This window comes from Stegodyphus dumicola, chromosome 1 (genome assembly GCF_044657685.1).
Source record: "Stegodyphus dumicola isolate Sdum_Otavi_A_Nest chromosome 1, ASM4465768v1".
In the NCBI taxonomy this organism is placed as follows: domain Eukaryota; kingdom Metazoa; phylum Arthropoda; class Arachnida; order Araneae; family Eresidae; genus Stegodyphus; species Stegodyphus dumicola.
Window position 1 is genome coordinate 261,309,238 of NC_140768.1, and position 72,089 is coordinate 261,381,326.

At 33.2% G+C, this 72,089-nt stretch overlaps 1 protein-coding gene across 1 annotated transcript; it reads right to left on the bottom strand.

Annotated features, from left to right (window-relative positions):
* Positions 1-6,723: 6,723 nt before the first annotated feature.
* LOC118190362 (uncharacterized) lies at positions 6,724-48,156 on the bottom strand. Its single transcript, XM_035361067.2, has 2 exons — positions 45,690-48,156; positions 6,724-8,029 (listed from the first exon to the last, which is right to left on the bottom strand). The coding sequence occupies exons 1-2, from the start codon at positions 45,986-45,988 to the stop codon at positions 7,084-7,086; spliced, it is 1,245 nt and encodes a 414-aa protein (XP_035216958.1). The 5' UTR covers positions 45,989-48,156; the 3' UTR covers positions 6,724-7,083.
* Positions 48,157-72,089: the final 23,933 nt, after the last annotated feature.

Here is a 72,089-nt window from a genome sequence, read left to right on the forward strand (position 1 = left end):
GCCATGCATCATCACCCATAAAAACAAAGTCAAAACCAAAGGCGCCAAAGAATAAAAGATGCACGTGAAGAAGTATAATTTCCCGCAGTAACGATCTCCGGCCAAAATTTTACCGTATTTTTTGTTCATAAACTAGAAAAAATTCTACTCAAATTATTTTGATGCTTTATTTCGAAATTTAAAGCTATATATAGAATATTTAATGGCTCCAATATTTTATTTTAGCAACAAAAGGCAAATCCCTATTACCTTTCGATAACATGGAATCTTTGTTTTTAGTCTATACAAATTTATGTTTGCTAATGTGTCCGCAACGTCAGGTAGATATAAGGGAATTAGATTTCATATTTTGCCTATTAGAAAGTACGACCGTGCAGTTAGTTCTGGCTGAGATATCTCTAATATTTTGCTTCAAATTGTCCTAAACTCATTGATGAATTATTCTATCGCTAATTTACACAGATAAGGATTATTTTAGCTCTAGTAAACTAAGTGGTTAAAACAGTCGAAGACATGTATTTGCTCCAGTTTTGAACTCTGTGAAGACAGAACAGTATGGCTACAGGGATATTTTCGTGATATTTCTCATGTGTGACGTAAATATAGATCAGTTAATGTTAGAAATTTCTACATGCAGGCATGTCTCTTTAAACACGTAAATCTGAACGGCTTTGTAATTATCAGTTAACCAACGAACCATTTCATGCCTGCGTAAAATAGTTTTTGTTTCTAAAAATTTTTGCTTATGATCTCAGAACATTACTTTCTTATGCGAAGTTTATATTCAAACATTTTTCTATACTTGACCACATTTAAAAATATTCCTATTTTAAGAAAATACTGATAAACATTTTATCTCGTACATCTAATCCAGGTCCAAGTCATACTTCCAAACCAGGTTACAGTTCCCTAACGAGTAAATTACTTCAAAATAATTCACTTGATTTCAAACTGCCTTATTCTGTATATCTTATTGAACTGCAAGGCATTTTATGCTAATTAACCAATTATTTATAATATCAGCCTTTACTATAACTTCTCCTTTCCGTATTCTTCACCAGAATGCAAATGAGTAGCCAGTATTTAAACTGAGTTTTTTTTTTTTTTTTTTTTTTTTTTTTTTTTTTTTTAGTTTAGTTTAAGACAGTGTTTCTGGCATCGCGTGTGTGTTACACTGTTAATTTCCTGCCTGCTCTGATAGTTGTAATTATTCGTTTTTGCGTTCTCTCGCTGCCCACATTTTAATTCTGACCCTCCAGTGAACCAGCTTCTAGTAGTATTTAATTGCGTAGTCCGTGACTACCGTTCAACGTTTGATTTAATTTGGACTGCTACATTTTATTCTGCTCAGCACGATTTGTGGGAATTATAACACAATAGAGTACCTTTGTGTTCTAAATTCTGTTTAAATAAAAAGTTTATTTTCAACCTTGTCAGGACTTTGTCCTTTTTTCAGACATTGTGATAATCCGCTTTACGTCTGTTAAGGCTATGGACTAATCCGCTTTACGTCTGTTAAGGCTATGGACTAAACAGCATTACCAGATCAAGTGTAACCCTACAAAATATTTAAAATAATCGCTGTCCCTGCATCTTACGAATAATGCGATGCATAAATATAGGACGTAACGGGAAGGATGGTCATCACTTTAAGGGATGATAAAACGTTCCATTATATAATGCATCGTGAAATGTGAAATGTTAACGTGGGAACACAGCAAGTACAAAGAACATAGAAAGTGAGAAATCATTTTAATCACGGATATTTACAGTAAATATGTTTGATATTTATAAGAATGTGTGGACGAGGTTCATCTGCAATCTCCTAATTGGGATGTATATCCAACCAGAATACCTTAGCGGAAATAATAACCGTATTTTCCTAGAAAATCCTGTCTAATTTACGGAAGGGCTTTCTAGCAAATATCCGTGCGTACATGCTTTCAGCATGACAAAAAGGCAGCCTATAACAAAATGGAAACGCGAAACTACTTGAATGCTCAGTTTTCGTACAATGGCTTAGGCGTGATAGAATCATCCTTTGAATCCCGAGATTCCCAAGTCTTCTGCTTCGATTTCTTGAATATCTAGCCGCCCAGACGGTATAGTAGTTAGGGGAGCCTGACTGCGATACCAACGGGCACGGGTTCGAATCCCAGAGAAAGCAAGAACGTAAAACTGTCTGTCCTTTCATAGGATGATAGCGGTGGCCGCCTGTTAGTTGCCTCCACAATAAAATGGGCACCACTTCTGGCCTTAGCAGTGGTCAATGCCGTTATAGGAAAGTGACCGCCATTTGGGTAAAAAAATGCTTGATATCTGAAAAGGGTGGCCTACGAGACACAGACTGAGTCTCTTGAAGACATTGTCGCCAGAATTCGTATCACAGAACTACGTAACAAAGTATATGCCAGTCATTCCGTCATAGTTGTGTTGCATATTCTGCAGTTGGTGGTCGGTCATTTGAATAATTCTTGTAGATATAAAAAATTATTTCTTGTAAAACTATTTGATTAAAATGATATTTTCTGTTATGTTCTGGCCCACCAGCGGCCGAGCGGTAAAGTCGCTGAACACTGGTAGTTCGGTCCGAGGTTCGAATCCCGCGAACGGGCTGGCTGCATGGGCGTTTTCGTGGTTTTCCCCATGTGTACGAGTCAGTTTCCCGTAGAAAGTCTTCCACGAAGGCATCCCTCCCCTTAGGCAGATAGCCCTAGTGTGCTTTGCCATAATTAAATACACCACCACCACACCACCGTTATGGTCTTCATACTTATTGTATTTTCCATTCACATTTGGGATTCCACAATGCACTGTATTAAGGTAATTGTACTTTTGCCATTTTCTAGAATCCTTTAAAGTTGCGACCATCTTTCCTATTGCATACTGCATATGACAATCTAGTCAAATATAATTGCAGTGAATTTTTCTATTGAATCATTTTGGTCTTCTATGGAGGTGGTCATCTTAGAGAAGTGATGTTCAATACTGATGATGATCTTAGGGAGGTTACCATTCACTGTGAATCAGAACTAATAACTTTGTATTTATTCTTACTTTAGGAAGGCTTAAAATGTTCGATATATTTCGTTCATATCACGCGCATGTAACCTCTTTTTTTTTTTTTTTTTTTTTACGTTTTGCCAGAGCTTAAATAAAGATAAATCTAAATTTTTGTGACTAAGACGTGAAAGAAAAACTTCAATGCAATGTGATAACACAAATATAAGCTTGCGATATTAATGTTGCACAAACAGAAAAAATTGTCAATCCTTTATCAATGCAATTTTTTTAATACAGAAAAGTTTCAATGTGTTCTTTTAGCTGTAATTGATGTTCCAGACAGTTTTCATACAAAACGGGGGAAAAAAGCTTTTTGGTTGAGAAAGGCAAAGACAAAAGATTTTCTTAACACTTAAAGTTAAATATGCAATAATAATCAAACATTGCCACGAAACGTGCCTATTTTTTTGCATTCCTAGCATTTTATTACGTAATTCAAATGTTTTCCTCAAAAGAGATAGTCACATACCTCATTTCTCAACCAGAATACAGAGAATAAATGACTGATCTTTTGTAGAGATAGTAGTCTTTTAAAGATAATGTTTCATTAACGAACTTTTTTGTTCTTCCAAAAATGCCGATTTATTTCAGGAATGATTGTCTTAGGAAGATCACCACGAGAAGGTACATTGTATTTAGCTGTGTAAGAAGAGGAATTTTAAGTGAAATTATCCGTTTAGATTTTAGTTCGGTCTCTCCTGTCTGGTCGCCTTTTTTTTATCGAAATCATCCACTCAAAAAATAAGTAGATTATTTATTATGAAGAACCTATCGAGTGGATATAGTGATAACAGCAATTGACCTGTGCAGACTTATTACTCGGTTACTCAGTATGTGCCAGCTTTCTAGTTGATAAGAATTCTTAATTGACTAATTTGGAAAGTTTATCTTGTGAATTTTATCCTTTAAGGATCTTCTTAAAAGCTTTTTTGACTTGGAAAAGAGAAGCTAATTTGTAACAGACGGCGTGTTTTATTAATGAAGTGTGTAGTAGTAAAGCAAATTTTTTTCCTTATCCGTCGCATAAAGAGACAAAATGGAAAACTCAAAGAGCTATTCCAAAACTAAACACAAAATAACGTTGGTAAATATGTAAAACTGCAAGTTTTTTAGTGAACATTTTTATATCAATCTACTTATGATAATTTCGTAAAATAAATATATATCTACTATGAATTTGATTTACACTGTGTAATGACTAAAACGCTGTTCGCACACTTTTTAGACGGCTTGAATAAAATCCCCTGATTGTAAAATTTTTTTAACTACAACTATAGTTTTGAAAGTCTAAATTATCATCTGATGCTTGACAATTTTATTTTGATGCAAAAATGGCGCTTTTAAAGAAGCAGTGGGCGGAAGGCTACGTTTGTGCTCTTTCCAAAGAAAATGATTCGTAGTTATTAAAAAATGCTGTGAAAGACATGATTTTCCGGTATATAAAGCAACGATAGATAATATTATGAATAAGAAAAGTAAAAAAGTCAAAGTTTGGTTTTAAGGTGAAAAATTGTTCAAAATACATATCCAAGGAAAAAACAGAATTTTTCGAATGATAAAAAGGTAAGAACTTTAGTGTTAAAATAAAATCCCCAAATTCAAAAAACAGTTGCATAATCATTAAAATGCTCAGTATCGATTGTAAAAAAAATGATTAATGCTGATTTGATTCTTAAAAAGATGAAAAAAAACTCAATGTGCATCCTGTTTTTTCACGACATATCGCCAAAAGCAGAGCGCGCTGCAGAATTCTCTATGAGAAACTATTATTCGAACAAAAATGGTAAACTGCTGTCACAGTAGATGAAGCTTGGATATACTTAAGTAACCACAATAATAGGAGATCCATTTATTATCATAGAAGGGAAGAAAACAACCTTAGAACGTGTTCAAATAATTTAAAGAAAGTTTTGAGGGATTTAGGATTGTTGCTGGTTGATATAACGGCAAATAAAAATTAAAGACAGTGCAGAACATGTTAAGACCAACTCCATATATTATCAGGAACATATCTTATACCCAGTTCTCAAATGGAAATAAATACCTTCGTTTTACACACAGTGCCATTAATCAGTAGAACTGCATCAAGACAAAGCAAGCAGCCGCACGTCAAAATCCAATGTTAAGTTCCTGAAACAAACGCAACAATAAACGGGTATCGAGGACATACCCTTCACTCATATCCCTTCTAAATCTCCTGACGTACCATCCACAGATTTTTTTGCTTTTGGACTTTTATAAAACGAATTGTCCAAACGTCGACCTACAATTCTCCTCGGACTCTCGAAAACTGTTCAAGAGGAATGGGATGAACAACCTCTTTCGGTATTATAAAAGGCTTTATTGTCTTGGAAATTACGGTATAGGAAGATGGTGAAGATTAAGAGTTATCAAAGTGAAAATTCAAAACACAAAAATTTTAGGTAAAATGTTTCTGTAAATATAATGAAAATCGTTCAAAAAATGCGCGAATAGCCTCTGGATTCTTGATAGGAAGCAGCTTTAGGGTTGCCACATTTGGTGAGAAATCGCCTATTTGGCGACAAAATTGGCGATATGCCATGGGTGGATGGAGAACCTTCTGGAACGAATTCTTACCGCTTTAGTCCAGAATGTTCTCGAACACAAGCCGAAAGCTGTATAAACCCTGCTGGCCCGCAGTCAGTTAGTGTGTATGCCTCGTCTAGCGAGCTGATAGTCAGTCATTGAGCGAGTGTCTCGAAGTCTAGCGCCGACTTGCTCGTCGAGTGCATCGAGAGAGTCTTTTAGTGCATCGCGAATTAGTGCATCGTAGAGTTTTGTTTTAGACTGTGCTAAGTCGAGCTCTTGTGTATCGTCGAGTGCATCGCGTGGAGAGTCTCGAGAGTACGTGGAGTTCCGAGAACGACCAAGCAGAATTGGGGGCTGTACTCGGGTGCTTTGCAGTGAAGCTGTTTCCACCGTTATTGCCCGACAGTGTGAAGGCTGTGTCGCTGAACGTGTCAGCGTGTTTATGACAGTTCGACGACTGTAAAAGTGATTTTGGAGCTATCTGATTAATATTGGTAAATAAAGTGTGTTTCGATACTTCATCAAGTGTCGTTATTATTCTCTCCAAATCTACGAACCCCGTACGAACGTGAAGGAAGAAAATAACGTAACAACTAGTGTCAGAAAAGAAAAACGCAACAATATGAAACCAGATGGCTGAATTCTGATTCTTTTCCTTCTTTTAAGATGTAAAAGAGCGCGTTTACTTAGAATGGTTTTTAAAATATGTATATTTTCTATTTATAAAACACACACAAATATCTTTGAGATGAAAGTAAATGAGAACAAAATGTAGAATATACGAGAATACGTAAATGATAATAAAAGTTTACTTTTATTATAAGAAAGAATTATATTAGTTATTTAAGAAGAATAAAAATTCTTATCAACAAAACTTCAAAATTTAAGTAAGCTGTTTGCAGTAAAAATACTCATGAAATTTTATTTTAATGTAATTTTAATATATTAAATAAGAGATTAAAAGATGGGAAGCTCTAAATAAATTTCAAAACTTTACTCCTAACATATTAAAAATAAATATAAATAAAAATAAAATTTAATTGTTTAAAGAAATTAAATCTCAATATAAAACGCACAGGAAAAAAATAAAGACATCCATTAAACGTAAAGTTTCATATAAACTGTGAGACTTATTTATTTTCAATAAACATTAAGGAAAGTAATAAAATTTCACTCCACATATTGCAACTTTAGACTAATTAAAACAATATCGCATATGTACATAAGATCTAATGCATGCTTCTTGTAAAGTCAGATGTTCCATGTATAATTTTCCTTCAGTTAAACATCAGAATAAAGGCATGGTTTACGAGAAGAAATACACAGAAACACAGACATGATTATACACATGATTTGATCTATTCGCTCTTCTGCCTTGAAAACAGTTACTGAGTTCTGATTGTAATGCTTTACAGGGATAATGAATGATTTCTCTCACTGAAAAGTAAGAGTCAACAAATGACAACAAGATCATTCACGCCATCTGTCCCCGTCTGAAGGAGACACTCTTTCCATGGGAGATCCTGTCCACAAAGCTTTAGTTGCAGGTGGAAAATTAAACCATGGGGGTATAATTGGTCCTCCTTGTGCGTGATTAAGGACATCTGTCAGTCCAGTCAAAACTGGAATTTGAGGCCAGGCTAGTCCAAGAGTGCCTGGATAAGAAGGAATAAGTTTGGAGTTGAACAAGTTCACATGCGAATACAACATAGATGACTGAGACATGACAGACGATGGATGATGAGTGGTAAGATATTTGTCCTTATTTAGAACCATAAGCTGTTGGCACATGAGTGGGGATATGAGACTAGATGTTTGGTCGTAAGTAAACGAGGATCGAGACTCTTCAGAAGGAGTCAAGTCTTCCTGTGCATCAGAGACACTATCCTTCTTTGCTTCATTAGGTGAAGAAGAGGTTCCGATCAAACGTTCTATCGTAAAGTTTGCAGCTTTTGGAGTCAGCGGAGAATTTGACTTAGTCCGTAATGCATCAGTCTTGTTGTCTGAAGTCACATCACCACTGCCAGATTTGGGCTGTTTTTTCTCCTTCATAACGGATTGATTAACTATAACACCAGGCCTATGGGTACTTAAATTGTTTTTGGAGGTTTTAGATGCGGTTCTTTTTTCACTTTTTGCCGGAGAATTCACATTACTTGCTTTGTTGGAGAAAGATTCCATCAAGGAATTTGGGGAAGGTTCGGTTGATTTCGGAATGGCCGTTTTCGTTCGGCGTTTTCTGCGTCGAAAATTTCCGTTTTCGAACATTTCCTCTCCATTATTTTTTAAAGTCCAGTAGCTTCCTTTTCCAGGTTTTCCCTTTTCTCTTGGCACTTTGACAAAACAATCGTTTAAGCTGAGATTGTGACGAATAGAATTTTGCCAGCCTTGTTTATTATCATGGTAGTAAGGAAACCTGAAAAATAAATAAAGTTTTATCATTAAAGTCATATAATTTATATTAGGAACAGACAATGTAGAAAACTGTGCAAAGCAAAAATAATCTACGTACTAGAGGGGAAAAAATTAACAAAAATTCTATATCATTACAGAGATGGCTTATTAAAAATAGCGTTGTCATATTCATATTTTAAGATTATTATAACTAATTTTAGATTAGATTTGAACAGTTCCGAATTCTAAATATTTTCTTTTTCTTTTCTCCTCCTTTTTCCCCTTAAGCTAGCTCAAGAAAATAACTGTAGGTATGGTAGTAAGAACCAACTGAATCTAGCTGTCTAGTAGAGAAGCGGCCAGCTTAGGTAAAGAATGCTGGTTGCACACATGATGGCAGTTTTAGACAGAATTGTCTTTGAATTTACGAAGCTGCATAAGCAGTTTTAATTAACGTTACGGATATATTTATTTAAGTAATTTATTTCTGCAAGAGAAAACATATTTATATTGTACACATAGGAATTACACTAAGAAGGAATCTGAAAAAGGCAGAGATTATATGAGAAGTTGGCGTTTCGTTTTTTATAAACTAGTTAATAACTTAGAAAGAAAGAGATTTTCTTAATGAGTACCTGCTGAAATGTCTTATCTCTGGGTAGCTCTTTTAGAGTTTATAATAAATTAAGTAAGAATGTGTTTCATAACATTTTCGAAAATAGGATTGCTATCGTTGAAAGAAATTCCAATTTTCTGAAAAATACCGTTGCAAGTGAAAATATACTGATGTTTTAGTATGCCTTAAAACGAAACATTTATTCTCTTATGCCCTAAAACCATAAATTTCCAGGTAAAAAAGTTGCGTATAAATAATTAACTCGTATTGTCACCTCTTACGAACGACAGGCGTAATCTTGCCTCCTTGCCACGATGAATTCGTGGGCTTATCAGACAAGTGAGATTAGTCCCAACTACAACACAAGTCCGACGGACATATTGTTACTGTTAGATTTTATTGGATGTTCTTAAAAGAATGCATCGTATGCGGCTAGAATATCGAGAGTTCAATTGCATTCATTATCAAGATATTGTTTCTTGTTGTAAGGTCCATTATTCAATTATTTTTGGTTGATAAGTATGCATTTAAATGTGTATAAGATGATGCATGACAGATGAGCATCGACAGTTCTAAAATATTTAGGCTTTCTGTGGCTAATTTTCAATAGCAATGTTTATTATCATTTCAGAAATAACAGTCATTTTCAAACGGTACTCCTTTGGATTATAAGCAAATGATTTGTTCGAATGGTCTGTGAAGTTTCTGACGACATGTGCTCCATCACATTACGCATCATAGGCAAAACTAGTAAAAAGATAATTGTGGCAACAAAATCTATTTAGCTATGTTAATTTGGAGAGCTGGTTAGCGTGCTTTAACACTTCAAAATTACATACTGTATTCAACACTGTAATCAGTGTACATCAGGGGAAATACTATAATGAATCTGCGCAGTACACTCATAAGATGGCAATCTTGCATTTTTGGTACAGTTATACGCTCGAAGTATCTTCCGTCCACATTACCTACATGAATTTAAGGCTAAACTGGAGATTACGGTCCAGTCGACAAGTGAAGCGAAATTGCGCCAAACCTGGTAACCTCTTATCTTAAATATGAAGCAATGCTTTCCGATCATTTATTGCTTATTTACTGCTTATTACAATTTCTTAAATTTCGTGATAAAACGCTTTACTCCATTTTGCTACTGTCTTAAAAATGGTATATGATATTATGAAAACTTTTAATATTGTTGATCCTATAAAATATATAATTATTAACTTTCAAATACTGTGGTTAAAGTGCAGAATCGCCCGCTTATTTGTTTGGCGCTTTTTACAAGAGAGTAAGAACAATTGGATTTTTGTCAATTTTCTTTGACCTTTTTAAGTGAAAATAGGTCGATGTGTACATGGATAAAGTCAAGGGAGTGCGCATTGCAATTTTTGTGCAATTCTGGGATTTTTTTTAAGTGAAAATAATGAAGTCGATGTGTACATGGACACCGAGTATGTGCAATTCTTAAAAACGCGCTCAAGCAGTGGGTGATTCTGCATTTTCCCCTTTTTTTGTTGTTTTACTTGAAGTCCTGTTTTAGCTATTTTTGCATGTTTATACGTTGTTTAGATATTTATGCATGTTTACATGATCTGTTTTTTTGCATGTTTACAAAATTAATTCAAATTCGCAACCATCTAATATAGAAATATGATGAGTTAGCGATTTTCTAAAACGCGCGAAAACAACCGATTTGGCAATTTTTTTTTAAATGGGCCAAATTGGATCGTAATATCCAGTTTTACCGAATTTTAATTTGTATTTAAAGGGGGAGCAGGGGTTTATAACATCTTCGAAAAAAATCGCAAGAGAATAACCAGCGTCGAATCTTTAATAATTGACATCCCTTAGGCACATAGTTCTCTTGAACTTTCCCATATTTCAAGTAACCTTTCCTATGCTGTAAACCTTCTTTCAGGACGACCAACTACGGTTCCAAGCGATTTTAGGTTGCTGGACAAGTGGTTATATTGAAGAGGTGATGTTCGGTACTTAATGCTCATTTATGTTAGTCAGTTTCAGAAATAGACATCTTAAGGAGGCTATCGCCACCAGATGGTCACTGCATTACTTTTGCAAAAATATGCGTAGTTGTATAATAACTGAACAGTCCCCCCCCCCAGTGGTCGGATACTAAGCGCATTCCTCGGGAACAATTAAGCCAATTAAGAGCACTGGCCGAACCCACCGGTCAGCAAACCATATAATCAGCATGAATGCTGCCCAAAGTGCACCACAAGAGACGACCTAATTATGCTCATGAGAAAGGAAAATTTTCCCTCCATTTCTGAGGAAGAACAACCCGGAAACGTATTTGAGGTTCTTTCACCCTCTTCCTTTTACCATCAAACTCTCGAAAGCAGTGCCTTCATACCGCAAAGACACTACAAACATCCATATCTGCTCTGAGAGTCGAACCTTGGCTCAAGGCTATGGCAGCCAGCTTCCCTATCACCATGCCAAAGGGACAGCGAAACAGAGAAGTGAAAAGCGTCCTCTCATTCAGAACAAGGCTAATAAAAAATACTCGGAATGGTGCAAGTGGTGTATTCTTCAATAAAATGCATTCCGGAAAAAATATTTTAGGGGAGAGAGATTTAGTCACTAAAAACAAACGCATCAGATGAATAAACCGATAAATAAATTTTTCGCATATTCTCCTTTATATAAAAGTCCTTCTGAATTTATAGTTTGAGGAATAACAGAAAAGGAAATGTGTCCTTTAAATTGCATACTACAGTTACTCTATATCGAAAGGAGGAATTTCTCTTCGTAGCATGAATTTAATGCTCATCTTTGGAACAGATTTTTGTTAAAGACCGCAAATACCTATTTAATTTCTCTTTTTTAAAAGACTTTGAAAATTAAAGTCATGTATAAAAACTAGGAACAGAACTGGTAAGCGAATTCCATACATTTACCTTCCAGCCACAATTAGTAAAGCCTTTAAATCTTTCATTAAAAATTATTATTTTTAATGTTTTTATTAAATTATAGGAATAATATACATTTCAATATGCATACGAAACAAAAATAAAACCGATGAACACTGAGCGAAAGATTTCGGCTGAAATAAATAGAAAAATATTCTACATTTGTTTCTAATACTGTTAGCGTGAAGAATGGTAAGAAGGAGAAATTAGGACGCTGCAGCTTTCCTAGAGTTCTTAAATTATTCTCTGTTGCTTTTTAGATTAAGAATGGAATATTAAGCCTATCGCATTTATTCTACGTTGGGTTATTACGTAATAAACTGATTTTACACAACAGGGAAGTGAATGCGATAAAATATGCATTTCATTTTGCAAAATGTATGAAATTTTTTTTATTAGACTTCATGTGTCTTCCTTATCTTTTGCATGTATCTATTTTGAAACCGATATTCTCTCAGTTGCATAAATTTTTAAAATAAATCATAGACTTTACCAACTGTAACGGCATCAGTATTTCTTATTTTATTCTCCCCTATACAAAAATTTCTGAAAATTGAGTCCTTTGGAAGAACGTTGTAATGCTGCTTGTTGAGTTCATACATAGATTAAAAGGGCTTTGTTTTTATTGATGATTAGAAAGGACTTCACTGCCGCCCAGACAATATAGCGGTTAGAGGAGCCTACTGTTATATCTTTAGGCCAGGGTTCGAATCTCGGAGAAGGTATGGATGTTTGTAAATGTATAGTGTCTGCGCGGCATGAGGGCACTCTAACTCTCGTACCCCCCTGGGGTTGCTGTCCTTCAAAACTGCCGGTTCAAGATAGTGGAGGGCGTTGGACATATACCTGCTTACCTTTGTTAGACATCAGATGCCCTCATCTTCCATCACCTGTCCTTCAAAATTGAGGGCGGAACTGAGCGAAGTCATACTGTCACCAGTATGGTGTTCAAGACTCTTGCCAACGACAGCCGCAATCTTGCTCTCCTTGCCACGTTGAATTTCGTGGGCTTGTTTTAATGTCACTGTCAGGCAAGTGAGATAAGTCAGAACGCAAACAGAATTCACTGACTCTAGAATCACAGTATACATATAATGTGAATTTTGTGCGAGTTTCTTCGTAAATGAGATCTGAAGAATATTCAGTATGCTATTTTCGAGTGTTGTTGCTCTCCAACATGTTGAGTTCCTAACTTAACATGCATGTTTCCGCGCAAATTATAACGAATTTCTGTTTCGTGAAGGACTTTCTAAAGACACCCTCAGTGACATCGCAGCTATTTTCTTTATGTATGTACTGATTGTATACTAAGAAGCGACTGAAACTTCAACATAAGTCACATTTGTGTTACTATAGAACTATTTAATACAACAGACCATATACAAACCACGAAAAAGCAACAGTATAAGAAATCAATATGCTACTTCATAAGCATATGAACATACATGTAAAAAAAAAAAAAAAAAAAAAGTAACAATTTAATTAGTCCAAAGGGGCTTTGTTCCTGAAGGACTATAGTTTTTGTTTTGTGATTTTGCTTGGAATCACTATAAACGGCGAATCACTTTTCAAACTGTTGTCACCAAATGTTGAAGTCCTGCATTATATTTGAAGAAATTAGATAATGAAAAATCTGTATAAATGTATGTCTATTTCTCGCATTGGGATAAAACAACGGTACATAGAGCCATCGAATTTTGAATGACGTAATCCTCCTACGAATATGGGCATGCGGAAGACCAAATTTGAAATTTGGAATTTGTTTTATGATCGATTTCCTATTTTGTAAAACTTTAAAAAATTTTTGATTAACAAACTCAAGGAGCAATGGCAACACTCTACGAAAAAAAAAAAAATCTTGATCTCCAGCGCGCGGAACTGTGTATCGGGAATTCTAAACATATGCTCATTTTAAAATTATTTTGCGATATTGCTATTGAACTGAATTTTATGATTTAAGTGCAAAGAACATGATATTTAATAAATAAAGGTAACACACAAATTGTTAGAAAACGCTTCTTTGAACGTAATTTAAAATCTGAAACCTTTCAGATTTTTTGTTTTTTTATTGATTTTTTTAGCATATTTCCATATAATACAAAGCTTACTTAATTCATAATTTTCTAATATAAAGCTTACTTAAAATGATCAAGTAGGATCTTATATTAATTATTGAGATATTTATGGCTTACAATAGTAAATAATTGTGGCCACGTACACCATCAATTTTAACCTTTTTTTTTTATAGTTACGATTCCGTATTAATTTTCTAATAGAATCCACTCACGGTATTTATTTTTTCAATAGATTTTCAAATAGATATTTCTTTTTGTGGTTTACAGGTACGAACTCAAAACTTGAGGCTTGGTGCAGAACTTGTAAAGTACGACCCCCTTCTAATCTTTTTCAACGTAACAGTTATCACTGTTGCCTGTTATATATAGTATTTAACGAAATAACCTAATAATTCAATATATTTTCATTAGAAGTTATCGAAACAAAAACGCTCTTTAAAATATTTTGCTACTACGTTTTAATTTTTTTTTCACTATGTGAAATGTAAGCTTATACATTTTAAACAAGGCGCATAATTTTTCTGGAAAGTTAATTAAATAATTATGGAAAAACACACAAGAACTGCCTCACTAAAAGAGATAATTAGAAAAAAAGAGAAAAACGAAAATGGGTAAAAAAGAGACAGAAACTTAAAAATTGAAATTTTGCCCTATTTTTAAGATTAAAAAAAAAACCTAACATTTAAAAAATCCGTAAAATTTGACATGTTTTAAATACTTAAATAGAATGGGAAGTTCCTCTTCAAAGTGATCGTGTACCCCATCGTGTACCTCAATGTTTTTTGCATATATCGGGTTCTAGTGCTTGGCTATCAGCTGGGAAATTGCGTCTTATTTTTATGATTTTCTTTTGGTAGTACATTTACCCCTTTTACATAAAATATATATAAAAAAAAAAAAAATATATATATATATATGATAAACTAGCGAAAGTACCCGATGCCAATTAAGTAGTTAGATTGAGAATAATATATCTAACAACAAAGACGATACCGCTGTAATCCTTCTGTAATAACGATGCAAAAAATACGATTCATAATCATACATTTTTTAGTCTGATGCGATATGGAACCCACATAAAAAATTTCGATCGAAAAATAAACTAATTCTATCTCATTATATCAGCAACAATGGCACGCAGTTTTTAATGCAGTTTTTCTAATAAAATGGTCGTAAAAGATCAAGTTCCATCCAATATTTCACCTATATTTAATTTTAGTCGATTCAATGTGGCAAAAAAATGATCATAATTGATTAGAAATCAATAAAGCGAACAAAGAAACAAACACGCGAACAGACATTCCTCTTTATGTATAGATTGAGTAAAACTTACAAATTTTTGGATTAACAAATTCTACGATTTGAAAGCGAATAGTAGCAACACTTTTCGAAATAAAGCATTTTTATCTCCAACGCGCGAGACTATTGCCAGTCAGAAAAATGAGTGCGAAAATTATCGCTTTCAGAGTTCTTAATCAGTATTTTGGCTGATTAAAGTCGTACGAAGTTGGGAATAGTCGAAATGGTTTCCGTCGAATTTTTAGAGATGGGAATAATGTATTTAATGTTTGGCAATGCTATTTTTATTTCATCGTAAAACTTAGCAATTTTTTATTAACAAACTCTAGGATTTGAAAGCGTACCAACAACTTTTGAAATGGAACAAATTCTCACCTCCAGCTTGCGAGACTGTTGCCACTCGGAAAAATTAGGGCGAAAATGAGTTTTTAATTAATATCTCTGATTTTAACTCCTTTTTTTGTTTTAGAAAAAAGTGGACGTCGACCTTTTCTAGGACCCAGAAAAGAATTATAGAAAGTTTGGTGACGATAGCTATAGTAGTGACTGAGTTATTAGAGGACAAACACACAAACTTTTTTTATATATATAGATAGATGAAGGGTATGTATTTGATAATTCTCTTGAGGAAAATTTAGATGAGTACGAGTAAGAAAATACGAAGAAATGTATGATAGTTTTAATTAATCACTTTAATCATTGTTAATGATATTTTCATTCTATTCAAAAATTATCTTTCAGTGTAAGAGAATATTCTGCTGAAATAACGCGAATTCCATGACAAAAATTGATATCAGTTGTGACAGAAATAACCAAAATTAAGTTTTTATATAATCATGATTAGCTCCAAACTGACTTCTCAGATATATCAATTTGAATCCCTGAAAGAGAAAATAATTTAATTTATTTCTACTGTGATTATTTTTTATGCAAAAGCATGTATGGAATGTTTTGAATTCTAGTTTCCTTGAATAAGCTGCGCATTACAGCAATGCAAATAACATCCGTTGATTTATGAAAAGTTTACACTTGGGAACTTGATTTACTGATAAAGATAAGTATGTGTAAACTACTGTGTTACGTACAGTTAACTTCCTGTGCTGTGTGTAAACGCATAACTTCTTTTTGCTGAATGGGCTTAGAGAAATAAGATTACAAATATTTACAAATTTTGGCAGCCCTTTAACCTGTACGTTAAGATACGAAGAACTGAATGTTTATTTATTTCAAATTCCCTTGATTTTTCTTTCTTTCTTTAAAGTTCTTTAAAGATTATATGCCAAAATTGAAGATCTGTTTTCATACGGGTCAAGAAGGGTAATTTGGGGGCATTTGTAGAATTACTTTAAAGTTCTTGTCACTCAACACTGTAGTAAAGCCAATACCTGTTAATGATAAGAAGCATAAAATTGCATTGCTCGACTAAACAAAGTAATCACTTGCAGATATATTATGCAACATTTCAAATATTATTTCTGTTGCTTTCACACGCACAAAAGATAAAATTTGTGGATGGGAAAAATATATATTACTCTGCAGTTATTGTAGAAACAGAAATAATATTGCATCATGGAGTAGTGATAATTTATCAGTGTAATTTTAATTTTTACTGAAAGGCTAATTTAATAAAAAAAGCATAATTCTTTAATTGAAAATGTTTAAATGTTTAAGGCATATATGCACGTTAAATGAAAACATTTCTGTAATGCATCATGAAGTCATTAAAATTCGCGATATATAAAAATTCTGGAGTTTAAATGAAATTGCTTATTTTTAGTGACTGCAGCCGCATCTTCTGTTAAAATGCATGGGCACCGCATGACTTAGGGCCTCTTAGATTGTACACATTTTTGCTTCACTTCATTTCAACTTATTTCTTTGAATTATTCCAACTTGATTAACCGATCTCTCAAGGCAAGTTGAAAACATCAAAAATTGTAAATTTTGAAATTAAATATCCCATTCAGCTTTTGCCATACTGGAGTTAATATCTGATTTATTTTTTCATACCAAATATAAGTATAGAAACTGGTAGACCGGTTTTAATACTTATATTTGGTATGAAAAAATATAATTTTTATTTAAAAATTTAATTTTTAAACAAAATTTAATTTTTATTTAAAAATTTAATTTTGTTATTTGTCGAAATTAAAAAAAAATTAAGTTTGACATTGCCAAAACATGAATATTTTCGTCATTTAAAATACTTCTGTAAATGAGAGTAAATGATTATGGCCAACAATTGCGAAAATAAAGGCCGGGAAAAGGTTTTAAAGCCCGGTAAAGGGGTGAGTATATACTATATACAAATATGGATCTGTCGATTGAGTAAAAAAGAGAAGTGCACAACTAAATGTTATAGCAGTCCCATGTACAAAATTTCAAAGTTTTACGTCCAATCGTTTTTGAGTTATAAGAGATACATACATACGTAAGTACGTACGTACGCGTGCGTCACAAAAAAATCCCTTTTGAATCCATTTTACAATCTGTTGTGTAAAAAGAAGAAGAAGAAGTTTTTTATTCTATTCGTACGTACAGACATCACGCAAGAAAATTCTGTAAATGGTTTCGGGAACGATAAAAATGGAATCCGAATTTTTCGCGATTATAATACTTCCTTTATTTCGTACAAGGAAGTAAAAATTAAGGTTTCTAAGCTTTTGAGAGTAACAGAAAATTTCGATGCATAATGCGAAAAAATGTTTTTAAGTTTTGAGACAAGTTCTTGTCTACAGCGTTAATGAAAATATTTGAAAATTCTTAGTTTGGAACGTCAATCTAACGCTTCAAAAACCCAAGCTAAATAACAACAACAAACATTATCAGATAGAAATAAACAAATTTTAAAAGTTTTAGCAAAAATAACAGACAGTTAAAGATACTACAAAAGAGCTGTGATATTTTACAGTTGAGTCATGGAATATTACTTGAAAAGTTGGTACTATAAACAAGAATTTCGGAAATAATTATTGTATAATTGTTCAGTTATTTAAACTATTTTTACCTCAAGAACTTCGATTACAGTTATTCTATTTTGATAAAAGGGTTTTGTTTTATTTTAATTAGGCTTTTGATATTTATCTCTCAGCCAAGAAATAACTACATACTTAAGCCGCTTGTAAAACTTCGGATTACGTGCCCCAGTAAGATAAGTTAAATAATATCTGTCTTTATGAGAACAGATATTATAAATAAACATTTCTTAACTTAAATTAGCGCAGATAGTCCATGAGCTTTAAAATAAAATAAAGCTTTACTTATAAGAAGTGTAAACTAAAATTTATTGCACATTTACAAATGATAATAAAACGAACTAAAACTTAGAAGAAAAAAATCTGAAAGGATTCAGATTTTAACAGTCGCCCAGAAAGGATTGTTTAAAGGCTCTTTAACGATCTCGCTGAACTTGATTCGCCGTTTATAGTGAACTTATATGATAAGATCCAGTGCTGAAGATAAACGGAGATTAGAAACGTTACATATTAGAATCCATTAAAATGTTCAAAAGTTTAAAAATAATGTTCAAGCCATACAAACACATGCTAATTTCGTGAATGTGGCATATCAAGCCTCACATTTACGCATAGCATGCGTAAGAGAAACACATGACAGGCTTTCCATTTACTGTTGGGAAAAGAAAGGACTTGAATAATTTTAAAATTTCTCTTAATTACATTTTTCGTTCAAATATATCGGAGTATTTGTCATTTAAAATTCCACAGCTTTATGCAGCGTTGTACATAATAAGCAACACAATTTTAGATGAAAATTATATTTCGTTCCATCAGCTAATAAAGTAGAGAATCAAATTTGAAAGAGAGTTTGAACTTAATCACATTTTTCCCCCTTTTCCTTTTTTTTGGATTACAGTACCAGAACATTGCCAAATGGTTTTCTATACATTGACTTGTAGTTTTATCGCCATTTGAAGATAAAGCCTTTGTTTAAAATATTAAACATACAAAAAAAAAAAAAAAAAAAAAAAAAAAAAAAAAAAAAAAAAGAGAGAGAGAGAGAGAATATATATATATATATATATATATATATATATATTTTTCCTGTTCGTACCTACAGACATCACGCAAGAAAATTCTGTAAATGGTTTCGGGAACGGTGAAAATGGATATTTCTGTTGAAATATGATATCCGAATTTTTCGCGATTATAATACTACCTTTATTTCGTACAAGGAAGCAAAAATTTAGGTTTCTAAGCTTTTGACAGTAACAGAAAATTTCGATGCATAATGCGTAAAAAGTTTTTAGACAAGTTCGTGTCTACAGCGTTAATGAAAATATTTGAAAATTCTTAGTTTGAAACGTCAATCTAACGCTTCAAAAACCCAAGCTAATTAACAGCAACAAACATTATCATTATCTTTAGTAGCTGTTTACACCTTTGAGTATATTTACTACATTCATACGAGTGGAATAAGCTATCTCATTTTTTATCATGATATTTTCATTATTTAGTACAAAACCACATGCGATCATTTACGTAACATGCATATTTATTTTACAGACATAAAAAGTTAAACAAATGAAATAATCTCAAAAATATTTTTTTTAATATTCCATTTTCAATTTATTTTTCCAACTGATGAAGAAATATATTAAAAAAATGAGAAATTTATTCTAACTTTGATTTACATTTATTTATTATTTATGCGTTTATTTCACTTTTTTTAATGGCCTCATGTGGAAAAAATGTTTGTTTTCCTCATTTTATTTTGTTAAATCCACATATATTTTATTTTAGTTGATATATGATACATTTTAGCTTCTTTTCCGTCGCATTTTTACCCTCATTATTTTCTAAAAAGATTTCATCACAAATCCCGTTAGACATTTTTTTTCAAGCAATCTATTATTTGATTCTTAAAAAAAATCAGATGCGTTTTAACTTTGGTTCTTCTATATTGTTGCTCATTTATTGCTACGGATTGAACTTTCTTTAATGCAAGCGTTAGCTCTAATTTAGTGATTAATCATGTTGCAAACGAGTAATAGATTTATAATTAATACAGACGTTTAACTTAAAAGTAGTATTCATTTTATTGATCTGATTTATCGATACCACTCGGAAAATATGTATTCATATAAAATAACCCCAAATATCCAAGGTCTATAAACCAAACTTCCACAATATTTGAGGTAGATGCATTAAATCTTATATTTCACAACGGCTTTGCCTTCAATCTTTACTCAGTGCACATATAATACATATAGGTAGTGTTCACTTCCACGCCTGTCGAATTAATTTCTACCTTTTCGTTGCCCTGCGTTGGCAACACGCTTTTGAGATTTGTCGTTCGTAAAATTCGGTTGCTAAAAGCGTAGGTGACCTGTAACTGTTGTAATTATTATTTTATGCTTATCTGTACTGCTGAATTATTACTAAATGTTTACGTGTGAATGTTTTATTAGTAAATGTATTCAGTTTGGTTTAAATAGACGAGAGTGACTGAATTTATTAAGTATGTTTAAAGTCGAAACTGCGTCATCCATGTCGGCGCCATTCTAAATACGAGGAACGTAAACAGGTAGTTTTAAATACCATCAAAATACCACTTTTATGTAATGAATAGTAAAAATGTACCTGGTATTCTAATTAGAAAGGAATTATCTGAATGTACAATTCAAAATTGGTCAAAAAAGGCAAATTCAGGTTGAGGAAAAAAAAAAGCAAAATTAGCCCCTTCCCCAAACAATTTCAGATCTCAAAATCTACCCCAACCTAAGGGTGCTTTTTTTGCTTAATTTAAAAAAAAAAAAAAATATCTGACATAATTGCTGAGCAAACTGCAGAACGTTATAATAAAGAAAGCATGCATACATATTCGCTCTAAAAGATACTTTCATGAAATTTCAAAGTGATAAAATGTATTACGAAAATTTAAGTTTTTGGTGCTGTTCATCATTTAATTTCTTACTTGGGAACAAATCATTCAAATTAAAATATCGATGTAATAATAAGCATTTTCTCTATAAAATTTACATATTACATGCGTAAAAAATCGCTGAAAAAGTGTAATTTATTAATTTTTATACTATTAATCTTGCTAAAATAACATGAAAAAGCTTTAAAAATATATTGCCAATGTATATGGTACAATACCGTATACCGTAACATATGGCGAAATCTTTAGTAGCTGTTTTTTTTCTTTATCTGCTGCCCAGACGGTATAGTGATTAGGGAATTCTACCGGTACCGAAGGGCCCGGGTTCTAATCCCAGACAGGGCACAGATGTTTGTAAATGTATAGTGTCTGTGCGGCATGGGGGGCACTCTAAATATACGGCAAGTCCTCTCGTGTAGTTTGAGAAGTAGAAGTCCAACCTCCTTGAGGCTCTGACAACCATTCTTGCGTAAAATTCATGGACAACAACAATATTTGATCTGAAATGACAAATGAAAATTCGGATACTAGGCCTGGCAACTGAAATTTGAACTTACTTCCCCCCCCAATATTTTCGATTAATAGTGGCTTCTGCTGTATATTAAGAAATCGTGAATTAAAGTTCTAGAAATATCAGCTATGCCAATTTTAAGGGAAAATAACTTATGAACAAAAGAATGCATGAAACTATTCAAAAAGTGATCCAAATTTTAGAAACTGCTTGAGGCAAATCTGATGAAAATCTTTCGAAATTTATATAAAAGTGCTCGAAAATCACAAACGATAACTGCTTTCATGATTAAATAAGAAAATAAGATGACACAAGGAATGATATAATTGCTACTGAATTTTGCTGAAATAATAATACCACAGATTTGGTCTCAAGATGCAACAGGTATGTACGATTGATGAATAATTTTTAAACGCAAAATATTATGAAATAACATCGTCTGTAAAATTTAATCTCTTGGCACTCGGTAACCCAGAATATTTGATAAAGTTGTCTGACACATTTTTTTTTTTTTTCTTTTTTTTTTTTTTTTTTTTTTTTTTCTTTTGAGATCTCAATTTCAGGCGAAGTCCATAATTCTAACTTCTGTCCTGATCGCCTACAAAATTACTTAACAATAGTGAAGAGCTTTGCATAGTTACTGACAAAAACAAATAATTTGAACGAAGACTGCTTAAGTATTCGTACATATAAATAAACGAAGACTGCTTAAGGACTGTTTTTGAACCAAGACTACTAAATTATTCGTTCAATTGAACGTTCTCTGATGGATATTCATTTAGTTTGGATTGTACAATCGTGAATATGCACTTGGTTGTGCAATTTTTTTAAACGATTATTGTGAAACTATTAGTTTTAATATTTATTGTGAAAATTAATATTCACCACAGTGCAAGGGGGATCAATTAAAAGAAACTGAAAAATTTATCTTTATTATGCGTAGGGAAAGAAGATAGTACAATTTTTGTCCGATTCCCACACATGAAAGCGATATAAGAAAACAGAAAAGGGAATTTTTATAAAGGAATAAATTTTCAAAATTGTAAGAAAAAGTTCTATATCTGGAACATTACTCCTTTACAAAAATTTGAAACAAATGTCAGGATCAACGGAGAAATAATATAATAATATGACAAGTAATGTCAGAACAGAATTTCAATCGTTACAATCGTTACAAGTCTTACTAGACTTACGCAGTTCGTAAGAATTTATACACAAGCAAAAAAGCCGTCAACTTTTTGTATAAGGACTTTGTATAAAATTAGCACAAATAAGTTCATTTATAGCTATTTTCTATAACTATAAGGCATGATAATGATAATGAGGTGAAAAAACAATGAGGCATGCAAATTTAAAATTTCATATTTATCCTAAAAAAATGTAATGTGGTCACCACGCCTGTGTTTTGTGTAATGTTTCATTTTCGTTGTCAAGTTATGCGGATGATAAATGGTATGGTAACGTAATGTAACGTAACTCAAAAGTTATGCAATTAGGAAAGCCTTCTCTAAAGACATGTTTGTAACGTTAAACAATGACTGTGTTCACAATAAATTCAAATACAGTTTATGATAATTAAATTTTTCCAAGCAAAGAGTCCTCAGATTCATTCAAAATTTACTCGGATATTTATAGGAAATTTCAGAACGAACTTTGCTGACAACGCCGTTTTCAAAAGCATACATTTTATTCATTGCTTGAAAAGCTATCATCTGTTTAACATATTTACCCCTTAACGCTTCCTTATCAATCTGTTGCGATAATATATTACTATTGACATTTCTCATTCACTTTACTCAGTGAGTCACGGAGGAAATGTAAAGATTCAATGTCATTCAGATTAGGAAATGCAAAACAATAGCATATTTCTGCTCCAAGATTAGATGAAATAATTTCAGTTTCCATTAAAAGAATACTGAGCATATACTTTTAAATATGATTGAAAATGTACAACAAAATTTAGTTTAAAAAGAAATAACTCCTTCTAAAGATATAAGGATTTTATTAAAGGAAAATAAATTTTTAATTCCGCGGTTCTTGATCATTTATCTTTTTTATTTATTATTACTTTTAATAAAAGTTTTTGTATTAGAATTGCAAACAAGGAAATTCCATTTATTTAATTTACATTAGCTACTCAAAATAGTAACATGATGCATAAATAACACTATGTTTTAATTTATTATTCTTGATTTAATATATGGCTTTTTCTACTCACACATTCTATGGTAAATACAGTTGATGATCATCATAATGCTCTCTCACATCCTAAAATAAAGAACGTTATAACGAGTGATTGCTGTAACAGAAATAAATTTAATAGGTTTCCAACAGCTGGCAATTTTTTTGCACTGGTCGTTGTAGTAGAACAATTGCTATAACGAATACTCACAACAACCATCGTCGATACTACTACTGCTACCTTTTAGCCAAGAAATAAATATTCCATTTCAATAAAATGGATAAAATACGGTGAAAACTTTAATGGCGACCATTCTTGAAAATGACCAACATTTTTTAAACATAAATAAACATCCCCTTAGATAACCTCCTGTACAGGACATTAAAATCATCGGATTCGTGAGTGATCGCCTTAAAGAGGTTTTCCTATAATTTTAACTACTATTGGATAAAATTTAAATTCTTTCAATGGCAACAGCTCCAACAAAAGCTCCAAAGAAAATTACATGGGCATATACTTCTGTAAAGTTAAACAGATTACTTAATTAGGGAAGAAATTATGGAATTTTCTTTAAAAATATTTATTATAAATTAATGAATGATTAATTTTACAATAAATATTTTAATAAAATTATTTTCTCAAGAGGTAGTGTATATATATCAACAACTTTCTGAAATTACATTTTCAAATTTGTAATCGAAGAAGAAAGCTAATGATGCATATTAATCCTGCAATTAAAGCGTATTGTCCGGTAATTTATAGTTTCTAAAAATTTAGTGAACGAAAGGCTGTATAAAAAGGGAATATAAAAAGGGAAGTTGTTTTAATACAGTCAAATACCAACGAAATTTAATCAAAAAATTACCAGTGTCAATACTCAGTGAAATTACTACAGTTCAGTTGTTAACTGCCTCAGTTTCTACGGGGAAAAGATTGCTTACTAATCCCCCCCAATTCAAATGCGTTAAGCTATCATAATATTAAAACGTCTATATAAATCTTTAAAAGGATGTAAGTTTTGAGAATTCAACATTCTTTATAAACGTCTTAAATAGAAATTTTTTTTTTTTTTTTTTTTTTTTTTTTTTTTTTAATTCAGAAAAATATTTTTTGCAGAAGCACGACATACGAGACTCGTATGTCTTCCTTCCTCTAAGAAAATTTTGATGTTTCTCTATGCATAAAAACACGTTATGAAATTTCAAATATGTCTGGCAACTACACTCTAAAAGACATTCCTGATAAACGTCGTAAATTGAAAATATTTTTTTTGAAATTCGGAAAAATGTCTTTACAGAAGAAAGACATACGAGACTCATGTGTCTTCCTTCCTCTAAGAAAATTTTGATATTTTCCTATGCATAAAAAAGGTTGTGAAATTTCAAATACGTCTAGCAACTACACTCTAAACGACTAGTACAGCAACGAATGAAAAGAAAATACCAGTATGCATCTAATGATTCACATTACGATAGTTCTCCTGCACAGAACCAGATTTAGACTTGATAAGGCCCTAAGCTACACTGGTGTGCAAAAATTAAGGACGAGACGGTTTTTTCAATATAACTTTGTACAAAAGCTTTCCAAATCAACACATTTAATACCGTAAGATCCCCAATAAGGACATGAGTAATGTAAGCAACACTTACTAAAAGAGAAATCAGAGGGATAAAAAGAAGCTTTATTGAAAAAGTAGCATGGAGCGCAATGCGACTGAAGGCGGAAACATCCCTGTGATGGGTGTCCAGTAAGAAACATCCGGTCTTTAATAGGGGATATGATCTCCCCTGACTGCTAGGCAGGTTTCACAGCGTCTGCCCATGCTGAGAATGAGGGTGTCAATGAGTTGTTGAGGCATTGCTACCCATTCGTCTTGCAGCGCCAATCAAAGCTCCGGAATCGTTACTGGTGGTAAGGTACGAGCTGCCAAGCGTCTGCCTAGAAAATCCCATACATGCTCGATGGGATTGAGATCCGGAGATCGTGCCGGCCTATCCATACGTTCAATATCCTCACTCTCTAGGAGCTGTTCGGCAGCTACTGTGCGATGACATGGTGCATTGTCGTCCATGAAAAGGAACTGCGGACCCATAGCGCCTCTAAAAAGACGCACATATGGAAGAAGAATCTCGTTACAATAACGGGTCCCATTGACTGAACCTGCGTCGAAGATGTGAAGGTCTGTACGACTACCAAGCATGATGCCTCCCAATTGAGAACACCGCCACCTCCATACCTGTCCCTTTCAATGATGTTCGAGGGATGATTGCGGCTTCCCCGCTCTCTCCAGATGAGTATGCGAGGAGAATCGCTACTCAGACTGAATCTGCTCTCATCTGTAAAGAGTACTCGTCCCCATTCATTGTCTCTCCAGTTCCGGTGTTCCCGATTCCACAAAGAACGCCTTCTCCGATGGGCAGGCGTTAGAGGTACACACCGTACAGGGCGTCGTGCAAACTGACCACCACCGTGCAGTCTTTTCGCCACGGTAAAACGCGATATCGGTCGTCCAGTCGCCTGTGTCGTGTGTCTAGCAATTTCTCCCGCTGTCTGCCGCCTGTTTCTTCTGGCCTGTAAGGCAATATACCGGTCATCTGCGGGTGTGGTTCCTCGTGGACGACTACTACTAAACCCCCGAAAACCTGTTCCTGTAGTTTGAAATTGTCTCCAAAGTCGTGAAACGATGCTGTGAGCAAATCCGAACTCTGCAGCCACACTTGTCACACTGCGGCCTTCCTCCAACTACCCAATGATTCGACCTCGGGTAAAAGCATCCAGATGTCGTCTAACAGATTGATTATTCGCCATTTCTCGCTGAGGCAGCAACTCGGTGTGATTTTAACTGCTATACGGCGTGCAATCTCTTTGCCAGAAATACTGATCTTACACCGACAACATGCTTTATATTACTCAGACACTCCCCCATTACGTCTACCTGCATATCTGCGCATGTGCTACCGTACATCACTTTACTTAATCTCCTGATTGGTCTTTCTGTCCGCTCTGCCTCTCTGGTATGCTAATTTTTCGACTTCGTCCTTAGTTTTTGCACACCAGTATATTTGAGATATGGGACCCTTTATAAAGTCTGTTATAATATATTTTAATACTATCTATACTATATTTTAATTTTCGGGGAGGCTCCCAAGAAAGTGGGGGCTCTAAGTTATAGCTTAAGCCTTATACGTAAATCTGGCCCTGCTCTTGTACCTGCGGTCTTGCATCACGCAAGAAAATCGTCCAAATAGATTCAGAAATTGTCATAATAGACTATTTCCACAAAATTTTCCCTGATTGCAATACTTCTTTTACTTCGCACAAGGAAGTAAAAAGGCTACTATGGCAATCTGTACCCTAAGGCAGTAGCCTCGAACTCAAGCCGCATGCAACTAAGGAGCTAGAATCTTTTTTTAAGTTCATTCTTCGTTGCTGATTTTGAGTTCGTTGTTTCAAATTCATATTTGACAATTTGAGTACATTCCCTCTAACCGGAGATTGTACGCTTTTTATTGTATGGGTTAACTGGAGTTTTGTATAACAGTTGGAAGTTTGTTCTAGATTTACGATTATTTATACAACCATTCAATATACTGTTTAGAAGAAGTTACAGAATTAGAAATGTAAAGTTTCGAAGGCTTGATTAAAAAACACTCTTCTTCAGCTGCAGAAGTGCAAATGTACCATCAAATTATACGCGAAAATGAAATTAAAGATTTTAGAGCTTTAACTATGTTTTAGTTGCAAATTTCATAACTTGAAAATTTATTGAAATGACACTTCATTTGCACGTCTGCAGCTGAAGAAACAGGTTCTATATTTAAACTTTCGAAACTAATCTATTGCAAATTTATGAATATTACGCTGATTGTTGTTGTTCTAACTCCTCTAATATTAAACATCTATAGTTATTAAGAATATAAAAATTAAATTTGCAAGTAATACATAGTTAAAGCTCTGAAATCTTGAGTTTCATTTTCTGGTATGATCTGGCGATATACGTTTGAGTAACAGTTTAAATTTTTTTATGATTTCCCGGAATAGGTTTTAGTAAAAAAAATTACAATAGGAGAAACATTTTTTAACAGTTAATACAGATAAAGTTAAAAAGTTAATACAGATAAAATTAAACAGTTAATACAAATAAACTCTCACAAGGCATGTTGGATCCAGAAATTGCCACTATATAGTATGATATTAATTACCCAAGTCTTCCGAAACTGGAACACACGCGTTATTGTTTTTAATGCAAGCTTTTATTTCACGTCAGTAAAAGTAATCTTTCCAAAGGTTTGAATTAAAACGTTCAGTTGTTTTTTTAGGTTAGCCCTCAAAATATTCAAAAGACGGAAAAAAAAAGTGAACCTTCCTCTTTTCGAATCTCGATACTTTTTCATGATTCGTGAGATGCGAAGATTCGAATGTCCCAAAACTATTAGAAATATATACCCAGAAGATTAAAGTAAAAGAAAATTCTTCGCATGATAAAAAGTATTCCAATCTCATGATAAAATATGAGATGTCAGAATCATCATAGATCATCATCATAGACAGAAGTATGTAATCATTTTCAAATTTTATGTTTATCTGGCTCTATAATACGTTGCTGCAGAAGCATGGCATGTGAACCTCTCATCACTTCAGTAGAAAGATGTCATTAATTAAATGAATAATTTTAAAACCTTGGACTACCATAAATATCTCATTTCTCTTGCTGTAATGATATTCAAACAGCTGTGGTAAAGTACGTATGTATGCATATTGCAAGTTCAACAAGAATGAATTTCTTTCTATTATCAATAACCAACACGCCATCTTTGGTTATATATGAGCTAACGCAAACTACGTTTTATTGATTTATTATTATTTCTTTAGAAATATGAAACTCAGTTTATCTTCTTAATTCGATGTTTGTTTTCTCATTCATTTGTGAGAAGCTAATTCCATTCAATAATTTTAAATCCTTGATGCATTCTTTCACTAAATTTGCTATTAATTGCTATCTTATTGTTTTTATAACACAACTTTTTTACCTCCTTGTTCGAAGTATAGAAGTACTGTAATCGCGAAAAAATTCCGGGTGTCATATTTCAACGAAAATACGCATTTCAATCGCTTCTTCGAAACCATTTGAACGATGTTTCTCGTGACATCTGGACGTACAGACAGAATAAAAAATTGTTTTTGCCAAAAAGGATTGTAAAATGGATTCAGAAAAGAGTTTTTTTCTTTACGTCTGTTAGTATATACGTACGTATGTATGTATCTCGCGGTGACCGGAAAAATGCTCAGAGGAAAAAAGCCCACAGGAAAAATGCTCACAGAATAATGGTCAAAGGAGCTCACAGGAGAAAAGCCCACAAGGAAATATGACCACATAGAAAAAGGCTCGCATGGAAAAATGCTCACTTAGAAATATGCTCACACGGAAAAAAGCTCACATGAAATATGTTCACATGGACAAATGCTCACATTAACCTTTTCAGGGGCGATAAATAAAAGCATGAAAACTGTAGTAAAATTTTGCATGTACTGTAATATTTTATACACTGCCTCTGTACGACATTTTTTTCCTGTAACTGCTAATAATTAATTTTTGTTTCTTTACTCTATTTATGCATACTTTGATGTGTATCGATAAAAATTGATGTTTGAATGTAGTTATTCAAGTTTGGAGCCAAAAACGTTGTAAAACTTCTGCAGAAATTTAAAATTTTAGAAATAAATTAACATTTTTAGGCACTTTGATGATGCCTCTCAGTTGAACGTTATGAAGCAGCCTTCGAAAGATCTCTTAAAACTACAAATTGTTGTGAAGGCTCTCATAACGCACTAATTCATTATTTAATTGTAGCCATCCCAGTATGTGGTTTTTATTTGACGGGCTGAAAAACGATTTAGCCTCTCAACGTTTGTTATTAGCTAATGTAAATACAGAATGTACTGAAGTAAAAAAAAAAAAGAAAACATGAAAACTTACATTTGGTAATCGTAAATCATGTAAGAAAATATGAAATCGATGATAAAATTAAATATTTTAAGTAATTTAAATAAAATAATCATTCTAAATTCTCATTCATTATTCATTATTCTTCTAAATGTTTATATTATAAAATGTTTAACATATTTATTATAATTTTATTTTTTTAATAATTAAAATTGTAATAATTTTTCACTGTATAATTCTGCTTCATGTTTACTACCTTTCTCCTCTCTTTTTCTTAATTCAAAATTCTCTTGTGTAACAAATGAATCTACACATAAGTTATAAAGTTTTTGAAATATATACCAGAGATGTTTTGGCAATTTAAATAATTTTTCTTTCGAAAATTCAAGTATTCAAATCGATTTTCTCGAATTTGGAAGTTAACTTTCATCCTTCACTAATAATAGTTCCATTATGTAAAATAGTAATAAGTCACAATTTTCTAGTCAAGCAGAAATGTAAATGAACTGAATGTAAATTTACGCTAATGAATAGATTGGAAAACTTTGGAAGAAAGAAATTACGGCTCGTATACTTCGTTCTATGCTATAGATGGAAAAATTTTCTTGTATTCATAAGCGGTAATTTTCTTTCTTTATTAAATTTTTGCTTACTGTAGATTAAAAAGTATAAAATGATATATATATAAACTTTTTAAACTATATGGTTTCAATTAAACGCGTACTATAAAAGTAAAAAATATTTTTTTCAACTATCCTGATGTTCTTGGTCATGTGTAATAAAAAACCACGAGGCGCGCATAGATGAAATGCATTAGACATTAACAGAACTTTAAGGTATCTGCCTACGTTAAAAAAACGATTTTGGCGAAAAAATTAGATTTTTTTTATTGCCCACTTTGAAATGTCAGTTTTATAGGATTCCAAAAATGGTTCATTTTTACGTTTACGATAATTAGAAGAGAAGATATAGCCAATTAACTGCACCGGAAGTGAAAGCAGAAAGACCGGAAGTGCGATTTAAAAGGCTAAACTTAAAGGTAAACAATGGTGTTATCAGTGTTTTTTTTAACCTGTTTGTATGTAAATTGTGCTAAAACATTTCATTTTAATTCTGGGTACTTTGTTTTGTTTCTGGCAATAATTATTTGCCTTAATTTTTAGAATTGGGACTGGAAACACTGCGATTTTTCTTTACATTTGTTCCATGCTTGTTATTCGTTTGCTACACGCATATTGACGCTTTATTTTTGTTTAATTTTTATAGTTATCTCTTTGCTTCTTTTATTTATTTTCTTTTGAACATTTGTCGAATTGTTTTAAGTATTCTAAGATGCCAAAAGCGAGATCTAAGAGAAGTAAAAAGCGATCTTTTTACGGTAACCGTTATACAACTGGGACTCGAACTGTTTGTGATAATGATGTAACAACTGCAAGCTCATCGAAATTAAAAACTTTGGAATTTACAGATGTTATGACTGTTAAGAATGATCAAGACTTAAAAGGAAATAGAATATTTGATATTATAAAATTAGCTTCTATCTTTTCTATTCTCTGCTGTCCAGTGTGTTTCAAAACTGGCTTGCAATTAGTAGAAGATTCAAAATTTGGACTTTGCTCAAACTTTAGCTTGAAATGCAAATGTGGATTTATAAAAGCATTTTCTTCAACTCCCCAAAATGGAAATAAGAATATTTTAAATTCTTTCTTGGTGCTTGGATTAAGACTTATTGGCAAAGGTTACACATCTGGTAAAAAGTTGTTGTTTACCTTGAATTTGCCATTCATATCAAAAACAGCATTTAGGCAGCATGAAAGCAAATTGTTAGAAGTTGTAAAATATGTATCTAATCAGAACATGAAAGAAGCTGCCAAAGAAATTAGAAATTTAAAGAAAAGTACAGCTTGTGGTGTTTCTGTAGATGGTACTTGGCAGCGTCGTGGCCATACATCACTGAATGGTTGTGTATCTGTCATTTCTATTGACACTGGTAAAATTTTAGAATTGGAAGTAATGTCTCGGTATTGCAGAATTTGTAATGGCAATTATAAAAAATGTGATCATGTATGCTCGAATCATAAGGGTTCAGCTGGAAATATGGAAGTCGTCGGAGCATACCGAATATTTGAAAGATCGACAAAAAGTCGAGAGCTGCAGTATATTGAGTACTTTGGAGATGGAGGTTCCAAAGCATATATGGAAGTAAAAGACATTTATGGAAAAGACTCGGTTAAGAAACTAGAGTGTATCGGTCATGTCCAAAAAAGAGTTGGTACCCGTTTGCGAAATTTGAAAAAAACCAAAAAAAGGGTTAGGTGGAAAAGGCAAATTAACGGATAAATTTATTGATAAATTACAGAATTATTACGGAATTGCTATCCGAAGCAACGTAGGAAATTTACAAAGTATGCAGTCGGCAGTTATTGCTGCATTTTTCCATTGTTGTTCTAGCAAGAAAAAAGAAATGCATGGACAGTGCCCAGTAGGAGCAGACAGTTGGTGCAGGTATCAAAGAGCACTACATAACGGATTGAAAATTTCAGAAAAAAATCCAGGTCTACCTGAATCTGTTTTGAACATTATCAAGCCTACATATATGAGTCTATGTGATAAAGGCTTACTCTCAAAATGTTTGCATGGAATGACTCAAAATTGCAACGAAAGCTTTAACAATGTATTATGGACAATCTCGCCGAAAGAAACTTTTGTAGGTATAAAGACTATGTTGCTGGGTGCACATATATAGCAGTTTTAATTTTTAATTCTGGGTATCTTGGATTACTTCCTGTGTTTGAACATTTAGGTATATCAATCGAACAAGAAATGATTAAAAATTACTTTGGAATTGATAATGAAAGAATAAAGAACTCGAAGCGTCATTCGTCACTCATTTCGAAAATAGCCAGAAAAAAATTAAAATCAAATAGGAAATCAAAATTACTTAAGTATGAAGATATGGAGGGTGTGATGTATAAATGTGGAGAATTTTAAGTGTGTAAATACAACAGAACAGTTTTTCTGTTAATGTGAAATCTTTAAATGCGTTTTCTGGAAAACTAATTTTTGTAGTGTTTTTACATGCAAGAAATGTAATTACTCAAAATGTTCCATAGATATCTCTATGAAATTTCACTATAGTGTTTTCTATATTGTTTACTAGGTTTCAAGCTAAAATCTAAGTTCTATTTATTTATTTGATTGTTTTATATGCATTTCTATATAAAACGATAAGAAATATTTTACAAAAAACTGTTTTTTTCATGTAATTACACATATTTTAGTAAATTTTAGAAATATCATAAACATTTTAGTTCATAACACAGATGAGTGTTTTAGTAGTATATAGTTTAAGTAAAATTGAAATATATGCCGTGGGAAAAAATATATGACATTTAACGTAAGTGTTAAATTCTCCTAAAAATTTGCATAAAATTGCATATATTTAAAAAAATTATGAAAATATTCCTAAAAATTTACCTATTTTCATGATTTGATATCATATTTTTACTAAATGAATATATATTTAATAAGAATTCTATGTTTTTAAAAAAAAGTGCTCCGAACGTAGGCAGATAGATACCTTAAGGGAAAAGAGAAGTATAGTACAGAAACGACTTTTATAAAAATGATTATATTTAATTCATTAAATTTTTTTTGGCCGATTTCGATTTAAAATTCACAACTGCAGTAAACTTAACATTTTATTTTTTACTTTTACAGTGCATTTAATTAAAGTCAAATGCCCTGTAAAAGTGAAAGTTGTAGTACAACTATGAAATCTTTTTATACATATTTTATTACGCTGTGAGTATGCTTTAGATAAAAATGCTCTATTATGTTGTATTTTATAGAAAGAAATATTTATTTGAGCATTATTTTTCCACTTTAAATCCTGCTTATGATTAAGTTATAGTTTTACACATTACAAGGAAAAGTGTAACATTTAAATTTAGCTCCACAAATACAATGATGAAAAAATACATTTTCGTCAAAAATATATTTATTACACGCGTACATTATTATATTTCAATTACGCACTAAAATAAAAGACTTGCTTAAGTTACTCCTCTTTAAAACCGTTACAGATAAAGAATTCATATTCAGTCAGTCTATATATAATCTTAAGGCCCACCAGCGGCCGAGCGGTAAAGTCGCTGAACACTGGTAGTTCGGTCCGAGGTTCGAATCCCGCGAACGGGCTGGCTGCATGGGCGTTTTCGTGGTTTTCCCCATGTGTAACGTGTATACGAGCCAGTTTCCCTTAGAAAGTCCTCCACGAAGGCATCCCTCCTCTTAGGCAGATAGCCCTCGAGGCTTTGCTATAATCACACACACACACACACTATATATATAATCTTAAGTAAGTAGTTTTCAAAGGGACATAAATAGAGTAGTAATTTTATAGAAAGAAGCAAAATTTACGACACGGTCGCGGGGTAGGTAGTAAAATTTTACGAAACTTCCCTGGCTTAGGATTTATACTAACATTTCATTAAACATTTTCACATAATAATATTCGCAAAAATGTCCACGGTAAACTATTTATGTTATATTTTAATTCACTGTTTATATTTCGGAAGGAGGTAGATCAACCAGAAAAATAATCAGCAATACGGAGCACTATAGTATAATGTGATGCTTATTTATTAAGTAACTAAATTATTTATAAACCATTTAAATCCTGAGAATGTGTTCAGCAACGTTATTTTGGACCAAGTTAGCGTTTAATTAGACGACGGCTTATTTTCCACTTAATACATGCAAATTTTCCTCTTTAAGTAACACTTCTTTTAAAAAAGATTGTTCACCTCCGAAATCGCTTGTTAGCATTGACATGCAATGGAGAACCACTTCAAGGAACTTCAAGAAACTTTTTCTCACATTCCAGAAGTACAGCAAACTTATACAGTCAGTCATAACTCAGTCTTTGAAATACGTAAGGTATATCTGATTACGCACTCGAGTACTATCTACCAAAGGGAGAGATGCCTTCATGGAGGACTTCTTAGGAAAAAGTGGCTCGTGTCTCTGTTACGTATGGGAAAAAAACACGATAACGGACTCATCCAGTTCCCTCATCGGGATTCAAACCTTGGACCACTGCAGGTACAGCTCGGCCGCTTGAAAGGTCGTTTGAAACAGGATTTCTCTGCAGTGTACTTTTGCGAATATTATATCAGGTTAGGTTACTGTAATATACTACACACTGCCCGAACGTGGATTAGCGAATGTGGAAAAAAGAGTTTGGCAAAAAGGGCTCTTTATCCAAAAAAGGGGTCTAAAAAAGGGGCTTTACATGCAAACGTCACCCGAAAAAAATCGGCCAAATGGATTCGGGAACTGTCAAAATGGATATCCTTTGAAATAATGATACCTGAAATTTTTCGCAATAACACAACTTCCTTTACTTTGCACAAGGAAGTAATAAAATTTACCTAAATGGGAAAGCTAAACACAGTGAACCTCTCCTAAGGCGATAATTTATGGTTCTAAATGATTGCCCTAGAAACATCTATAATTTAATTGACAGCTATCTCACAAGAAGAAAGGTCACCTACAATAGAGATGGTCTTAGCATCACAAAAGAATACTACAAAGGCGCGCCTCAAGGGTCGAACATCGGCCCCATCCTATGGATCATAATGGCCGACTCCGCCTTACAGATAGACTTTGAAGATGCCGGAACAATCCAGGCATATGCGGATGATTTTATTATAATCATCAAAGGAGGAAATCGCACAATCATAGAGAGAAAGGCAGCAATCGCCCTTAGCAAACTCACAGAATGGAGTACAAGAAATAAACTCAAATTCAGCGTGGAAAAAAACGCAGATGATTCTATTCCCGAAAGGTACTAAAATAGAGTCAAATCCTCCTCGCATCAAGTGGAATAACATCCCACTGCGAAGGCAAGACACCCTACGATACCTGGGTTTCCTGCTGGACAAGAAACTTACCTGGATTCCCCATTTAACCGAAATGAGAAATAAGACGAATATCATCATAAACAGCATAAATCGGACCATGAATGAAAGATGGACATTAAGAGGGAAAATTATGAAAGATCTCTATCTCCGGGCAGTGGAAAGAATGATTCTCTATGGCAGTCCAGTATGGATGTCGGACACCGTCAGAGTACAAACGAAACTAGCACAGATACAAAGGATCGCCCTGCTAAAAATGACATCAGCATTCACGACTACCTCTACGGCAGCCTTGCAGATCCTAGCAGGAGTCCTGCCCCTCGATCTCAAGGCGCACAGAGAAAAGATGATCTACCGAATGCTCCACTATAAAGAAGATGCCATTCAAGATGGTATATGCATACTACAATTCGACGCAATAGAGAAAGTACGAGACGATGCTCAATTACATCCAGCAACCCCTAGAAGGATTCCTTGGTCAAAGATCCTGCCCTCCGGACAAGGACTAGAGATATTTACAGATGGATCTCGTATTAACAATCAAGTAGGCGCCGCATTCGTGGCGTTCTATCACGGACAAGAAATACACAGAGAAGGCTACAGGCTCTCAGATGACGCAACAGTATACCAAGCAGAGTCACAGGCTCTCAAAAAGGCAGCCCTATGGGCAGGAGAACACCAATCAGAACGGATAAGCTTCTTTACAGACAGCATGAGTGTTCTACAAGCGATGAATAAAAGAGGAAAAGTAGCGGAACATGCCGCAACGCTAAAAGAAATAATAAATTCATTAGACCGAAGGATTCTCTTATGCTGGGTTAGAGGCCACACTGGACTCCATGGAAACGAGCTGGCGGACGCTCATCCCAAGGCAGCAACTTCCAGACCAGCAATAGATGTAGAAGTTCCAATATCAACAGATGCAGCTAAACGCCTCATTACAAAATACCTCTGTGACGTGTGGCAAGATAGATGGCACGAAGAAGACAATGGACGGATTACATACCGATTCTTCCCGAATGTAAGCACCAAACGCATCCGCTCTAATTTCTTCATGACGCAAGCTTTGACCGGACATGGCAAGTTTCCAGCTTACTATCAGCGATTCCTGAACCGCGACGTAAGATGTGCCTGCGGCACCCCAGGCCATCAAGCAGACGCCCTTCACTACATCAAAGACTGTAGGCTAGTAGATGAAATAACTGGCTGCTTTAAGAGAAGTCTTTCTGGACGCACACATATCCAAGCATGACGACATCTCTTGACCCTCGAGATCCCCAGATTTGTCTGCATGAGACCTTTTCTTTGGGGATTTTTGAAGAACATGGTGTTGATTGGTCGCAACCCATACCGGAAATGAAGACAAAATTGCACGGATTTAACCTGACCTGCTTTGTCGAGTGATGGAAAATTTTCTATCAAAATTAGAAGAAATTTTGCATATAAATGGTTTTCACTTGAGAGGTGTTATTTTGAAAAAAGTAAAATGACATACTTTATGCAAATACTTAAATCTGTAAAAAAACTCTGATAATAAAGGATTCATGAAAAAAATTGGGTACTTTTAAAATTTCCCACTCCACTGGAGGAGCCTGAATAAAGCTAATGTAACAGTTTATTAAAAAAAATTAAAACATTCGAAATTCACAAAAATTCGAGACGCCGTAAAGTTATTGCCTTGGATATTTTTATACGTGTACAAGCCTGCGTGAGCAACTGTTTCAAAATTATTTTCATAGAAAGTAATTTATCATTTAATTTCTCGTAAAATACAAAGCATTGCAAGCAACGCCTGGCAGGATCCCTTGTAAGTCCTGTGGAGTGTAATTTTTCTGGATATCTAGTGTGGCTGGACAATACCCACATTGTCAATGGTTAAAAAATGGGTGTCCACCACCTTTCTCCATTCCATATCCATATGATTTAACTGTTTCAAAATTATTTTCATAGGAAGTAATTTATCATTTAAAGCTCTGTTGCTCATTTAAATGAAACTTTCCCTAAATTGCAACCTTCTATGAACAGAACGGTGTTTATGAGGGCAATGCTTTTTCAGCATTAAAGCTTCAGTTGATCTGTTAGAACGAATAAACTGTATATGTTCGGACCCTTAGGTAAAAGAGTTTTGATGAACTATTCAATATATAAATCAATCGTTATTAATTCCTCAATGTGCAGGACTATAATACAGCAAAGAAACAAGCTCTGAACTTGGAGACTTCTTTTTTAAAAGTGTCGCTGATTGATAAAGTGGCCAAGCGAGGTATTTAAAACTAATGACAAATATTTACCGCGTTGCTCACTTTGAAATAAACTGTTTTTTAATTTATATATGAAATTGTTGTTTTTTTTTTCATATGTTTGAAATCGAAATTATATTATTCTCTTACATTTTGTCAGTACATCATTTTATAACGTAAGCTTAAAAACATATACTAATTTTCTACTTATTAAAAATATGTTATTTTTAATAAATACGTATTTTTAATTCCTCTTCGTATATAAATGAAAGAAAAGTGAATTTGAAGACTATTTCTAGCACCATATTTCAAGTTAAATCGAAGTTTATGAAAAGTTAAATTTAAAGAACAAAGACGAAAAAGACGAAAACAAAGAAACGTCATAAAGTCTCGAAATCTACGGAAACTTTTGTAATTAGGGGTTTCATTATGGATTTAATGTTCGCTAAAATCCTTTCTTCATATTTCATACCATAACGCCCACTTGTTTTCCTCACACATGGTTTAAAATACACTGTTTAAAATAATGTCAGGTTATTCAGAAGGAAACGGAAAGCAATAAATACAAAATACCAATGAATACAAAATGAATAGAAATTTGGTTGTGGAAATGGTTAATAAAAAACCGCAGCTTGTTGACAGCATAACTCCCTACTTTACCACATTATCTAAAATATTCTCTATCAGAATTTTTAATAACCATTGTAATACATTGGTTGAAACTTTTAAAAAGAATCCATTTTCCTTAGTTTTAAGAGAATTCCTTTAGCTTCATAATAAAAATGCACGCAATTTTTAAAATCTTTGACTTTTGGACTTCGCTATTTAAGGCAGAGGCTAGTCTAACCGGCGCAGGCAACGTGTAAAAGGCATTAATCCTTTTACACGTTGCCCATTGTTCGATAAGATGCATGAATGCCATTTCATAGAGATACAAATGTGCCAGAACCATTATGAAATTCAGTTTCGTGAGGAAAGCAGGTTCAGTTTGCGAATTTGCACAAAGGTGCCTGCCACCCCTTTTTTTCACGTTGATCATAACTCTACAAGATTCAAGAATGCCCTGGAAAAAATGTAAATCTTCTGCATCCGTATGAAGTTTGGTGTCATGAAGAAGTCTAATCTTATTAGAGTTGTTGGGACACCCATGCGAAGGTATTAATATTGTCAAAGAGTTGTCTGTGTGCATATAGTTGAAGACACTTTTATAACACTTAAATGAAATCCTCCAGGTGGGGATATGAAAATTCCCCGCTTTAGTACAGAATTAGATCAGTGAATTTGCGAGGAACTAAAGACGACGGGGTTGAGGTAGACTATTTTAGAATGTCAGTAATCCTTGTTTTCCTATGAATTTACCGTTTCTTGTTGCATAAATTTTACAGTTATGTTTCATCTTTTTTAAGCCACCATTATCAGGTCGCAAAGCAATGTCAGTAGGTAACACCGCCTCGATAAATTCCGGGAATTCTCGAAATTTCCCGAATTTTCGATTTGCCCATGACTTAGCCAATGATTTTCGATTTTAGCGATAATTTACTTTCTGTATTTATCACAAAGAACTGAGAAAGTAATATTCGTACAACTTGAAGGATTAAAAACTGAATACATATTAAAAAGCACCGAAATTTCGAAATCATTTCTATTTTACATTTATGTACAAAATAAAAAATCTTAATTGAGAGGATTTTTTCCTTAGAAATTCGAAGCAGAGAAATTAATTCAGTAATTACATCAAGAGACACCTGTAAATTAGTAAAGGTAGTTGACAAGAGTTTCCTGTACGAGGTACATTATTATTAACGCATTTTTAATACATCTATCCAATAACTCATCTGTATCTATATCCGCCACTTAGAATGACCGTAAAGTTATAAAGAACTCTCTCCCTCCTTTCTGCATATCTACGTGGTGTAATTGGAAGCATACTCGACGCGCATTCGAGAGGTCCGAACCCCGGGCTAGGGCATTGTACATTTTTCACTTCTCCAGCCTCAGAAAACCGAAGGACTCTGATGGACAATAATTCGTCACCATCAGAATTTGGCGTCTGAGTCCTCTAATCCTAAGTCGGCCTTTAAAAGGGGAAGTACATAAGGCATTTTCTCCCTCCTCTCTGCGTAGCTTCGTGGTGTAATCGGAACCATACTCGATGCGTATTCCAGATGCACAGGGTTCGAATCCCGGGGAGTACACTGCTCATTTTCACGTCTCCAGCATCAATAAAATCTAATGACTCTATAAAATCACAAAAATGTTTACATTTCTCACTTTGAAATAAACTGTTTTTTCTTCTCTTTATGTGTGTAATTGTTTTCAAACATATTTGAAATCGTAATTATATTATTGTCTTACATTTTGTCAGTATATGATTTTATAACGTACGTTTAAAAACGTATGTTAATTTTTATTTAACCTACACCTATGTAGGATTTAAGAAATAGAAAATTATTTGCTTCACATTAAATGCTACGCATTTGTTATTAGTTTATAAATTTAAAAGTCATGCTCATCAGAAAAGAATAAAGTAAAATATTTGTTTATATACTGTTAAGCATTAAAAAATACGAATTTCAGCTTAATAAAAGCGCAAGCTTTGATTAGCAGTATAAGATGATTTCGTTTCTTTCAAGTTCTTATTCATAGCCTCATTTAACACGCTCATTATTAAATACAAACAAGCATTTACCCCTTTCCCCCGCTTTACAAAAATAAAGCATATCTGTGAAGCCTTACGCAGGTGGAAGTGGCGTAATATAAAGAAACAACAGTCATTATTGATATCGACGTGCTTATCGACTGTCGTTAGGTCTGCAGACAAACCTAAACCATATCAGATAACACATAAAACCTAAAATACCACTAAAAACAAGAATGATACAGGAAACATCTAACATATACACTCAGGAACAATGAAATTTCATTTTCGGAAACTATTTTAGCAGCAGAATCTGTGAAAGTGTAGAAATTCTGGTACTGATGAGGACGAGTTTAATTGTCAGAGATTCGATAGTGGGAGATACAGGAAACTGGAGTGTAAGAAGAGAGGGGAAAAAAAAAAAAAAAAACATGATGTCTATTAATATCTTATTGTCGTCGATGTCTGTCAGGTCACCTTGCTTGCAGTTTCTTTGTTTGCCTGTCCAAGTTCGAAGTTTATCGTTTGCTGTGGCTGATGCGCAAAGCTTAAATTATGACAGTATACCTCCTTTTTTAGTTTAACTTTTTTTTTGTCGTATATTTTTGTATAGATCTTTAAAAAACTTGCAAAGCTTTCCAAACTTATGTTTCTTTCACAGTTTAATTAAACTTCTTCAGTTATTGCACAAATAAACTTTGAAGCGTATTTTTGCTTCCATCTCGTTTTTTCTCCTCTACGGGAGGGAAAACGAAAATTCTACTAGATTTCTTCCTGATTCCTAGATTCGGAAAAATAAATTATTATAGACCTTTTATAAAAGCGAAATAAACTTTCGTAAAGATTTAACCGTATAGAAATTATTTTGAAAAATTCCTTATATAGTGCTTGAAAGCTCGTTAGTGCCTTGAAATTAGATTATGAAAATCAGGGGAAAAAATTAAGAGTTCAAAGAACAATTTACCTTTATTTAGTTCACAATTATGAGAAAAATTTATTCATTTGAGTAATTTTTCTTAACCACATAAAATCTGATAATTTTTCAGAAAAAATAATTTTCGATTGTTATCTGCATATTTTCTTATGATCACAAAATATTTAAAGTTTTAGAGGTATATTTGTCACTAAAATCATGTATCAGTAAAAATTGTACCATTAATACTGTAGTTAATAATTGTAAAATTCATACTTATAATAAAATTCATTGTACTGTGATTTTTCTTTCGAAAGCAGTCCCAAACATAAGGTTGAATTTTGACATTTATGAATGCCCAAATGATATATTGCATCTGACATTTACGAAATATTTTTTCAATAAAAATAAGATAAAATAAACTATTAAGTCAAAACTAATTTTATGTAACCGTTTGTTTTACAGAAAAGCTCAATGTATTTCCTTAGAATCTGTCACAGGACTTTCATTTTCACACAGCAAAATTGTTCTTGAAATGCATTAAAGAGTTTTCTCTAAAATAAATTCTAATTGAAGACAGAAGCCTGTCTTAATTTTAGACTCAAACGGGCAAGTTTCTTCTTATGGCCACAAAATCCTTTCCTGTTTTATCGAGAGAAGTTAGACTAGAAACTATCGGAAGAAGAAGTTTGACAAGAAAACATTAAGTCTCAAATTAATTTGTAAATTACTTTGAATTATTTGCACAGCTTACATTTTAAAAAGCAGAAAAAAATCTGCTTTAACTGTTTTTAAATGGAACACTAGGATTTTATATAGAGTAACAAAGAACTGCATTAAATATTTTCTTGCACAACTGATCCCGTATCAAATTAAAACAGGAAAGCATAAACTATTTTCGATAGAAAGCAAATGCAAGTTGGAAGCAGTAGTTATGTTACCTCTAAAGTGCAGAAATAAGTTATTCTGCAGATTATCCTGTAGAGACATTAGGTTATTTCGTAGCAGCAGAGATGTGAAAAATGAGCAATGCCCTCGCCGGGATTCGAACCACGGACCTCTCGAATACGCGCCGAGCGTGCTGACCATTACACCACGAAGGCATGTTAAGAAGGCGGGAGAAATACCTTATGTACTGCCCCTTCTAAAGGGCGACTGGGGATTAAGGGGCCCAATCGCCAAATCATGGTGGTGGAGAATCATCATCTACCACCTTTTTTCTTTTCTTTTCTTTTTTTTTTTTTTTCTGACCACTACACCACGAAGGCATGTTAAGAAAGCGGGAGAAATACCTTATAACCTAGCTTACTTGCAAATTAACTAGGGTGATCCATTAAGGTGAGGAAAACCGTTTCATTTCTCAAATTACCTAGCTAATCTGAAAATTACCTAGATTATCTTCACATTATCAAGATCTTTGCTGGAACAACAGCAACTTTTGTATACACTTAAAACAGCCGCAACTTACACTTTTAAATTGTTGATCCTGCAGGATTTCAGAAAATGTTATTGCAAATTTAAATGTAACACAGATAGGTGTGGTTGTTGCAAAATCCTTTTGCTATGTAATAGCTATGTGTCACCAATCTTTAGAATGAACTAATAAGTGCGCATAATTTTATCGTATATTTTGCAAATTCATTTCCTTAATTGTAATTTCTATTTAAAACCTTTTTTTTTTTTTTTTTTTTTTTTTTGTTGTTAGTATTATACTAGTTTTTAATTGATTGATGATTGATTCTATTAACTTAATTTTTTAGATATTGAAAAATAATTAAATAACATAACGTACAGAAACGTTATGCTATTTATGTTAACGTTATGTTATCATGTAACGTTAAGCGTTCAGAAACGTTGCTGTTGTTCCAGTGAAGATCTTATTTTCAGTTTAACGAGCAGCTAGTACGCAATGTGCAGATTAGCAAATGCCTAGTACTAATGTGAAAAGTGAAAGGAGAGGGAAAGGAAATGAGAGAAACAAACTTTTGAGTCTTAATGATACGGAAGCCGTTAATATGCACATTACATAGATAAAATGCATAAAACTCCTGATTCCGCACTTTAACGGAGCAAATCAGTTAATCTGCAGATTAGGTAGGTAATGTGCATATTAACGACTTTCGCACTTTAGCGGTAACAGTTATACTTAGCAAATGTTACGCACGTTTTTAATCTATATAGTGGATCGAAACATGCCATCAAATACCTTAGTGTCACTGATATACGGAGGACTTTTATAAATTTAAGAAATGTATATGAAGTTTATATTCAATTTATGTTTCATTAATTAACCGCGAAAAAGACCTGATAACATAAAATTCCTCTACGAAATTTTAAAGGGGGGGGGAATCTCAGTTATTTACGTCGTATTCTTCTAACAAATTTTAAAGAGGGGGAAAAAATCTCTTATTTATGTTGCACGTAAAAAAACACTAAAACAGAACCCGGAGAATTAATATTAAGAATGCATAGTATGATATATTCCAAAAGTGATATAATCTGAACATTTATACACTTCATTATCCTTTTACAAATGAGCTTGATTAGAAGAAATAAGTCATGCCACTGTACACAATGCTGGGAATGTGCTTGATTGTAATATCTGTAATTAGCTTGAGTAAAAAAAAAACATGTTCCACGTGACACTGGTTTAAAGTAGCATGTTGCATTGGTTTTTATAAATCAGTTTGTCAGTTCAAAAAAAAAAAATTACTAATACCTAATAAAATAAATACACAGCGTAAAATTAAAACCAGAGGAATAACCTGAAAATTAAAATTATAAACTAATTTATAGTTTCATTTTGATCATTTTTGTCCTTAAATCCTTATTTATAAAATATTTGGTAAAATATGATAATTTAATAAAAAAACTAATTTCATGAAAATATTACTTTCTATTATTTCGCTAATCTTTTTCAATGACATGAACGCAATACAGCTCTGTAAAATACAGTAATTCAATAAAAAAAATAAATCCCATAAAAATATACTACTATGTCTAATTTCGCGTATCTTTTTCAAAGACATGATCACTCTACAATATTGTGTCACTCTCGTACTTAACTTGCCTACACGGAGGTTATAAGAGGTTAGAGAACTCGTATAACCTCACGAATGCCTAATTTTAAAAGATGATATCTCACAAAGTGGAAAATTTTCTCTTCATTTATTTATTAATTAATTTTTTAAGAATTATTGTTCCAAATCATACTATGTATTATTGTTCCAAATATACATTGTTCTTCTCCTAGATATCTAAGTATTCTTATCCTTTATGGGGTTATTTTAATTTTAACTTATCAGAGTATTAAATATTATTCAGAATATTCATAGCTTTTAAATAGTATAAATATACCCTTCATTTTCACTGCAGAAAAATGTGATTTTTACGTGCTAAAAAGTACTGAATGTAATAGCAGAACATTTAAAGAAATCATAACTTTCACTTCAATATTTCTACAGAACAAACTAATACTTTCATCTCAGACTTTAAATATCACATGTCGATTAAAAGAATTAAAAAATACATTAAAAGACGATTTCTTAAAAAAATTAGTTGGAAAAAAATTTTAAAAAGATTAAATTAATTTATTGATTGATTCAACTGCTTTTTTTTGCCACATGAAAGAGTTATTTTTTCTCTTAATGTTGATTTTTAATGTGAAAATTTGCATATTTATCTATATATTATTATATAGAAATATACAAGTTTTTTAGTATGTTAAAAAAATCCACGATTTTAAATTTTATTTTAAACACAGTATTAAAAACAAAGCATTTTTTTAAGATTAATTTTAAGGAATGTAGTTTAAATTACTGTTCTTCCCATAGCCTTTTATTTTATCAAAGATTATGCATTATAGCATATTATTTATCTAGTATGTATTTTATTAAAACTTACTTCAGTACAAAATTTAATTAATTACTTGCAGTATTTTATTAATTATTTACCGCTAATATTTTGTTAATTACTTACGTACAGTATTTTATTATTTACTCACTTTAGTACAAAATACAACTAACACATTTTTTTAATAAAAGTAAACTCAAAACTATATTTGTGTTGAATCCAAAACTAAGCACATAATCTAGTTTTAATTATTATTATTGTTTTTGTGCTAAATTAAGCGAAGAAAATATTTTTATTTAAACAAATCTAAACAAATAACCTTTACCTATTTACACAAAACATTATTTCTTTCTCGAATATAAAATAATAATAAAATAAAGTTGTACTGCACTTAAAAATAAAAAAATTAAAAAAAAAATCCTTTATTATATTACTGAGAAACTACATGCATTTTTATTGTTATTTTTATTTATTACTTTTAAAAACATAGAATTATAAAATTTCCTTTTTGAATTAAAGTATTAAAACTAAAGAAATTTTCTGCTTTTCAACATTTAATTTCAAAAATTTCTAATTGAATTACGAATGAATTAAAATAAATTCTGAAGATGTTGCGTATGAACGCAACTACAAAGCAAAACTATTATTACTTACCGGTCCATGATGAACTTGTAGATACCATCTAATGTTATTCTGTTGTCCGGCGCACTGCGGATAGCCATAGCGATTAGAGCGATGTATGAATAGGGGGGCTTCTGCAGAGGGGGGTCTGTTCTGCCACTTTCTGAGACCGGGTTAGTCTGCGATGGGGCAAGCACTCTGTTCATATCGTACCCCGGAATATGTCGGAAACTTCCAATCACACCATCCGTTCCTCTGTGGGAATACAACATTCCCGGGGAATAGACAAAGTTTCTAGGATCAGCAAAAACGGGAAAATAACGATTCGCCATTTCTGGATAATAACTGTCCACAATAGCAATGTTTTTTTTTATGTCGATTTGTCCACAGGTGCAGCTAACTTCTTTCACTCAGTTCCGTTTCCAAAGATGTTGTTTTTAAGCAAAAAGATATAAACCATTGTTTCAGTAAATAACTGTAATATCCACCGAGAATATGAGGGGCATGAAGAAAACAGTCAATACTGTTTTGTTTGCAAGCGTGTTCATTTGATAAATTGTTTCAAATATGGTTAATATAAAGTTTGTACAGTAGAATAATAATTCTCTTAATAATAAAACGTCACAAATACTGTGGCATAAAAATACAATCCTCGTCTTCCAAACGTTCTTTTAAAACCTAAAATGATAAAATGTTTGAGTGAAGAAATAAATCAAAAATTATTTCTAATATTTTCTAACCGAGGCAATTGTTCTAAAACTGGTATAACTCCAAACCAGTGCCCAAGTTGCAATCTCTAACAATAAGACTTGGCTTCAGAAAAGATCCGAGAGTTTATATACTATACAGAGTCTCTCTCTTTCCACTAAGACAGCATCTCCCACACATAGCAGCATCCACCTCTCCTCCTATCTTTGGTGAGCTGTGAAATTACCAACTGATCTTTTCTGTCAGGGACAACAACATCAAGAGAACGGGGAGATCTCCTGTACCCCTGAGGCGAGGGTCCCCCTAGTATTTTGAGATTCAACAGAAGGCGGACAGTGGAGCAAAATAAACCTTTCGCGTTGTAGGGACACGAGCTCTCCAGTGTTTCCTTTCGCACGGCGGGGCCTTTGTTACAAAAACATATCAATCACATTTTGATTGGATGGCTCTGGAGACGAAGAAGAAAAACTCGCGCTCGCGGCAGCCCGGTTTTGTTTCTCCGAAAACTATCTGGGAACACCGGACAGCTGGTTATTTCCTCGTGTAGTATAATGCAGCAAGCTCTTTGTTTATATTCTATTTCGCCGGACTTTCTATTAATGCGAAATTCTAAATATTGGAAGAGTTTATCTTGGATATTTTTCTTCCACCTTTTATCCTCTGTAATATGATACCTAAAAATCTCCCTTTCGTTTTTTGCTAGGTAGATTTCACGTGTTCTGATTTCGCATTCGGAAAGTTTACAAAGCAGGTATAAATGCAATATTTTTAAAATCCTTCCATCTCCGATAAAAGATTTATGTTATCCATTGTCTGTAAAATTTCAGAAATCTCACTAATAATACTTTTGGCTTATACAAACACACAACTTTCGATAAAATAATTTTTGATAAGCAGTGATTTGTTTTCAGATAATTTTTAGTGAAAATAATTTCATTAGTAGAAATCTTCAAGCACTTGGATGAATAATTATTTATCTTGAATAGTCAAAAAAAAAAAAAAAAAAAACATTAGTGATAAATTCACACTTTTAAGTAAACTTTCTAGTAATATATAAATCCTTGCAGCTCTCTTAAAAGCATTTTGCACATTTCCCATACATGTTATGAACAGTTTCTTTAGTCATAAAAAATTGAATTTTTAGTTTATGTAAATAACGTTTTTGCCATAGAAATTATTGCTTAATTTAAATGCAATGAATAGGCAAAAATAATAAATTAATATTAATTTTTAACGTTTCAGGTATCTGCATATATTCAAGATTGTTAATAAATTTCTTTTGCGACTTTGAACACAAAATTTGTCAACCTACAGAATTGTATAACAGAACCGAACTCTTAACACTGCTGCATTCAGAAAACAATGCGAAACAAACACACTTGACATATCACAAACAAATCAAATGACGCAGAGCCAAAAATAAATGCGAAATTCAACAATGAACGTCCGGCAGCTCACAGAATAAATCAGTTTGTTGCGCGACTACTTGCGCGAAAACTAAAAAAGTTCTTCCAACTCCTGGAAGGAACATTTAACATAAATTTCCGCCGGTAGAACTTCTCTCGGCAAGATGCGTTTCGTCCCGCGCGCACGTCCGTTGCCAATCTCTTCCGATCTAAAACGAGAATTAATAAATACTCAATCGCTCTTGTCTCGTCGAAGTCGATAATTGGCGAGATTATGACTCGCGTTTTCTATCTCTTACAGTTCACGTGTAAAAAGTGAGAGGAGAGCTTCTGGTCTACTAACACTCATGTATGGCATCTCATCCGAGAGCTCTTATCTTTGCTAACTGAGCGAGGCGTTTAAGCGTTCTCGTTTTAAATGTATGACCTTTTCTCTATCTCTTCGCGACTGTTATTTCTTACTTTTTTTTCATTCCCTCCCTGTTGTTTTTCCTTCTTTTTTAACAACTTCTCTCCTAGTTTATTGGACGGCGTGGAAGGAGGGGCCTGGATTTTTGTTGAATGTTATGTCATCTGGATGTTTGGTTAGGGTCAGAGTGGACTTTTTGATGAGAGTATAAATGGGTGGCAGTAAGAACAAACAACGTCGACCAAGAAGTGTGTATTGTCCGTCCGGCCCACACACGTCAATTAAACACTCCCGTTGCTATGACTACCACCGGCTGCGACCAATCAGCGTGCGAGGAAACGCGGAGGGGTTTTATTTATAAAACCTAACGGCTCATTATCCTGTGGCCCACCCAGGCCGAGAGAGATGGTTTGTTTGTCTTTTTTCAACCTGCAAGGTTCCTATATTTGGCTGGTTATTGCGCTTATTTTTTTTTATGGCAGCCCATTGAGGGAGTGCGAGAAAATGCTTCTCCCGCGTCTACCTCCCTCCTCCTCCGCTCTCTAACGCACCGACCGAGAGTCTCCTAGATAACTTTTTTTTTCGGTGAAGAAAGGTATTTTATTCGGACAACAGGTGCTAAAAAATTTTTAAAGGAAATAAATTATGTTCAAATATGTTTAACTCTACTACTGCTATATCGACTTTAAAATTAGAACTCAGTGTTTAAGCTACCTTGTTTGAAACTTCTGTTAATAACACATGGGAGAGGTAGTGGGTGAAAAAATATAAACTGAAGGCTCTTGGCAAATCAGGAAGCTATTTTCGATCAATGCTGCTTAATTTAATTTTATTCAGAATGTAGCAGTTCAACATTGCTTTTTAAACTTCTTGGTAGTATAAAAATGTTAATTTTTTTAAAATGATCTTTTGAAAAATAAATCACTGAACTTCTGATAAAATTTCTTTAAAAATGAAAGAAAAATATAAAATCTGAAAGGTTTCATATTTTAACGGTCGCTCAAAAAAATCTGTTAATTTTTTTATACTGTGCTGAATTAGCAGTTTACAAGTCTACCCTTGCATTCACTACTTCTGTCGTTTTTTATCTGTATATTTTTTTTTCCTTTTTAGTTTTATTATTAAGCATCATTGTCTTCGAGCTTACGTCACATACATTTCAACACCAATACCTCAAAATTTTTAAAAGATGCATCGCAGCGTGCATTTAGGATTCCTGATGCAGTGCTGGCATATTTTTTTTTTAATTCCACCCCCCTCAATCTTTCCTCAGTTCATCATACTAATATTAAATTTTCTGAGTAACCTAGTTAACAGAATTTTTTATTATTATTATTAACTTTTTATCTGTTAACATTATTTATTAAATATCACGTTTATTGCACATACGCCACATAAAATTCAATTCAACAGCAGAATCATAAAATATTTAAAAACAGCATACCTTTAGAGTGTTAGAGGGTGCCATATATATTTTTTTATATTTGTTATATTATTTCTTTTTTATTTCGTTATTTTATTCTGTTATTATTTCGTTATTTTATTTGTATTCATTATATTATTTCTTTAAAGACTAGCTCGCATAGCCAGCCGTTTAAAATAGTTATCATAAAAAAGAAAACGTTTATAATGATTTTAATGAGTACAACCAGTATAATTTCCTAAAAGTATTGAATATTTCTAATTAAGCGTCTCATGATTTTAATACATGTTTATTTAAATCAATCACATTAAAAAGCAGAAAACTGTACTCGTTGCTTTCAAATCGCTTAGTTTATTACTCAGTAAACTTCCAAATGAAATTTGAAAGTATCTTAGGCTTTATTGAAAATGCAACACTCTGGCGCGTGGAAGGTAAACGTACTTTATTTCCGGCCGCAGCAACACATAGCTTTCATAGAGTTGAGTCTGTTAACTAAAACTGAAGGATAAATATCTTACTTTTTTCCAAATGGCAACAATGTCGCATGTTGTGTTATTCCGAACAGTATTGCCACGACTGACTCTCAAATCGTTCAGGTTATTAATCAGAAATTTATTAATGTTTTACAAAATATGAAATAAATGATAAAACAAATTCGAAATACAAAATTCGGGCTTCCAAGTGCACATGTTCGGGTGGAGGACTACATTATTCAAAATTTGATGGCTCTAGGTACCAACATTTTTTCACAATGCGAGGAATTTACATATATGCATGCAGATTCTTCATTATTTAATTTCTTTAGAAATAATACAGGGTGATAATATGTGGTGGCAACAATTTCAAAAGTGATATTAAATTTATAATGAAACAACGCAAAATACCATTTCAAGTCTAATAGTCCCTTTTGAGTTAAAAATAGACACACAGAGAGAGAGAGAGAGAGAGAGGAAAAAAAGAGAAAAATTTGTTGAAAAAAAGTTTTGACTCAAGATTTTATTCGTTTATTAATAAATTTATTTTCAGAATTTCATATTGATATCATACATTGTTAGCATAAATTTAGGTATTTTGCATAATGAAACTCGAAGGGCATACGAAACGAACGTGCGCCAAGATATATATTGGCGAGAGAAAGTAAAGTTCGCGTGCAATGCAGTATATTTGACTTTCACCTTAGCTGCTTATATCACGGCCAGAGGTCTAATTCAGTTAGTACTCTTTTCAGGTACGGTGTCAAAGTATGTTCCTGTTTTTTCTTATTGCCTAAATAGGTATGCTTGAAGATGTATGACTTATATTTGTATGTAAGTTATCTCCTTTTCGATAATTCAGTGTTTTAATGTCTGTGAAGATTATACTTTTTGTTATGCTTAAGTTAAGCAAAAATCTCCTATTTTATTAAATAAAGATTTCGTAGTTAATTTTCTGACTCATGATTCTTTAATGAAAACTGCGCCTGAGGAAACTCATTACGCCTTCAGTGCTAATGCACAAACCAACATACATGTTATTATTATTATACAATTATTTTAACATCCCTAATACCTATATACATTTATAAGGATGTTAAACTGAAAATTTAAATACACTTTTTCTCTCAGTACTGCATCTTTCTCATTGAATTATTTAAATTATTAGTACTGAAATGCATGAGAAATGTTTTAAAAATATTTGTATTTGTTGTGAACAAAAGAATATTGAAAAAATTATTTCGGATTTATTTGTAAGACTCTTAAAATGTGTTTTATAAAATAATAAAATTTCAAACTAAAAACGTGCGTAAAAATTGTTTAATCAATTGAATAAAAACAGAATAGAAAGAAATATTCAAATTAGAATTAAATCTAAAATAAGGATTTAAACACGTTAATTAATTAAGTAAAATTTCTAATTCAAATATTCAAAGTTCTCTATAGTTAGGGAGTTATATAAATTTAAAATTCATTTTAACAACAAAAAAAATAAATAAATAAAAATTGGCATTTAGGAAAATTAGAAAAACATTTTCACTCTATATCCCAGCTATTCGTAAAATAAAATATACTTTGGTAAGAGAATGGAAATCTTACAAAAGAATAAAGATAAAATGACTTCGAGTAATACATTGATATATTCTAATACGGTCTTGTTATTAGTACTCGTTGATATTTGTTTTATACAAACGTTTGCAAAGATTTTGGGAAAAAAAATGGAAGCTTTCAGCTACTCTTTTTCTATTAACGTTTTGTGTGTTACCTTTATTTATTAAATATCATGTTCTTCGCACTTAAACCATGAAATTCAATTCAACAGCAATATCGCAAAATAATTTTTAAATGAGCATATCTTTCCGACAGACAGTCTCGCGCGTTGGCGATAAAAACGTTTTTTTTTTTTTTTTTTTTTTTTTTTTTCGTACAGTGTTGCTATTGCTCGCTTTGAAATCGTTGAGTTTGTTAAAATTTCGTTAAAGTTTTATAAAATATAAAATAGATAATAAGACCAATTCGAAATACAAAATTTGGGCTTCTATATGCCATTTTCGAGTGGAGGATTACGTTATTCAAAATTTGATGGTTCTAGGCACCATCGTTTTCTCACAGTGAGAGAAACATACCTACATTCATGCACATTTTCCTTTACTTAATTTCTTTTGCAGGGCGATAATATTTGGTGGCAACAGTTTGATAGGTGATTCAGCCTTTTACTGTGATATCCCGTTTCGAGATTAATAACCTTTTTGAGTTAACACTCTTTTGTGTTGAAAAAAAAGGGGGGAGAGGCTGGAAATAAGATTAAAATTTTGTGAGAAGAATTCTTCGATATTTTTATCATCCATCCCCTAATTCATCCATTAATGTTTAATAATTTAGTTCTTGGGTTTCGGAGATTAAATGATATTTTGTGATAACGCATAGATTGCAGTCATCTGCATTTTTCTTTCCTTTTTCACAGTTCATAGCAGTCACATAGTTATTATGTAACTACTAATGGCAAAATTAAATGAGCAGTGTGTTCATTCAATAATATATAACCTATCTATATCCTATTACCGTCGTATATAACTTTTATCTTAATACCATTGAATTTTGAGAATAATATAATAAAAGGGTTTAGAGTTAGACAAAATACAGCCTTACAGGTAAATAATTTTTTTTTTTTTTTTTTTTTTTTTTTTTTTTTTTTTTTTTATATATATACAGAAGACAGAGTAATTGTTCAAGTTCAATGCATAATTATTGTTTAACTAGCTAATGGAAAAATTCAGTAAGAGCTACGTTACTCGATTTTTCTTGTTTTAATTACTCAGTTATGCAATCAATTAAATATTTTAGAATATAATAATGACAAATGTTCAAACAATAGTTGCATCTTCACCACATGTACTTCCATATAGTTTTACACAGCATAAAACACGTAATTAAACAGTTTCTTCTGAGATTTTTCCTAACAATGATCAAGTTAAACGGATAAGAACACTGGTAGTTTGTTCCGGGTTTTTTTCATACCATCAAGCGGATTACTGCGGTGGGTTTCCATTGAATACTTTATATGAATATCCTTCTAGTGGCCGAGGTGTAAAGATGGCTAAATGGTGGGAATTTGACCCAGGTCCGACCCCAGGCGAATACGATTATAAATAACAGTAAAAGGATTTGAGTTAAAATTAAACCTCGTCGTGTGAAAAATAAATGGGTTTTAAAATATTTTAGTTGTAAATTAACGAGTGCCAGTGAGATGCAAGTCAATGTACACTAAAATATCTCAATATTAGCATGTAGAAAGAATACAGTTACTTTAAGGCATGTAAAATCTTTTACTCATTTATACTGTGAATTATACTCTGTTTGTTTCAATTTAGTATATATTATCAAGCATCATGCGTTGTAAAATGTGTTGTTAAATGTATCAAATGTGTCAAGTGTTCTAAAAAGTATCAAAGGTTCTAATATGTACCAAGTTTTGTAAAATTGAGTCAAATTAACGAATGTCAATCTCCATTTTAGCATGCAGAAAGATTACAGCTACTTTAAGGCAGGTAACATATTTTACTCGTTAGCATTGCGAATCATACCTGTTTGATTCAATTAAGTATATATAATCAAGCATCATGTGTTGTAAAAAGTGTTGTTAAATGTATCAAATGTGTCATGTGCTGTAAGTCTCTAATGTTCTAAAATTTACCAAGTGTTTCTGAAATATTAGCATGTAAAAGTATAAAGTTAGTCTGAAGTGTTATGCATGTCATGTCAAGAAGTATCATTATAACCAAAACAGAACAATGTAACTCATAACTCTGTAAAGAAAAACGGCTCTGTATGCCCATGTAAAACTTTTTTTTTTTTTTTTTTTTTTTTGATTTAGTACAGATAAATATCCGGAGATCTGGGCTTTAATCTGTGTAAGGCAGTTCCACGACTATCAGGCAACGAAGCCCAGTCACTTTGGCCTTCAGTTGATTCTTTCTTTCGTTTTTCAGTAAAAATTAAAATTTTATATGTGGTCATCTGAGTAATTTACAAATAATAATCACTAGCATGATTGTATAGGCTAACTGATGTACAGGAATTAAGAAATTAACAATCATTCTGTGAAATGTAAATTTATACTTCCAATGCTAATCGTCTCACGTATAAGCAATGTATTACGTATAAACCTGAAACTGCATGTATTTTCTTCTGGGTTTACATGACGTTAGATGCCAAAATCAAAACGAAACTAAATCTCTTCTACAACCCGTTCTATTTTTTCGCAAATAATATCTCACTGATTGGGTTAGGTTAGCTGAATGTGGCAAAGCACAGGAAGGTTTCATTTGCCTAAAAGAAGGCATGCCTTTATGGAGGACTTTCTGAAGGAAATAGGATAGTATTCCCGTTACTTATGGAAGAAACAACAAAAACCAAGCTATTAAAGTGAATGATGTTCGGAACTAACCGATATTGCAGGATTCATTCAGTGATAGCTTTTTGACAATTTTCAAGATAATAAGAAAATGCTGATCTTTTCACATTTTTAGTCCAAAGGGATTTGAATCCCGAAGGACTATTAGTTTCGTTTTGGCATTTTGCGTCGGACTCATAAACGTCGGTTCACTTTTCAAACTGTTGCCACAAAATGTTAGAGTCCTGCATTATATTTGAAGAAATTAAATAATGAAAAATCTGCATAAATGTATGTATATTTCTCGTATTGTGATAAAACAACGGTACATAGAGTCATCGAATTTTGAATAACGTAATCCTCCAACGAATATGAGCATGTGGAAGACCAAATTTGAAATTTGTTTTATGATCGATTTCCTATTTTTTAAAACTTTGACGAATTTTTGATTAACAAACTCAAGGATTTCAAAGCGAGCAATGGCAACGTTGTGCAGAAAAAAGATTTTTATCTCCAGCGCGTGAGTCTCTGTATCGGAAATTTTAAAGATATGCTCGTTTTAAAAATTATTTTGCGATATTGCTGTTGCACTGGATCTTATGGTTTAAGTGCGAGGAACATGATATTTAATAAAGAAAGGTAACACACAAAATGTTAAAAAACGCCCCTTTGGACGTAATTTAAAATCTGAAACATTTCAGTTTTTTTTTTTTTTTTTTTTTTTTTTTTTTTTTTTTTAGTTCTTTGCAAGACGTTAATTTTCACCCATGTGAAATCCAAATCAAACTTATTCACCTACAGCAATGAAAAGCGAATATACGGAACTTATTTCAAATGAAAATGATCCAATTACATTGAATTTTGGAAATTTGGATCAACAATCTATTTACACAATTTGGCTGTCGAATGTTATTGTAAGTTTGGATGCACATGTTTGTGAACAAATGTTTTCTATTATAAACATAATAAAATTTTAAAAAAATTGTTCAAGATTAACTGATATGCAGCTAAAACACCTAATTTTACTATTATCTTCAAGAATTAAGCCTAATAAAAAAAACTACAAATTCAAAAGCCACATTACGTACTAATTGGTTAATAATATTTAGAATTAAATATTTTAAGTTATTAACTTTTATTTTGTGCGTAACTTAACTGACTGAACCTTAAAAAATGTTTATTAACAGTAAAATCTAAGTTTTTACTTTGTTTTATTTATTATATTATTTTTTAAATCTTCACTACTCAGACTTAAAAAAATGTGCTGTTTGAGTAGAAATAAGTTAGAAGTGGCGTGCATAATTTTTGTTTTTCATGATAATGGCGCTCTTCGCAAAACAGCTGGCCGCCACTTTTGTAATCAATGAAAGTTCTCAAACAACTGCGCAAATAACCAGGAATTTAACGCATTGCTCCGAATTTTGTTTTCTGCACTTTGAAGAGATTGATGTAATCTTCCACTCAGACTTTTAGCAACTAAATGTTGTGGATGGATGACGCAGTAAATTACAAACCTCGCGGGTACATTTTGTTTTAAAGGTGAAGAGGCTTCCGCCATTTCGACCAAACATAGCCAGGTGCTCCATCTGTTCAGCTGACATATTTGACCATGAGATAGCTTTTTCCATGAAATAATCTTTCAAAACATTGAATATTGATTCGTCTTTAGTGTCTGTTATGAAAGTTCTCGCAATTCTTCATAGATTTCTTAGTCCATAACGTAGCAAACATATGCCAATAATAGTGCTTCATTACCAGGTTAAAGTGGATTTATCCAGCTCTATGGAGAAATGGGCTGTTTGCAGACAATTATCAGGACGACGCCTTCTCTGTTCTCAGATGATCTCTCGGCTTGAATGGTTTTTACAGGGTCTTTGCTTAAAACTTTATTGAATAAAAAGCACATGGGTAAGTGTTTTACGACAATGATGCAGAAGTTCAAATAATCAACATTATACTGTCTACATTTCATTTTAGATTCGGTCGGACACAGCATTTTTACAGGACTGCAATATTCAACAAATAAAGTTACTCTGCAAAATGTACCTTATAAAACACTATCAAAAAATTAAATATCCCACCTTTTACGCCTTTTACAAAATGGTTTAATCCGTTCAGAAGCAAAACATAACTATTTGATCGATCTAATATTCGGTTATACTCGTTATAATGCAAAATACTGTATTGGCTTTTAAAGAGGGATTCTTCGTTTGTCACAAAACATAAACAATTCGCACAAACGCCTTTATTGTTATTTTTGGATTCGTCCGCTTTAAATTTTGGAAATTCCGCAGGATTGTAAACATGATCGGTGTCTCTACGCAATCGAAGGAACTACAAAAAAAATGTTGTCTTGTCCATGTAATTCATGGAAGAATGGTTGCTACAGCCTCAAGGAAATTGGACTTCTACTTCCATTCTAGTGCAAAACAAGTAATCTAATGCAACAATTCTTCTTATATAAGTTGTGAAAGAAGTAGGAGAGCCGCCCAGAGGGTATAGTGGTTAGAGGATCCTACTGCGATGCCGAAAGGCTCGGATTCGAATCCCGGAGAAGGCATGGATGTTTGTAAATGTATAGTGTCCTTGCGGTATGGGGGGTTTTCTAAATATGCGTCGAGCCGAAAATCCTCTTGAGAGGTTGTTGGTAGGGAAAGACCCTTGGGCGCGTCCCCCGGGTGCTCTCCATCAAAATTGGGGGGCAGAACTCATCGAAGTCGCACTGTCACCTGTATGGTGCTCAAGGCTGTTGCCGACGACAGGCCCAATCTTGCACTCCTTGTCACGATGAATTTCGTGGGTTTGTTCTGATGTTACTGTCAGACAAGTGATATAAGTCACAACACACAAAAAGAGTATTTTATGTACAAAAATATTAACTTACTCAGAAGAAAGTTCAAAGCAGATGACTTCGATTCACTTTAACTTGTATGTATCTAACTACCTATTTATACTAATTCAGAAGTCAAACAACAAAAATCAGCGTTATATTTACAAAATTTTCACACGACTACTAATTCAGAAGTCAAACAACAAAAATCAGCGTTATACCTACAAAATTTTCACAGAACTAGTTTCAATGGTTTTACCGAACCATCACCTTCAGCTGCAAAACCGCAAATGAACAAGATAGGAAATAATGATTAGATAAGATAAGAAAGCCTGGACAAGAATAAGCAAGTGGCGCCATCTGTTGGCGGAACCAGAACTAAAACATAATTTCTCTAAAAGCCGAAGGCAAATTTGGATTGGAATTAGGATCGTTAACTACAACAGAAAGATTTTTATGAATGTGAAATGCCTCTAGAAAATCCAGTTCTCCAATGGAAGATGTTTTTTGAATAATTTTGGCAGCAGAAAAATTGAAAGTGTGATTTTCGGACCAACAATGTTGAGCAACAGAAGACCTCTGTGTTTCCTTTTTTCTAACATATGCCTCATGTTCTTTGACGCAAAATTTTAAGGCTCTCTTAGTTTGGCCAATGTAAATTAAACCACACTGAAAAGGAATCCTATAAATACCCCAGGAATTCATATCCGGAATGGGGTCCTTGAGTATAGAAGTTGGTGTGTGTGTGTGTGTGTGTGTGTGATTTTGGCAAAGCCTCGAGGGCTATCTGCCTAAGGGGAGGGATGCCTTCGTGGAGGACTTTCTAAGGGAAACTGGCTCGTATACACGTTACACATGGGGAAAACCACGAAAACGCCCATGCAGCCAGCCCGTTCGCGGGATTCGAACCTCGGACCGAACTACCAGTGTTCAGCGACTTTACCGCTCGGCCACTGGTGGGCCCGTATAGAAGTTGGAATTTTATTGATGGGAGAAAAAAAACAACCCGAAAGTTAAATTTCTGCAAAATATGTGCAACTTTATAGCTAACTGATGGAAAGAAGGGAATGACAACAGAATTTTTATAATCTCCTAAAATAAGAGTGTGGCTTTTAGTGTGTTGAGATGAGAATTTTTTAACTGCTTGATTAATAATGTTGGGTGAAAAGCCCCTGTCAATAGCTATTGCTTTTAAATAATTTAGTTCTTCATCAAGGGCTAGTTTGGAGGAGCAAACTTGAAGAGCACGGAAAACATAGGAATAAAATGAAGCTAACTTTTGTTTAGTCGGATGACATGATTTAAAGTGTGGTGGAAGGCAAACCGATGAAGGTTTACGGTAAACTGTAGTACTGAAGTTGGATGTGTTACGTGTGACCAGAATGTCGAGAAACGGAAGAGAATTGCAAGTCTCAAGTTCAAAAGTGAACTGAATAGCAGGATCAATAGAATTCATTGTTGAAAGAACTTTATTTAAATCATCTTTATTACCTTCAAACAGGGTAAAAGTATCGTCTACGTAGCGGAACCATGCCGGGAAGTTTAAAGTTTCAAACAATTTTGATTCATAATAATGCATGTAGATATCAGCCAGGATGGGACTGAGGGGACTTCCCATGGCTAATCCCTCAGTTTGCTTGTAATATTTATTTTGGAAAACAAAATGTGTTTGTTTCAAACAGAGTTGAGTGAGAGAAATTAGCTCATCAATTTCGATGCAAGAGAAATGAAATTCACGAAGTCTGGTTTCTAGACATCTTAATGCACCCTCCACTGGGACATTGGTGAATAATGATTTTACATCAAAAGAAACCATGAGTAAATTACTAGGAGAAATGTTTTTAACCTTTTTTACAAACTCTATTGAATTTTTTATGGTGTAAATGTTATTGTCTAATAGAGTGGAAAATCTAGAAACTAAATATTTAGCTAAAGGATACGAGGCAGTACCTAAATTTGATACAATAGGGCGGAAAGGAATACCACTTTTATGAATTTTGGAAAGAGCATATAATCTGGCACAATTCGCAACAGATGGGATAAGCGAATGTTTTAAGTTGCTTGAAATGATTTGCGAAGATTTGATCGCAGTTTTTATTTTGGATAAGTCCGAAGGTGAAGGATCTTTAGGGATCGGATTATATGGTCCTTCGTTTAAGAGTTTAGTGACACCATCGATGTAAGTGTTCTTATCCATGACGACTATCTGGCCACCTTCGTCGGCCTTTGAAATGATAATATCCGGGTTAGAATGAATTTCGCGCATTGTAGCTCTTTCTCTCGCAGTTAGATTTGGTTTCAAAGGTTTATTATTGAATTTCACATTATGAGCGATAAGATGCCTAATCATTTCTTTCTGTGAATCTGTAACTTTACTGAACTTTAAAGCTTTTTCGATAGGAGCCAAAATCTTTGGAATCGAGGGTTTACAGGTTTGTGAGAAGTTAAAATTATATTTTAGAATTCTCTCTTGTTCTTCTGAAAGACTAACATTAGAAATAGTAATATATATTTGTTGTTTGACTTCTGAATTAGTATTTATTCGGCGTGTTATTGTGTCTTTTTTCACAGGACTAGTTTCGATGGTTTTACCGAACCATCATCTTCAGCTACAAAACCGCAAATGAACAAGATAGGAAATAATGTTTAGATAAGATAAGAAAGCCTGGACAAGAATAAGCAAGTGGCGCCATCTGTTGGCGAAACCAGAACTAAAACATAATTTCTCTAAAAGCCGAAGGCAAATTTGGATTGGAATTAGGATCGTTAACTAGAACAGAAAGATTTTTATGAATGTGAAATGCCTCTAGAAAATCCAGTTCTCCAATGGAAGATGTTTTTTGAATTTTGTTGTTTGACTTCTGAATTAGTATTTATTCGGCGTGTTATTGTGTCTTACCTATTTATAGTTTTCAAAATATTTGCTTATTTTTTTTTTCTTTAGAACACAAATGTAATGCTTGTCTCTGACACTCGTATTTGTAACTGACAAATTAAAGAAGCCCGTGCAAGCATAAGTGACGTACGTCTACGCCATCCCTGCAAAGCTTTCATGCATTCAAAATCGTAAAAAACAACCTTGTATTTAGCGTAGGTATAATGAAACACTCAATCGATTTCGAAGGCAGCTAAAGGTCCCTCCTCATCAGGAGAAAGAAATACATAGAAAGAAGAAAATAGGAGAAGGAGTCACAGAAACACGTGGTCCTTATCAGCACTGCACGTGGTTATAACTAGATTTTTAATCAGAGTTACACTGGCCGCCTACTTCTACTGAGCCAGGCTATCTGATCAAGCATAAAGAAATATTAGCGAAGTTAAAATAGGGAGCGAGGGGCAAATGCACCTTACGCTCAAAATCTGAACTTCAAAATGGAAAGCAACCACTGAACGGATTTTTATACCCTCTGGTAGTACCAAATGCGAGAAGGTATCGCCATCTATCGGCGAAAATAACTGAATTAAGATAGTAGAATTTTAAAGGCATTAGGAAGGACTGGATTGGACTTCAAATCATTAACTAAACTTGCTAAATCTTTGTGAATGTGAAAAGCCTCAAGAAAATCCAATTCACCTATGGAAGAAGCCTTTTGGATGATTTTTGCAGACCCAAAATCAAAATTATGGTTAAAAGTCCAACTATGATACGCTATTGAAGACTTGTTAATTTCGCCTTTTTTGACATAAGATTCATGTTCCTTGATACGAAACTTCAACGCTCTTTTTGTTTAGCCAATATATCTTAAACCACATTGACACGATATACTATAAATTCCCCAAGAATTACAAGACAGAAACGCAATCTTTTAGAATCGAAGAGTGAATTTTATTAATAGGGGAGAAACCGACTTGAAAATTGAATTTCTGGAGAATCCGTGCAATTTTATAGCTAACAGAAGGATAAAATGGAAGCACGACAAGGTCATTAATATTATTTCTAACAATGGAATGTCTTCTTTGATGGGAATCTGAAAATTATTTAAAGGCTTTATCAATAATCACGGGAGAAAATCCACGGTCAATCGCAACTGCTCTCAAATAATTAAGTTCATTGGTAAGCAAAGATTCAGACGAACAAACTTTAAGCGCGCGGAATACATAATAGTAAAAAGAAGCCATTTTTTGCTTAACAGGATGGCATGACTTGGCATGGGGTGGCAAACAAGCTGCAAAGGGTTTACGGTACACAGTGGTGCTAAAATCGGTTTCATTGCGGATTATAAGAATATCGAGGAAGGGGAGGGAATTGGATTCAATTTCAAGAGTGAATTGGATGGCTGGATCAATTGAATTCATAATAGATAGAATCTCGGATAAATCCTCTTTATAACCGTCAAAAAGCGCGAAAGTGTCGTCAACATACTGAATCCAAAGACGAAAAGATAATTTATCATATAATTTCATCTCAAAATAGTGCATATAAATGTCAGCAAGTACCGGAGTGAGAGGATTACCCATAGCCAATCCTTCATCTTGACGAAAATATGCATTTTGGAAAACAAAGTGGGTTTGACTCAGAGAAACTTTAGTAAGCGAAACCAACTCATTAATTTCAGTATGTGTGAAGTGAAATTCTCGAAGCCTAGTTTCAAGACAATTTAGTGCTCCTTCGACCGGAACATTAGTAAACAGTGATTTGACATCAAATGAAACCATAATGGAACAAAGTGGAGAAATATTTTTAAGTTTATCAATGACTTCAACAGAATTTTTTACAGTGTGAATATTGTTAGCAAGTAAAGGAGAAAATCTGGAAACTAAATATTTGGCCAAAGGATATGAAGCAGTACCTATGTCGGAAACAATTGGTCGAAAAGGAATACCGGTTTCGTGGACTTTTGGAAGAGCATAAAGTCTAGCGCAATTAGTAATAGATGGAATAAGTGATTTCTTCAACTGAGTTGGCAGAATGTGGGAAGATTTAATAGCACTTTTTACTTTCGTGAGGTCCGAAGTTGAAGGATCTTTAGGGATCGAGCAGTATGGGCCTTCATTTATCAATTTAGAGACTCCAGTAATATATGTGTGTTTGTCCATAACAACGATCTGTCCGCCCTTATCAGCTTTAGAGATAATGATATTAGTATCAGAATGAATTTCACGTAAGATCTCATTTTCCTTTTTGCTAAGATTCGAACCCAAAGATTTATTGTTAAAATTAACGTTATGAGTAATTAGGTGGCAGATTGTATCCTTCTGCGTTTCCGAAATTTTGGAGAATTTAAAGGCTTTCTCTATAGGGGCGATGATTTGAGGAATTGAAGGTTTAGATGTCTTTGAAAAGTTGAAATAATATTTTAATACTTTTAACTGATCCTCCGAAAGATTCTTATTGGAGATATTAACGATGGGGTTAACGTTTACAGTGGGAAGATCAGCTAGATAGTTGGTACTATCCGACTGGTGTATGAGTTTAAGGAATTTAGAAATGAGCACATTTCTATGCCGTTGACAAACGGTATCGGTTCTAGATCAGGATGTATGTTCAAATGAGGAAAAATTTTCAGTGGAATTAGCAATTTTTAAATGGAGGTAATATAATTCAAATTCAATTTTAGATAAACGTTTGCGTGTGTCCCTTATAATGTGACGAAGAAGTGCCAATTTGAATTTATGCAAAATTTTTTAAACGTGAACGGAAGCTTTAAGGCTACATTTCACATGTATAAATTTGGGAATGAAATTTTGATGTTTGCATTTAAGTAGAAACTGTAGATGATTCAAGAATTTCGTACGCTTAAGGCGTAACTTACAAAACCGGTTCCTGTCAGTGGACATATTGTGAAAAGGGCACAAGCAAGAAGCAAGTGAACAAAAGAAATGTAATTCCGAAAGTCCAAACAAGTAATTACTTATAACATGAAAAAACACCAATAAATAATGAAGACAATTTTCATCAACATATGACAAAAACATTCCAAAAGGAGAGAAACATTCAATACTGAAAACCAATAGCCACGTGGAAAGAAGCAACGAAAGTCAAAATCGTGCACGTGGTAAACCGATAAAAAATAGAATTACCTCGAAAATGCCGGTTGATCGCATAAACCAAATCCGAAAAACTGATGGCCACGTGGAAAGAAATAAATAAAATGGTGCACGTGGTAAAACAATAAACAGTAAAATATTCTCGAAAATGCCGGTTGATAGCAGAAACTAGACTAGAAGAGAAACACGCTAATGTGACAATCAAAATCGTAAAAAACAACCTTGTATTTAAGCGTAGGTATAATGAAACACTCAATCGATTTCGAGGGCAGCTAAAGGTCCCTCCTCATCAGGAGAAAGAAATACATAGAAAGAAGAAAATAGGAGAAGGAGTCACAGAAACACGTGGTCCTTATCAGCACTGCACGTGGTTATAACTAGATTTTTAATCACAGTTGCACTGGCCGCCTACTTTTACTGAGCCAGGCTATCTGATCAAGCATAAAGAAATATTAGCGAAGTTAAAATAGGGAGCGAGGGGCAAATGCACCTTACGCTTAAAATCTGAACTTCAAAATGGAAAGCAACCACTGAACGGATTTTTATACCCTCTGGTAGTACCAAATGCGAGAAGGTATCGCCATCTATCGGCGAAAATAACTGAATTAAGATAGTAGAATTTTAAAGGCATTAGGAAGGACTGGATTGGACTTCAAATCATTAACTAAACTTGCTAAATCTTTGTGAATGTGAAAAGCCTCAGGAAAATCCAATTCACCTATGGAAGAAGCCTTTTGGATGATTTTTGCAGACCCAAAATCAAAATTATGGTTAAAAGTCCAACTATGATACGCTATTGAAGACTTGTTAATTTCGCCTTTTTTGACATAAGATTCATGTTCCTTGATACGAAACTTCAACGCTCTTTTTGTTTAGCCAATATATCTTAAACCACATTGACACGATATACTATAAATTCCCCAAGAATTACAAGACAGAAACGCAATCTTTTAGAATCGAAGAGTGAATTTTATTAATAGGGGAGAAACCGACTTGAAAATTGAATTCTGGAGAATCCGTGCAATTTTATAGCTAACAGAAGGATAAAATGGAAGCACGACAAGGTCATTAATATTATTTCCAACAGTGGAATGTCTTCTTTGATGGGAATCTGAAAATTTTTTAACGGCTTTGTCAATAATCACGGGAGAAAATCTACGGTCAATCGCAACTGCTCTCAAATAATTAAGTTCATTGGTAAGCAAAGATTCAGAGGAACAAACTTTAAGCGCGCGGAATACATAATAGTAAAAAGAAGCCATTTTTTGCTTAACAGGATGGCATGATTTGGCATGGGGTGGCAAACAAACTGCAAAGGGTTTACGGTACACAGTGGTGCTAAAATCGGTTTCATTGCGGATTATAAGAATATCGAGGAAGGGGAGGGAATTGGATTCAATTTCAAGAGTGAATTGGATGGCTGGATCAATTGAATTCATAATAGATAGAATTTCGGATAAATCCTCTTTATAACCGTCAAAAAGCGCGAAAGTGTCGTCAACATACCGAATCCAAGGACGAAAAGATAATTTATCAAATAATTTCATCTCAAAATAGTGCATATAAATGTCAGCAAGTACCGGACTGAGAGGATTACCCATAGCCAATCCTTCAACTTGACGAAAATATGCATTTTGGAAACACGTGGTCTTTATCAGCACTGCACGTGGTTATAACTAGATTTTTAATGCATGTCTTTCGTGCATGTCTGGATAAGCATTGCTACTGGGCGTACGTACACAATGCATCGCTACTGGTATCAAATATGCAAGTTTTTACAAGTTTCATGCACTGTGACCACTAAGCCGATAGGCACATACTTACCAACTTACAGAAGTTTATGAAATATCTCTAATTAATATTGTAATTAGTTAATTTATATGCCTTTTATGTAAGTACATAGGTAAAATAAGTGTTAGGTGAATTCTGTCATTTAGAGAACGCCTAAATTTTGGTGATTATCTGCTTAAAGATGATCTACTCTTGTGGACTCGTATTTACGTCTCACGCACACCCAATCATTTCTTTCGTTGGTATTGACCCCTTGAAGGTCGAAGTAGATCCTTGAGAGACCACTTTGGGAATATATGGATTAAATGAAGAACATAGTAGATTAAAAATGATTTGTGAAGATTTATACTAATACCACCTTATGCTATGATATGATATGAGGGACGCAGCCCGACCCTCCTGGCAGACTTTATGTCGCCCTATGGCCATTTTGCGGGCTGTGCCAGAGCAAGCCAGAAACAGTACCTTCAACAGACATAAAGAACATAACTGAAAAACAAAATTCAGATTAAAATCCCTACCACCTTATGCTATATTTTTAAAAACTCAATTGCAGTTGTTAATATCAAAATTATTCTTTTTACTTCCTTGTACGATGTAAACACAGGAAGTATTGTAATCGTGAAAAGTTTCAGGCAGCATATTTTAACGAAAATATCCAATTAGACCGCTATCGAATGCAATTTAACGATGTTTTTGCTTGACATCTGTACGTAAGGACAGAATAAAAGACTCTTTTCCTCCAAAAAAATTATAAAACTGCTTTAAAATGAATTCTGAAGAGAATTTTTCGTGGTGTCTGTACGTACATATGTATCTCGCATAACTCGAAGGCGAGTAGCCTCAGAACGTTGAAATTTTGTATATAGCATAACATGTGCACTGCTATAACATTTAGATATGCACCTCGTATATTGGTTGCAATCGGCCGCACCAAACGTGTATAAATATATTTATATATATATATCCGGCTCAGTAATCTCAGTTTCTTTACTCTTATATGTTTGTAAATTGTGCATTTTTTGCTTTTTAAATGATTCAATTATGTTGTTCTTATCTTCCGGTTAAGGTTTTTATGCCCTTAGGAAATATGCAAGCAATATTTGTAGAATTGTCAACAATTTAAAAGCTGTTTAAGTACGGTTAAGCCTAATTTTTAAATAACATGGCGGATATGTTTGTTTACATTTGAAACAGCAGAATAGTAGATTTGTTGCCAACCTAGAGATAGTAAGCTTTGCAAACACAAAGATAACGTCTTCATTTATTATTGCGAATTAAATCATGCTTAATCCTTTCTGGAATTTTTTCGAGGAAAAAAGTGTTTAAGATTTACTTCGTAATTTTTAATATAGATATTTTGAGTTTTTATGTATTTTTACCTTTTCGCGAAGTGAAAACTGAATTAATTGAATGAAAAATACTGAATCTTCTATGAAAAACAGTTCATTTTTGTTTTGTTTGCTTAATTTCTTTTATATATCGTTCTAGATTTATTATGGTATTTGAATAGAACATGTGGCAACGATTAGATAATTCTTGAAATGATATAAATATTGTGCATTCTGCCATAGGCCACTAAGCATCTCGAATTTCAAGTCTCTTCTCGAGAAATATCCAAAATGTACAAGCAGAGCAAATACGCTTATGAATTTTTGATAATGATAACTAATGGTGAACGTTTTTCACATTACTCTGTAGAACGGCTAGTGCGAATTCGTCTGCATTTAATTTTTTATGTAAGTTTTAATTAAGTAAGACTTTCCGAATATTCTTTCTTTCATTTGCGCTTTAGAAGCTGATTTCTAACACACATAAAACCTTCCCCATTGTTATTCATATTAAATGAGAAATATCACTACGCTTAATTTTACATATGAAGATAGTAGTAGAATCTTGTTCGAATTTACGAATGGAATATATTTATTATTATGCAGTTCCAGAGCAAACCTCTTCTTTGATGGCCATCTTTTGCAGTGCTGTATAAATTCCGTTGTTCTGCTGTCCCACAAGCCTAAAAAATGTATTTTGAAAAATCCGCCTTGTGATCCGAGTAACATGGTAATAATCTCTAAATTTCCGCGAAGTGCGTCCAGGAACATAGAGAGATATTCATGTAAGTCCTTTATTTCTAGAGAACGTGGAATTAGTCTGGACCGTTGAATATTTCCGTGTTTTCTGTTACGCTATGCCTCATGGATAACTCCTGAGTCGTTTGAAAGTACTTTCATAATATATGAAACAAGGAGTGATTTATTAATACACAATGATTCTTGCTGCAGATTCAGGCAAATATATTAATGTATTTACTTTACGAAAGGTGTTTTAATGATTATTATAAAAAGGAGGGTGACGGATTATTTTTATGTTTATATTTGTCAGTACCACATCAGATTCCATCCAAGATCCCAATTTTCACCCATATTGCAAGAATCTTTTTAGTTGCTACATTTATATTAAAGCATTTCCTAGAAATTCTTGGGAATCGTATTTTTTTTTTAAATTTTCAAAATTCATAATGATATGTCATACGTCACATCCAGAAATATCTCAACAGATTGCAAGAAGATGAGTCATGTTAATCTTAATATTTACAGACTGAAACCAACATCACGAAATGGAACATCAAATATTTATTATTTTTACAGAACAATAATTTATTTAATACCATTTATTATAAGTGCTATTCCTCTCTTCAGTATCTTATTTTTTTAACAACACATTTTTCAAATGCTAAATATCCCATCTTTTTAACTTGGACAAAGAACGGCTTCTCAAGATAAGATGAAAAAGAGGCTGTCGTCAATAAATCATTCAACATTAGTTAACCTGAATAAAATTGAATTCATGCTTTCTGGAAGTTCCCTGATTGGTTCATGCAGCAAAAGAAGGAAGAAGTTACAGGCATGTATCGCATATACATAAAGATCTATAACACAGCCGAGAAAACAGTCTAAAATTACAATGTATATTATTAACAGGCCTCTGATGTAAGTCTACTCATTCATATGCATTCACAAGTAAGTAAATGAACATTACATTACACACATTACACTCACATGTATGCAGATTACATGTATGTAAATTACATGTGAATGTAATGTATATAATGTAATTTTCACATGTATGTAAATGTATTCATGTAAATGTATTATCTTGATTAACCTGAAGCGAATTAAAAGGTTCTTGTCTGTTTATTTTATAGTGCATAAGTTTATCAATAGCATAGAACGATGGAAAATTACACTCATAAGCAATTAGCGCAAAAGAAAACTGTCTATGGGAAGTACAGAAAGAACATGAACAATGCGCAGAGATATCGATGATAGCAAATAAAGTTAACCAGATAAACTCTAAAAGTTTACTAGAAAATTCTTTATTTACGCAAGTTTTCAACGTTATTGTTCAAATTCTCATGCAAATATTGTAGTTTGATGTCGTTTATAGCTTAGTTTCTTTATTTGTAATAATATTTACTTTTAAATTACTTACACCTATTATTTTTATTTATTATTATTATATTATTATTGATTTATTTTGCATAAGCAAATGAATTTATTGTGCAGATTAAATAATAAATATATAATTGTTAATAATAGTTGCGTGTTAATTATAATAAAGAGTATTCTACTTTTTGTGCTTTTTTAACTAACCTAACTAACTAACCGCAATTTTAAATTAACCGTAGACATTGTCCCTGGTATTATCCTGGTTGATCGTGTTCGACTATATTTTAATTACACAGAATCTGAAAAGCGAAGGTAGATCTATATGTTACACTTTCTTTCTTTTCTTTTTTCTTTTTTTATATATACTCTTGCTGTATATCCTTTGGTCAGTATCCACCGTTTAAATTGCCCAAAAGAAAAAAATGAAAAAAATTCGAAATATAAGCGAAAGATCCCACTAACAACACTCTGTAACACAGCCAAAATAACTCGAATTCAAACAGTATTATTTTTCTACGCCATCCGCATAATCGTTTTGGTTAATATAATTAAATACAAGGAAATAATCATTGCGGAACCATTCTGTATGATTTCAAATTTCTGAGTCCAAACCTAAATTTGATGGTCTTGAATAGTAGGGAATTTTGACTTCAGTGATCAGAGAATATATCCATAATTCTTTTTTACTTTGCTTCCACCTTTGCTTCTAACATTACTTCTGTTCTCATAAACAAATTGTTATCGCACCTCTTTTCTTCTCTAAAGTTCATACTTAGCACCACGAGGACCTCAAAATCCAAGTCTATTTATACAACAAGTGCTTGAAATTTGTTGTGTCGATAATGTAGATAAAAGCATATGTATCACACAAAAAATTCAATCAAAAACTGCATAAAATTTCTCGATTTTACTTTACAGTTATTTATTTTAAGCTCTTTAGGAAGAGAAGTCGATCTATAATATATATTCGTGTGCAAAATTAAGAGAATTTGCACATTTTATCGGATTTCTGAAAAACTAATGGACAGATTTTAATGAGATTTGGTACGAATATACATTTATAATAGAAAAATAGATTTACCATTCAAAAGTCAATTTCTGGAAGCATGATTATCCGTAAAGCTCGTAATGCAAGGATGCCCAAAATTCACTTTGTGATATTGAACTGAAAATGAATCTGTTATGTGGTATGGTCCCCTCTCACAGCCAGACAGGTCTCGCAGCATTACGGCATACTGGATAGGGGCCAGTTGAGGACCTTTGGGCAGTCGATCCCACTCCTGCAACAAGGCAATTTTTAACGCGGAGTCTGAGAGGGAGATAGCGAGAAGAAATTGCCCTTCCAAGAGAGTCCCAGACATGTCCTATAAGGTTTGGGTCAGGAGATTTGGTTGGACAATCCATACGGCGAATATCCTCGCTTTCCGCCTTATGTGAACGAACGTTGTCGTCCATTAACAAGAACCCAGGACTAACGGCCCCTATGAAAAGATGAACGCAGTGCTCTAATATTTCCTCTCTATATCTCATAGCGATCAGCAAAACATTTGTCCATTATATATGCAGAAGTGTACGGTCGTCCAACATAGCGCTTATCCAAGCAATCTCACCTCCACCACCCCGTAATGATCCTTTTCCTTGATGAGGGAGGGATGGTATGGTGCTCCAGGTCCTTTCTAGATACAGGTAGGCCGAGAATCAGTGTCCAGGTTAAATCTTGACTCATCTGTAAAACGTATGGTGCTCCACTGAAGTTTAATCCAAGGCGCATGCTATTTGCACCATGCTAAATGCGCTCTCTTGAGTGCTGCAATGAGCGGGACGCATGCAGCTTTATCTCATGAAGTCTTCGAGCACTGTAGGCTGCTATCACACATCCATTTATTTCGCAAGAACAACTGTTTGGAACAATTTTTCTGCTTTGCCCCAACAGCCAATCACTATATATCACTTTGGGGTTAACACAGCGAAAACTGGTTTCTCATTGCAAACAAACTGATAGCATTCGAAGCTGATTGGTTGAAAACCAACAACTTGCAATTTTTTCGAAAGGAAGGAAAAAATCGCACGTCTTTCTTTCAATAGTAAACCAGGCAGAAAAATTGTCCGAAACAGTTGTTCGTGTGAAACAAAGGCCCGTGTGATGTGGGACTTAAAGTGCCAAACAACGATGTTCATTCGTGGTTGTGGATCTTAGAGTCGACCTTATTCAGACCTTCTCGATATGGATCCAGTATCCTGAAACTTCCCGCAAATTGCAGATGACAATGGGCGTTTATCTTGAGCTATTTATCCACCTGTGCTTGTTTACCGACTATTCCTGGCCTGCCTCCAGTTTACCGACTTTCTTCATCTCATTCCGTCAACCATACTTTCGTGGTTACTTTTTTACCTGATACCTTATAAAATTTAACAACTCTTGCGAGAAACACGGCGAATGTCGTGAAGGAATACGAGCACACCAATCGCCGAAACCCCTCCAGAGTTCCGCAGTGCGCTTATATCCCCTCCAGAGTTCCGCAGTGCGCTTATATCCCCTCCAGAGTTCCGCAGACACGCACGTGTGTGCTTACGCTTTCGACTCTGCATATTTGCATAATTAGTACCTTTGGTTCATTGCGTTAGGTAAAAACCGACATAATTTGAAGATTGTCTTAATTTTGGCCAGTGTAGTAATATTGTGTATTACAAACCCAAGAACGCAAAGATAAGTTATTGGAAAAATTATAAATCTGTCTCATGTGCAGTTTTGAATAGAATGGTACGAATATAAAACAAAAGCTATTGAAAGAATGCTAACCAAAAATATTAAAGCAATTATCAAAAATTATTATTTTATTATTAAAACAGATAAAAAAATTTCTCTCTCAAAAGTTGATCCAAATTCAACAAACAGGAATCTAAAAATACAATAAAATAACTCTTAGGAAATAAAGAATCACCTTTTTAGAATCCGCTACATCTGTACCTTTTCTAGATAAATCTTCTTCCAAACGATTTTTAGTCACGTGAACATAGCTTCAGGTGTCGTTATTAATCTTTTTTCGTTGCCAACATATTGATTAATGTTGCTAAACGTTGTATATATAAATACTAATATTGATGCTGAGATACAACTATTTTTTAGACATAGCAAATTTAGTGCTAGGAAAATCAATGATCCTCAGTTCTACCTTGCTTTGAAACTATAAGTTATGATATATAACGCAAGAACTGCGTTTCTTTATTTTTTACTCTTTACTTTTGCGGACTAACTTAAAATGTTAGAAGCTCTCTCTTCGTGAAAGATTATAGTCTGGTGAACAATATACTTTATACTACTTAATTTTGCTATATTGTAGTACATAGAATTATATTGTGCCATTGTAGTACATTCTTATTACTTTATTTAATAATTATTATATCTTATTTGCATAGTATATCAGTAACGCTTAACCTTAACTATGTATGAATACGGATATCCCATTTTCCAAATATCCATGAATATAGCATTCGCTATTATTCGAAGTTTAACGTTCCTGCAGTAAACCTTAGAGATTGCTGATTGCTATATACTGTTTGAC

Bases quoted from the DNA above. Each gene is read 5' to 3' on its own strand.
- LOC118190362 (XM_035361067.2), bottom strand. From the start codon at position 45,988: ATGGCGAATCGTTATTTTCCCGTTTTTGCTGATCCTAGAAACTTTGTC. The intron at 8,030-45,689 runs GTAAGTAATAAT...TTTATTTTTCAG, and splicing joins TACAAGTTCATCATGGACCG to GTTTCCTTACTACCATGATA.